The sequence below is a fragment of the Vidua macroura genome, chromosome 24, assembly GCF_024509145.1.
Source record: "Vidua macroura isolate BioBank_ID:100142 chromosome 24, ASM2450914v1, whole genome shotgun sequence".
Taxonomy (NCBI): domain Eukaryota; kingdom Metazoa; phylum Chordata; class Aves; order Passeriformes; family Viduidae; genus Vidua; species Vidua macroura.
This window is the reverse complement of record NC_071594.1, coordinates 2,504,538-2,565,485: the sequence shown is the minus strand read 5'-3', so window position 1 is coordinate 2,565,485 and position 60,948 is coordinate 2,504,538. Positions and strand designations below refer to the sequence as shown.

The window sequence follows — 60,948 nt, the reverse complement described above, 5'->3', positions numbered from 1 at the left end:
CTGTCCGTGTGTCCCTGTGTGTCCGTGTGTCTGTCCGTGTGTCCCTGTGTCCCTGTCCATGTGTCCGTGTGTCTGTCCGTGTGTCCCTGTGTGTCCGTGTGTCTGTCTGTGTGTCCGTGTGTCCCTGTCCCTGTGTCCCTGTCCGTGTGTCTGTCCGTGTCCCCGTGTCCCGGCTCCGAGCGGGATCCCGCGCCCTCCGCCGCGTGCCCGCGGTCCGGCCCTGGGGGCGTGTCCCTGCCCGGCCCCGCCCCGCACCTGGTCCGGCCCCGCCCCGCCCGCGGCCCCGCCCCTCCCGCCCCGCGGATGCTCCGGGGCAGCGGCGGCCGCGGCGCCGTGCGGGGCCATGGCGGCCCCGGACAGCTGCGTGAAGGTGGCCGTGAGGTGAGTGCGGGGATCGGCGCTTCCCGCGGGGCGGGCTGCGCGTCCGGGGCCGCGCGGAGCTCGGTGCGCCCGGGACCGGTGCCGAAAGGCGGGGCGGGCGCAGCCGCTGCGGTGCGAGGCGGGGGTTGGTGGGTGCCCGCTCGGGCTCCGACCCCCACCCCGGGGCAGTGAGACCCCGCCGGGCCGTTCTCTGCCGCACCCCCCACGGCCCCGCCGCTCTCCTCCCCACCCCCCGCTCCCCACCGTTTCGGGATGTCTCCCCCCTCTCCCCACCGCCGGCGCTGCCTTCCCTCCGCCCGCCCCCGCCGCCCGCCATCCCCCGTGGCCGGCGGACGGCGAGGCCGGGACCCCCGGCTCCTCCACCTGCAGAGCCGGCGGACGCCCAGCCTGGGCAGCTCCCGGCTGCTGCGCGGGTGGCTTTGGCCGTCCGAAGTGTCATCAGGATGCCCGGCATTGTGGGGGCTCCCTGCCGCCCCCCCCGCTGGGTGGTGGGAAACGATGCGGTATCTCGGTGTCCTTTGTGCTGGGAACAATGCGCCTGCAGACCCGCACCTCACAGAGGAGCTGCCGGCGGCCTCGGAGCCCGCCGGGGCTCGGGGGGCTGCGGGAGCTCGGGGGGCGTGGGCCGGGCGAGGCCGAGCCCCGCGGGAACGGGTGACACTCCCCTGTGTCACCCTCGTCTTTGTGAGCGCCATGCCCGGCCCGGTGCGCGGCGGCGGGGCTCTGCCGCTCCTGCCCCTCGGGAGGAAGGAGTCCCCGCCGAGACAGGGGATCCGAATCCCACGGAGCGGCAACGCGGGACCCTGCCCGGCCCGGGACCCTGCCGCGGCCGGAGCCGCCGTCCCGCGGGGGAAGGGACCGGCCACCGTGCCTGTGCCGGGGCAGTCGCATCTGCCGGGCCCGTGGTGGTGGTGGAGCGGGTCGGAGCCCGTGGGAGCCCGGCCCCGCAGCCCGTCCCGGCCGGCCGGACACGCCGTGCCTGCCCCGCTCTGTGCCCCGTGCCCCCGCCGGCACGGGCAGTGCGGGCTGGCGGCTGCGGGGACCGCGCCGGGGCTCGGGGGGCACTGCCCGCGCCCCGCCTGGTCGGAGCGGGAGCACAAAAGATGCTGCTGGTGCAGCGGCAGCGATGGAGGGAGAGCGGGTGGGTGTGGGGCTGTGTGTGCGTGTGCACGCGGATGTGCAGGGCTGTGTGCGTGTGCCCGCGTGTGTGTGCACCGCGACACCTCCCAGCTCCCCCTGCCCCTCCGTCCTGCCCGCCCTGGCAGCAGCCGGAGGGGATTTTTTGCCGTTCTCTCGAAAGGCCGAGGGTCGAGGCCAGGCTTTGGCTGCGAAGGATGGGGGAGCTGCAGGAGTGACGGCAGCCCTGCTGCGGCTGCTGCTGGGGTGGCGGCACAGGGGCAGGGGGGCTGTGCCAAGATAGAGTGTCTGTGCCAGGACACTGACCCGGGAACCGAGTTAAAGCCGACCATGGGGGTGGAGATTTCCTCTTGGCCAGACTCTTCCCGTCTCCATCCTGCATTTCTCTCGAGATGATGCCTTTGAACATCATCCCGGAGATGGGGTGGGTGCCCCACGGCATGGCGGCTGTGGAGTCGTTTCTGCGGGGTTCTCCTCATCCCTCAGCTCCCTTCCAGCACTGGGGTCTTGGGCTGGCTGGTGCTTGGCTAGGGGACCGCAGCGGGGAGGTGGTGGGGGTATGCAGCATTGCAGTGGGGCTGGAGTGGTCATGGTGAGGATCCAGGGAGGGGGGAGAGCTCCCACCCTCCTGCACCCCTTCCTTGAGGGAGCGAGCCAACATCCCGCTCAGAGCAGCTGGTGAGAGCTGGGCACACGGGGGGATGTGGTGCTGGAGGTGAGTCGGGAGGACAAAGGAGCAGGGCTGGGAGCGAGGAGGCTGCCAAACAAAGCCATCAGGTTGTGACGCCGTGCAGGAAGGTGGCTCTGATGCTGAGCTGAGTGTGCAAGGGCTGAACTGCTCTCCCTGCAGACCACCCACCTTTTCTGCCACAGCAGCCCCGGGGGGCTGGGGCTGGGTCCCCTCCTGTTCTGGACTTGGAGCAGAGCGAGGTTTTCCTTTGTCAGTGCTGGTGACACCCTGCCGGTGGAGCAGCCAGGCTGCAGGATTCTCTAAGACCCTTGAAGTAAACCTGCCCCAGATCCTACCTCTCTCAGCCATCAGAGCACAGAGGAGATTGAATGTTTCTGGGATGCAGCAGGACACGGATCAAAGCTCCCCTTTTGTCCCTTGATAATAACATGAATGGGCCAGCTGTGCTGTTTCTTTGGGGTCTCTGTGTCTTTCTTTGGGGTCTCTGTGTCTGTGCTGCTGGTGGGAGGGAGGTGGGACCTGGGGAAGGGCCAAGGGCACTGGGAAGTGATGGTGGTGTTGCTGGCGATGATCCAGCTGATGTCAAGAGGTGCCACAGCCATTAGGATCCATCTCTGTGGTCCCACAGAGCCTTGGGGTGGGAGGAGTAAGGACAGTTGAACAGAGATGCTGGATCTGTGCATCCCAGTTCCTGCTGATTGCCGTGGTGTGGCAGGAGAAGGCAGGAGAGATGCTGTGGTGTTTCACTGCCAGCCTCACAGGCTCCCATCTTCTCCTCGAGACCCTGGTCTGCCCCATTTGCCCTGGGCTCCAAAGAGCCTGGCTGCTGAGCTGTGGGCACATGATTTAGGCTTCCCACGTGCTGGGAGGGAAATGGCCGGTACCTGCGGCAGCGCTGCTCTCAGCAGAAGGAAATGCAGGCCCAGCAGCTCCTCCTGGCCCAGGGGCTGATTTGTTCCTGTACCTTGTACCTGCAGCTCAGACCTGCAGTGGCTGCAAGGGCAGGGCTGGGTCCTGCCCTGGCCCTTGCCCTCCCTGCCAGCAGGGTCTGCCTTTGCTTGCTCCTTAGTGTGACTTGTGAGTGTCACTGTGTCTCCTGGGGCAGTACCGAGTGTCACTGTGCCTCCTGGGGAGGTTCTGAGTGTCTCCTAGGGCAGGTTCCAAGTGTCACTGTGTCTCCTTCCGAGTGTCACAGTGTCTCCTGGGGTGGTTTCCGAGTGTCACTGTGTCTGCTGGGGCAGTTCCCAGTGTCACTGTGCCTCCTTCTGAGTGTCACTGTGTCTCCTGGGGCAGTTCTGAGTGTCACTGTGTCTGCTGGGGCAGTTCCCAGTGTCACTGTGCCTCCTTCTGAGTGTCACTGTGTCTCCTGGGGCAGTTCTGAGTGTCACTGTGTCTGCTGGGGCAGTTCCCAGTGTCACTGTGCCTCCTTCTGAGTGTCACTGTGTCTCCTGGGGCAGTTCTGAGTGTCGCTGTGTCTCCTGGGGCAGTTCTGAGTGTCGCTGTGTCTCCTGGGGCAGTTCTGAGTGTCACTGTGTCTCCTGGGGCAGGAGGAGCCGGCAGGCCGGGCTGTGGCTCTCCAGGCCGTGCTGGGGCAGGGGTGTCTGCAGGAGCTGGGTCTGGGGCCCGTCCTCCTCAGGCAGCAGCCGCTGCTTCCTTCTTGTAGGTCACCTTCAAACGGGTGCCTGCCGTGCAGCCGGAGCAGCAGCTCCCCACTCCTGCCCTCTGTCCAGGCCTTGGTCGGAGGCTTGGCACAGCAACTGGGGGCTTGTGCCCCTCAGCAGCCCCTCTCCCCACAGCCCCCTCCAGGCTTGCAGGCAGGTGCTGCCAGCTCCTGGGGCCGGTGAGCCGGGCAGTGGGACTGGCTGTGCTGCCTGCAGGAAGCAGAGCTCAGCGGTTCTGCAGTGTCAGGAAGGGCTGATGGCATGTATCGACCCCCGAAGCCATTAAACTCCCCGGCTGGAGGCCTGAGTGGCCTGGCTGGCTGCAGAGCTGCTCCCTGAGGGCACCTCCAAACTGGCTGGCTGGTTTGAGAGGGAGCAGCATCCCCTGTGCCAGAGCTGCCATGGCACTGAGCATGCCTGGCCTGCTGAGGAGACGCAGGAAACGGAGCTTGTGAAATTGGGGAAGGAAGTTGAGTCGTATTTCAAGTTTATTTAAACTCTGCAACCTCCAGTGCTCTGCTGCTCTCGCGGCCGCCCCTGCTGCGATGCTCTGTGGCCCACGGCAGAGCCCATTGCTGGCTGGTGCCTCGGGGAGGGACTCCCAGCTCCTCCTCGGAGTCCCCCTCCCCTCATCATCATACACCCTCGGGGGTGCTCCGGCCAAGCGACTGAACTGGCAAAGGCCTGCTGCTGGGATCAGCTGGGCTCCAGCCCTGCCAGGGTCCTGGCACCTCTAGTGCCCCATGGCTGGGGTGGAGCCCAAAGTGTCTGGTACCAGCTGGGGTCACTCACGGAGGGAGTGAAGTTGTAGCCCTTCCACATCAGCTGTTCTGGGGTGGATTTGGATCCAGTGAAAGGTGGAGTGAACCCAGTTCGTGCCACTGTCCATGCTGCCCAAGGGCTCCAGCGGGGAGAGGGAGGGCTCAGCCCTGGTACCTGCTGCCCACCATCCCCTGCTGCTGCAGTGCCTTGGAGGCCCTCTGGTGTGGTCCTGGGGGGGCACTGGCTCCTGGCAGCTTTGGCTGGTGTTGGCCTGGCTTTGCTCAGCTGTTACAGCGCCATGCAGGGAGTGATAAGGCAATCAATTCCACCCCAAGGCATGGGATGTGAGTGTCTCCTGGAGGGGGAGGGGAAGGGGGGAGGGGAGCAGCCCATCCTGGTGCTGGGCACAGCCCTGGGGTGCTCTGTCTCCCATCTGCAGGGCCAGGGGCAGCCCTGGTCCCCGGAAGGAAAGATCTCAGGAGGCTGCTCTATCCTCAGGGTGCTGGGCTGGCAAACCACCGCTGTGGGCACCCCAGCCCCTTTCTCGCCAGCCTTTGCACCTGCTGAGGGCAGCTCAGCTGTGGCAGAGGGCCCCTGCCCCATCCTGGGGGTGTTTTGGTGCTGGGCTGAAGCCACCCGGACACGCTGCTGCTCTGCTTTCACTTCGGGGCTTTGCCGCCTGCTGTGACTCGGGGCTGTGTGTCCCAAGAGCAGGGGGACAGGGGCTCCCCAGCCTGGAGGGAGCTGCTGGGGACCACGCTGGGCTCTGGGGCGGTGCTGGGCCCAGGTGTGTGCATGCAGGGGGCTCAGTGCTGCCTTCAGCCAGGCACTCCATCGGCTTTTGCAGCGGAAACGTGCAGAAGTGGAGCAGGGCTGCACCCCCGGATGTGCCAGCGCCCACAGCAAAGCAGCTCCGGGCGGGTTTGGTGCTGCACACATCACCCGGGGCAGGGCATTTAGCTGAGTACCGTGAGCCTCAGGAGCTGGGGAGGCCAGGGCCTCCCAAGGATCAGTCCTGCGGAGCCAGCTGCTGCCTCAGCAGTGAAATTGGAGGCAGGAGAAAACTGCAGATGAAGCCCCAAACAAAGCTGTCAGAAACATGGCTCCTGGCCCCGGGGGAGGGAAGGTGATATCCTCTGTGGGCCCAGCGTGAATCGCAGAGCCAGCCCTGGCCAGTGGCTCTACTGCTGCTCCTGCTGGGGTGGGGGGCTGGCCCCGCTGGTCCCACAGGGCTGTTTCCTGCCGGAGCCTGTCAAAACACTCGATGCCACTGGTTAAACAGCCGGCGAATTTGGGATGTGGTGGATTGTGAGGGCAGCTGCCGCTGGGATCTGCTGCAGGAGATCAGTCTGCAGGGGGTTCCTCTGCACCCTGGGCAGTTGCTGATGGGTTTTACTTCGGCTTGGTGGAGGGGACAGTCACTGGCACCTGCCTGCCACCCCTTCCCTCTCTGGGCAGAGCAGGAGCCAGCGCAGCGCTGCCCTGGCGTGTGCTCGTGTCCCCGCTGGCCCTGCACTGCTCTGGGGTGCAGGCTGCCTCCTCTTGCTCGGAATCTGCCCCTCTGCTCTCTCCGTGTGGATGTCACACAGTCACCACCCCCACTGCCAGGAGAGCTCAGCCCCAGGACTGGGGCATTCCCTTTCCCAGCCCTGCAGCTCCTTGGAGCCTGACGTGGGTGGGGAAGATTTCTTGTCACAGCTTGCTGTGGTGGAGCCTGGTGCCAAGCTGCCCTGTCCCGTGTCCAGCTGCCCTGTGGGGCTGTGGGCACCTCCCTGCAGTGAGAGGTCCCCATCCCTGCTCTGGCCTGGGATGCTGGCAGGGAGCTGAACTCCTGCTCCTCCTCTTCCCCATGCCTTCAAGCACGGAGTTCCCTGGCCCAGTGTTGCATGGCTCTGCTCATCCATTATTTCAGGCCTGAGGGAGACATTAGCTCAAAATATTCTCTGTTCCTTGCCCAGGTGAGGGACTGGGTTTGCTCCTGGGTACTTCAGAGCATCCCCCGTCCTGCTGGCCAAGGGCTTGGCATTTATTTATTTCTATTTATTTTATATTTAATTAACTTATTTTTATATAAAAATTATATATATTTATTCTATATACAATTATACATATTTATCTATATTTATTTTTAGTAATTTATTTATTTCTATAAATAAACAACATAAATAAATCTATATTTATTATGTATATTATCTTATTTATATAGAAACAATTATTTATATATACATTTATAAGAATTTATATATTATTTATTTATATTATTTATATATATAAATTAATTATATATAATATATATATTATATATAAATATATGTATTATATATAAATTATATATAAAATTATATTATAATATAATTATATTATATAATTATATATTATATATAATTATATAATATATATTATATATAATTATGAAATATATTATATATTATATATATAAATAATTATATATAATTATTTATATATTTATTATATATATTTATATTTATATTATTTATATAGATATGTATATATTTATATTATTTATAAATAACAATATAATATATAAAATCGTTTATGTATATGAATAGTATATTTATAAATAATAAATATATTATCCATATCCGTTTATATAAATTTATTTATTTATATCCCCTTATTTGTATTTTGGGGAGGGGCTGGAGAGGCACCTCTTTTGTACCACCTGCTCCCATGTGGTGTGGGCAGTTTTGCTCTGGTGTTCCTGGTGGGCTCTGGGGCTGCAGAATCTTCTGCCAAGGTCAGGTTGTTGTTTCCCCAGTGGCAACTGGAGTGCACTGGGAGGCTGCCAGCACGCTGGCCCTAGGGAAGCCTTATCTGCAGTATGGGCACAGCACAGTGGAGTGGGGTGGAAGTGGGACGTGGGGACCTTGCAGGGGCGCCTGGGAAAGGGAGAGGTCCTGTGGGGGGGATTTGCTGAGCTGGGAGGAAATGGGAGCCTCCGTGCTGGGGCACAGAGCTGGGTGGGGAACTGTGTCCCTCTGTGCCCATGAGACCTGGGGGACTGCTGGGCTTTGTGGGATCAGGCCGATGGCCTGGCAGGCCCAGCGTCTGTTGGTGAACGATGCTTTCCCCTAACTCCCTCTGAACTGCCATACTGCTGCTGAGGCAGTGTTTTTGGGGCTGTTCCTGCCCGGCTGGAGGGGAGTTGGGGCGCTGCTGGGGCGTGTGTCACACCGTATGTGCTGTCACACCGTATGTGCTGTCACACGTGTGTTTGCCACCCCTCCTGGGGTTGGTGACACTGCACCTTTACAGGTGGCTGTGCTGGGTCTGTTGTGTGCAGACATCCCCTGGTGTTCCCCTTGGGCTGATCCCAGCCTGAGCTAAGGCCAGTCACCTCTGGGGGTGAGGCTGGATTCCAGGGAGACCCCAAACTGGATTAGCTCTGCTCCCCTCTGGGCTGAGGAGAGCAGGGTCCCCTGCATCCCCTGGGCCCTGCTGGTCCCTGCCACGGGCTGGGTGTCCCTGCTGCTGGCCTGTGCACGTCCCTCACCCTGCCGTGGTCTCAGCACGGAGCAGATGGTGCAGCTCACAGCCTCGTGCTCCTGCCAGAGCTAATGAGCAGCACATGGTGCCTGCCACGGCCTGATTTAAAGGTTTCCCTAAGCCTGGGAAAGCCTGGAGTGGTGGGATTAGGGGGAGCCCAGGGGGCTCTGGGGTGCGAGGCAGGCTTGCCCTGCAAGGAGCAGGCTGGGTGATATTGGGGTGGGTTTCCCTGGGGGATGGATGTAGGGGCACGTCCCCGCTTTGGGCTGTGCCCAGTGGGGCTCTGGGTGCACCCAGCTCTGTGGGGTGTCCAGGCTGCCCAGGAGCTCTGTCTTGGCCCAGTGCTGATCCAGCTGTGCTGGCTGAGGCACCCCTGCCTTGGCAGGGTCTGTCTGGGGCACAGTGGCACGGGGGGCTCTGTGCTGTGCTGCTGCTCTGGGAGGTGCCTGGCTATATCTCTTAATTGGACTGTTTGCTGACCAGACCTGGCAGTCTCCGGGGAGCCTGATTCAATTTTCTCTGATTGCTAAGCCACTTCCCTGCCGTGGTAATTAAATGCTGAACTTTGTCTTGGTTTATGTCCAATATAACCTGTGTGCAGAGAGGCAGCCCTTGGCAGCCAGCCCTCTCCCTGGTCCCCATGCTCAGGGAGAATGGGGCTGGGAGATCCTTTCCCAGGCAAGGGGAAGATTCTCCTGTGGGATCTGGGCCTGGGCAGCCACTGGGGAGGGCAGGCAGCCCCATCCATGCTTGAGGTGTGGGAAAACTTGGAGCACTTTGTTCTGATCCTGCCCTGGGGAGCTGCTTGGCCAAGCTGAGCGCCCCACACACCTCCTCACCTGCTGGCTCTGTGGTGCCTGGGCTGTCCTTGGCCCGTGAGGTGTCCTGGGAGAGCACTGGAGGGTGAGAGAGCTGCTCCTCCTGGCTGACCTGGGCTGCTGGTGGGGTCACAGGGCAGCAGGCCTGGGGCAGAGCAGGGTGAAGCTGGGCAGCAGAGAGGACAGCGAGGCTGGCAGGGCTGTGTGCAGGCCTGGGCTGCTGGGCAGGTGCTCTGCAGCTCTGATGCTGGGGAAGCTGGAGGGGGCTGGTGACACTGGGAGCAGAGATGGGGCCATGGGAGGAGTGGGGATGGGAGCAGGGCAAGCACAGGGGATATGGGGATGGGAGCAGGGTGAATGCAGGGTCATGTGGGGAGGGGAGATGGGGCGAATGCCGATGATGTGGGGCGTGGGGTGAGCACAGGTGATGTGGGAACAGAGACAGGAGCCTGAGTGCAGGCAATGTGGGGAGAGGAGCCAGGTGCTGTCCGGGCTTGCCCAGCCCACCTGTCCTGACAGGCTCTAGAGCTGGGCTGTGCCCCTGGTGGGCTCTGCCAGCTCCAGCTCTGCCAGCCCCAGCAGCTGATGCCTGTGGCTGGGTGAGGGGCAGTGCCTCAGCAGCATTGCAGTGGGCAGCCTTGCCCCTCTGCACACAAGGTGGACAAGAGGTGGTGGCCATGAGCATCTGGGGCCTGGCACAGAGAGGGAAAATCCCATGGAGCTCTTCCACCCATCACTCTCCAGCTCTTTGGCTCTGCTCCCTGGGCAGCCAGCCCTTCCTGGCTGGGCAGCCTCCTTGGGATGGAAGAGGAACAGCTCTTTGTAGGGTCTGCAGGCAGCTTGCAGAGAGGTCTTGGAGGGACAGGAGCTCTTTGTGATCCCCCAGTCTGAGAGCAGCTGCCCTACAGCCCCCTGACAGCACTGGGAAATGTTGGAAGGTGTGTGTGCTCAGGCTCCCTGGGGGGTGGAACAGCCCCTGTGTGACATGGCTGATCCTGGCTGAGGGACCTGGGTCCCTCTGCCCCTGCAGCAGGGCAGCTGTGTCTCAGCAGGGTGGTGTGGCCTGGTGTGTGCCCACAGGCAGTTTGGTGGGGTGGGGTGGGGCTGTCGTGGCTCTGGCTCTGTGCTGGAGGGCTGTGGGAGTGTGCTGCCATGGCTTTGGCAAAGTGCTGGGAGCCAGAGGATGCTCCGAGCCCCTTGGGGCTGCCGTGGCGCTGGGCTGGGAGACAGGAAGCTGAGACAGTTGGGTGAGGAGGACGTGAACCCAGCAGTCCACGTCAGCCAAGCTGTGCCTTCCCGTGCAAGGAGACAGGCTCCCTTCGGAGTGCAGGCTGCTGGTGCTGTCAGTGCTGTGTGCAGCCCTCACCTGGGGATACTGGCTGTGCCAGCCACCCCATCCCCTTGCCTCTTGCAGGGCTTGAGATGCTGGGATGGGGAGATCCCTCTCAGGAGGCTGTGCCTGCTGGGATCAGGGACCCCCGCCCGGGCTGACCCTGCCTGTGGAGCTGCCCCACAGTGCCCACCTGGCACGTGGCTCCCAGCCCCTCCTCCACTCCCCCAAGCCTGGCACAGGGCAGCAGTGCAGAACAGCTCACCCTTTGTGCCTGCCCAAGCTCCTGTGCCTCAGCTCCTGCCCCTCGGGTGGCAGGACCCTCTCCCCTCCCTCCTCCCAGATGCTCGGTCTCCGTGGCAGCCCAGCCATGGAGACAGTGCTTTCAGAGCCTGCCAGCCTGGCAGGGACAGCCAGGGGAGCAATGGAGACGCTCCAGCCGAGGTCCCCTTTGTGTGTGTCCCTGCGTGGCTCGTGCTGATGGCTTTGGATGCTGATGCTGGATCAGGCTCCTGCTGGGACGCCCGTCATCGCCCCAGCGGGAGCTGCCGGTTGGGATGTTCTGCACCCCTGCCTGCCCCTCTGTGTGTCCATCTATCCTTCCGTCCATCCATCCACCTCCTGCCTGCTGCACTCCCTGCCTGGGAAGGTTTTCTTGGCAGGAGCGTTTGGCTGGGACCGTGCAGCTCTGATCTGGCTCTCCAGTCCTTGTCACCATCCCTTGGCAGGGAGCTGAGGGCTTGGTGGTTGGTGTGGCTGTGGTCCTGCTGGCTTTCTCCTTCCTGGGGTGCCTGTGCTGAGGCTGCTGTGTTCATATAGGCGGGAGGGAGACGAGCACTGAGCAAGCCAGCATGGCCAGGCTCAAAGTGGGTTCCTAAATGCCCTGTGGAAAATTCATGTGCACCCACCCCTCTAGTGCTGCTGCTCGTGCTGGTCCAAACCCCCCTTGCAGGTATTTAACCCTCTGGGGGGAGAGGAGAGACAAATAAATGTTTTGCTGAAAACCTGCTTTAATTTTTCCTGAGAGGGAAAAAGATTCCCAAACGTTTTGTGGCTCCAGTTCCTTCGTCTGCCCATTCCCTGGGGCTGCAGTTGCTGTTCATGTCTAGGGCGGGGATGGGGAAGCACATCATCTTGCTCCAAAAGTAATTAAAATCAGGGATAATTTTTCTGGAGGAGGGTGGAACCCTGGGAAGGCGACAGGAACGAGTCTGGGACTGAGCACATCAGAAGCTGCTTTTTATTGTGGCTGCTGAGCTAAATATATCCACAGAGGCACAGAGCAGTTCCCATGCGTCTGCTGCGTGGGGTGAGGGGTGCAGGGGTGCTTGGCACTGCCTGCCCTGCCAGGGGCACCCTGTGCCCCCAAACAGCCCAGGGCCCTCCTGGGCTTTGCTCCTGGGTGGGTGAGGATCAGAGACTCATGCATGAAGCTGTGTCAGGGCAGGTTTGGGTTGGATCTCTCAGAAAGGTTCTTCTCCCAGAGGGTGCTGGGCACTGCCCAGGCTCCCCAGGGAATGGGCACGGCCCCGAGGCTGCCAGAGCTCCAGGAGTGTTTGGACAGCGCTGCCAGGGATGCCCAGGGTGGGATTTGGGGTGTCTGTGCAGGGGCAGGGGTTGGACTGGATGATCCTGGTGGGTCCCTTCCAGCCCAGGAGATTCCTGATTCTGAGTCCCAGTGCACACAGCTGCTGCTCAGGTCTCGGTGTGGCTTGCCAGGGATGTGGTTTGAAGGAATTAATAGCCGTGTTTATGGAGCACCCGGGGACGGGAGCTGTGCAGTCATTAGCACTAATGAGAGCTATCTGCATGGCGCTTGGCTCCAAACTCCTTTCTCCATGAGTCCCCTGGGAGCCCCCAGCTTCCTGCAGCCGGTGCATCCAGCACAGGCAGAGCTGTGCAGCCCTGCGGAGGAGCAGTGTCTGTGCAGGTCCAGCCGCTCTGCTCCCACATTTCCCAGGCAGGGGCTGAGTGCAGTGGGTGGGATGTGATGGGTGGGTCAGGCTCTGCCCGAGCCAGGAGCCAGCTCAGCCTCGCCTGTCCCGGTCCCATCGGCGAGTCCGAGGCTGGGGACAGCTTTTGGGCTGGGTGGTGCTTTGCTTCAAACGGTGAGGAGTGTCTTGCCGTGGTTTGCCTTTTGCATTTCAAGCCTTTGTAGCTGCGGTTTGATGTGTCTGCGTCGGGAGCGAGTGGGGCTGTGCTGGCCTGGCTGCCTGGCTCTGCCCCCATCCCTGCTGGGGCTGATCCGGTGCCACAGCCCCTGTCTGTGCCCAGCCCTGCCAGGGGCATCCCCCTGCCAGGGGTGAATGAGCCAGAGCAGCCGCGAGGGGCTGGCCCGGGCTGGCGGGCCGGGGGCAGTTCTAGGTGCAGGCTCTTTGTGCCCAGCCCTGCCTGTCACCTCATTCGTGGAGGTGTCTGGTGGTGTTTCTGGGATGTGTCACCCTCTGTTCTCAGCTGCAAACAGGTCGGGGTTATGGCTGGCTGCAGGAGCTGAAGCATCCCCTGCCCTGTGTGCTCTGTGCTACAGGCAGAGGTGCTGCCCGTCCCCTGCCTGCACGAGCCACGTTTCCAGCAGGGGTTGTAGAATGTCCTGAGCTGGAAGGGACCCACAGGGTCCAGCTCCTGGTCCTGTGCAGGACACCCCAGCAATCCCACTCTGTGCCTGAGAGCATTGTCCAAACACTCCTGGAGCTCTGGCAGCCTCGGGGCCGTGCCCATTCCCTGGGGAGCCTGGACAGTGCCAGCACCCTCCGGAGAAGAACCTTTCCTGATATCCAGCCTAAATCTCCCCTGACACAGCTCCAGCCATTCCCTTGGGTCCTGTCCCTGTCACAGGGAGCAGAGATCAGAGCTGCTCCTTGTGAGGAAGCTGCAGACCTCGATAGGTCTGACCTCAGGCTGCTTTTGTCCAGTCTGAACAAGCCAAGTGACCTCAACTGCTTCTCATATGGTTCCTCAAGGCCCTTCACCATTCTTACATCCCCCCTCTGGACACTCCTGATACCTTTCAGTCCTTCGTACACTGTGGTGTCCCAAACTGCACACAGGACTCGAGGTGGGGCTGCCCCAGTGCAGAGCAGTGGGGAGCAGTCTTTTCCCTCTGGTTGTGCTGGACTAGGCACACCCTAGGACATGGATCACAGCATGGGCTGTGCTCTCCTCCTCAGGACCAGACTGGTGTCCCCCAAGCCTGTGCTGCCCTCAACCTGCTTCTCTTCCCACAGGATCCGTCCGCAGCTGCCCAAAGAGAAGATAGAGGGATGCCACATCTGTACCTCGGTGACACCTGGCGAGCCCCAGGTGCTGCTGGGCAAGGACAAGGCCTTCACCTATGACTTTGTCTTTGACCTGGACACGTGGCAGGAGCGGATCTACACGACATGCATGGGCAAGCTCATCGAGGGCTGCTTCGAGGGCTACAATGCCACTGTGCTGGCCTACGGGCAGGTACAGATGCTGTCCTCGGCGCTGGGCTCTCCAGGGATGCTGCAGAGGGCACCTGGGGGGGTTAAGGGAGGTGGAGGGTGTGTGAGAACCTGGCTATGGAGAGAACAGAGTTGTCCCTGCTTGGGTGAGACCTGGGGACAGGGGTAGGAGGGGATGGCAGGGCTGGGAGTGTGGGAGCTGATGGGGGTCCCACTGGGGGTCACAGTGGCTTAGCAAGGACATTTGGGGAGCCTAAAACAGCTGAGGGAAAATGTGGGGTGCGTTGGGCAGAGCTGAGCCTGGGAGGGCCCAGCCAGCTCCCCTCCCTGTCTCTGCACAGACTGGAGCAGGGAAGACCTACACCATGGGCACTGGCTTCGACATGAGCACCTCGGAGGAGGAGCAGGGCATCATCCCACGGGCCATCAGCCACCTCTTCAGCGGCATCGAGGAGCGCAGGCGAGCGGCCCAGAGCCAGGGCGTGGCAGCGCCCGAGTTCAAAGTCAGCGCCCAGTTCCTGGAGGTGGGTGGCTAATGGGAGGTCTGGGGGACACCATAGCTCTGCCCTGTCCTTGTTCCCGTGCCTTGAGCTCCTCCAGATCTCCTGACTGGTTCCTGACAGAGCTGGACCCTGTGACAGGCATGGGGCTGGGATGTGTGCTGGTGCAGTGGGGACTTGAAGCACCTACATGGCTACAAACTGGGTGGAGGGAGCTCCCACAATGGGGAAGGGCCTTATGGCTTGGTCCCCTGGGGATCCAGGGGCTCTGAGCTGTCTTATCCTTGTTTGAGGTCCAGGATAGCCCACTGCCTTGGACCAGAGCTCCCAGTGAAACAGGAGGAGAAGAAAGTGCCACTCTTGGGAGGGGCTTGGGGAAGGACTGTGCTATTTCCCATGTCCTCTGTTGCATCTCTGACCTTGAGAATGCATCCTCTCCTGCCTCTGCCCAGGCTTCTCCTATTCAAACTCTCTTCTATTAACTGCTTCATTCCCTGGAGAAGTTTGCCCTGGGAAGCCTGTGGACCTCGTGTGTTGGCAGTGTTTTTCCTGGGGGTTGCTCCTGGGCTGAAAGAGTAAAGAGGTGCAAATGGGAACTGTTTTAAGGCCCCAGTGAGAAAGCACAGGGTGGTGCTGAGCAAAGCTGAGCTCCCAAGCAAGCCTCATCTGGTTGAGGCTGTGACCCAGGAGGCACCCAGAGGGGATGGGCAGGGAGGGGCCCTGTGCTGTGATCCTGGTGGCTTTGTTGGCCATCACATCTGGGTGTCTTCAAATGCTGATGGCTTGGAGAGGGCCCAAAGTCACTCCTTGCTGGAGAAATCCTTCCCACTTATGTCTCCATCTGCAGAGCCCCTGTGGTGCTGTTGTTTCCTCCCATTCCCATCACTTGGCCTGTCCAAGCTCCTGGTTGCCTGCCCAATTGTGCTCAGTTTGTGGGGCTTCTCTTTAAGGATCCTTTGTGCTGGGATGGAAATGGGGACAATTTCCTGCCTGTCTTGAAGTCCTGTGTGGCTAAAGCAGCACGTGGCCACATCAGGCACTGGTCACCAGCCCTGCTGTCCTGGCAGGGGCACAGGACTTGTTCTGGCTGATCCCTGTCTTGTGACTTTGCTCCTGGGAGCAGGTTCTGGGAGCAGGTTTAAACCTTTGAGGAGCCTGGTGGCACCAGGGGCAGCCAGGGATGGATTAGTCTGATCCCTTGTGCTGGCCAGGAACCTGCAATCCTTGGGTGACCCAGCCCTCTGCACTGGCATGTGGGTGCAAGAGGTGACATTGAATGTTGGCAGCAGGGGGACAGAGGGGCAGGGGTGTCCCTCCACCCCAGGCTGAGAGGGGACTGCAGAGTTAGGATATGGATGGAGTCAGCTCTGGGGCAGCAGGGTTTTCCTGCTTGTTCAGCACTCCCTTGTCCCGCTTATCCCCTGTACACCTGACAGAGGTGACCTTGAGCTGTGATGAGAGTGGGGTTTCACTGGCTTGTGTGGCCAGGTGAGCCAGGAAGGTCAGGGGGATGTGTAGCTCCTGGGCATCTGCTCAGTGGAGCTGCTTGTGTGCACCAGGAACTGGACAGCTTTGGGCAGCAGAAACCAACCCAGACTGCAGCTGAGAGCTTTGCATGGCAAGCTCTGGAGCACCAGTCTGACGAGGAGTGGCTGAGGGAATTGGGGGGCTCAGCCTGGAGAAGAGGAGGCTCAGGGGGACCTTCTTTCTCTCTACAGCTTCCTGACAGGAAGGTGGGGCCAGATGGGGGTCGAGCTCTGCTTGCAGGGACAAGGAACAGGAAGAGAGGAAACAGCCTCAAGTTGTGCCAGTTGAGGTTTAGATTGGATGTTAGGAAAGATTTCTTCCCTGAAGTTGTGGTCTGGCATTGGCACAGGCTGCCCAGGGCAGAGGTGGAGTCACCATCCCTGGAAGTGGTCAGAAGATGTGTGGGTGTGGCATTTGGGGACATGGTTTAGTGGTGAACATGGCAGTGCTGGGATAAGTGGTTGGACTTGATGATCTCTTAGAGGGCTTTTCCAGTCTGGAGGATTCCACGATTCTGTGCTTGTGCCTCCTCTGGTATGCATGCACACACCCCAGCTCCCCTGCTCAGCCTTGCAGGTGGTGTGAGCACACACAGCTATGGGGGAGTGGCAGCAGGGTGCCAGAGGCAGCTCCTGCCAGTCCTGCAGTGCCAGGCTTGAGCAGCCTTGTGCTTCCTCTGCTCACCCCACACCCACTGCTGCCCCGCTCAGCTCTACAACGAGGAGATCCTGGACCTGTTCGACAGCACCCGCGACCCCGACGCACGCCACCGCAAATCCAACATCAAAATCCACGAGGATGCCAGTGGGAGCATCTACACCACGGGGGTCACATCACGCCTCATCAGCTCACAGGATGAGGTGGGTGCAGGATGGGGCAGACACAGAGCAGGGGTGGCAGCTGGGTGCCACTGGCAGGGATGTGCTATGTGGGACAGCTTGGTGGAGGGGAGATCTCTCCCAGGATGGGAGTGCAGTCCTGAGGTGTTCTGGAAAAGGTCAGTGTGTCCGCTGAGCTGCACAGGGTCTGTCCTGACTCCCCACAAGGGGGCTTTAAAGTTTCCTTCCCTCCCTGGTGTCGTTGCAGCTGATCCAGTGCCTAAAACAAGGAGCTCTATCCCGCACCACGGCCAGCACCCAGATGAACGTGCAGAGCTCCCGATCCCATGCCATCTTCACTATTCACCTGTGCCAGACGAGAGTGTGTGCCCGCCCAGAGCTGGTGAGATGTGGTCCTGCCTCGTGGCCAGGCTGTTCTTGGGTTCCATACCCAGGTGATGCATGAAGTTCCCTTGGGAAGGGGAGAGGGTTTGAAATGTGGCAAAGGGAAGCGGGGATTTTTCTGTCTTCTTTCCAGTCATAGCCTGCATTGGGATTTAATGGGAGCTGAGGGTGAGCTGATCCGAGGCAGGATGGCTCAGAGCAAGCTGCTCTTGGGATGCTGTCCCCATCTCTGAGGAGCTGGATATGAAGGGTGAATGCTCAGACTCTGGGAGCCTCTGCCTGCTCCGGTCTGGGGTGGTGACCCCTCGTGTGTCCCTGGCTGCAGGTGAATGAGGAGGTGAGCAGCCTTCTGGATGGATCCCAACCCGCTGCTGAGTACGAGACCTTGACAGCCAAGTTTCACTTTGTGGACCTGGCTGGCTCGGAGAGGCTGAAGCGCACGGGTGCCACTGGCGAGAGAGCGAAGGAGGGCATCTCCATCAACTGTGGGCTGGTAGGGCACTGGGCTGCGCCAGGGGGCAGGAGAACTGGCAAGGCAAGGCCTGCCAGGGGAAGCCTGTAACGCTTCTGGGTCTTGCTTGGAGCTGCCCTGGGCTGTTGGGGTGCTGCTGGGGTTTGTGCTGCCTGTGCCTGATGGCAAGAACACGCACAGTGCCAGTGGCGAGAGCGCAGCTCTGCTGCCAAAGGAGTCTCGTGCTGTGGGGAGGGGTGCAGCTGGGCTCAGGGGTGCAGCTCCCAAAAGGGTGAGATCTGCTAATCAGAGCTAAAAAACCCCACTCTGGGGCTTGATGCTTCTTCTCAGTGCAACATGGGAGAGAGGCACAGCCCAGGCCAAGGGAAGCCCCACGCCTGCACCTTGTGCAACCCAAACCTGGGCTACAGTGCGTGCCCCAGGCCCGATGTGCTGGCTACGTGGCAGCTGCATCCTCAGCCAGGGCTGAATCTGGGGGGGTTTCCCCTTTGTGTTGGTAGCTGGCCTTGGGGAATGTCATCAGTGCCCTTGGAGACCAGAGCAAGAAGGTCGTGCACGTGCCCTACCGCGACTCCAAGCTCACCCGCCTGCTGCAGGACTCCCTCGGGGGCAACAGGTAAGGGGGTCCCAGGTGGGGGTTGAGCTTGGGGTGAGGGCTGCAGGGGCTGTCCCCCTGCAGATGGGGCTGAGAGGGCTTTGGAGCTATGTAGAAGCTGTCTCAGGACTCCAGTGGCTGCCTGGTGAGGAAGAGAAGCCTTCTTCCAGGCACGGCATGACTTTACAGATGTAAAGACCGTGGCTCCTCATCAGTCTCAGGTGCAATTAGCAGCTTTGGCAGAATCAGCTGATGCAAAACCTTCCTGAGCTCTCACAGATCTGGGACTTGGCAAGTGATGGTGCCCAGCATGGGATTGAATTCCCTGCCTCTTCTCCAAAGAGGGAGGCATTGAGGAAGGGCTGCCTTTGCCCGGTGCTGTGTGATGTGCCTGAGGGGTCTTGTGGGTGCTCTGGCTCTGGGAGGGATGAACCCAGTTCACACCTTGTTTTAAAACCCAGAAGGGCCCAGGGTGGGCTTCCATCCAGGATGGGTGTCTGGAGGCACGTGGTCTGTGCTGAGTGCTGGGTTTCCCCCTGCTGGGTTGCTGAGCTGTGCAGGGACTGTCTTTCACCCTGCCCTTGCATCCCCAAGCCAAACCATCATGATTGCCTGTGTGAGCCCCTCTGACCGGGATTTCATGGAGACCCTGAACACGCTCAAGTACGCCAACCGGGCTCGCAACATCAAGAACAAGGTGGTGGTGAATCAGGACAAGACGAGCCAGCAGATCAGCGCCCTGCGGGCCGAGATCGCCCGGCTGCAGATGGAGCTGATGGAGTACAAGGCAGTGAGTGGTGCCATGTCCTGCTGTCACCCAGCAAGGGGTCACAGCCAGTTGTTCACTGCCCCCCAGTGGGAAGGGGGAGAGAATTGGAAGAGTAACAGTGAGAAAACTCCTTGGTTTGGGTACAGTTTAAGAAGTAAAGCAAACCAAGGAACTCATTCCCCATGTGCTATCACAGGGAGGTGTTCAGCCATCCCCAGCCCAGCAGAGCTCTGTCAAGTGTAACAGTGACTTGGGACAACACTCCAGGCATCCCCTGTTTCTTCTTCCTTCCCCCAGCTCTATGTGCTGAGCATGTCATCATGTGGTTTAGGATATCCCTGTGGTCAGTGGGGGACAGCTGTCCTGGCTGTGTCCCTCCAGCTCCTTGTGCATCCCTGGCCCAACGCTGGTGGGTCAGGGTGAGGGGCAGAACAGCTCCTGACTCAGCAGGAGGGAAATCATCCCTGTGGGATCAGTGCTGTTTTCAGCACAGATCCCAAACACAGCAACACACAAAAGCTGCTGTGAGGAAAATGAACTCCACCAAAGGCAAACCCAGCTGATGGAGCAACCCTGGTGAGGAGGCAGAGACAGATGCAGAAATCTCCCTCCTTGTGTTTGACCTGGGGCAGGTTTAGTGGGACAGACCCTCCTGCCTCCCATCCCCTACCCCCTAGGAGTAGCTGCTAGGAGGAGTCAGGAGGTTTAAGATACAAGGTCTCAGCTCCTGCCTGTCAAGACGGGACCTTGGCCAGGTTTTGGGGGTGGTAAGGCAGGGAGAAGCCCTGAAGCATCTCTCACCCTCTGCATGTTCAGCTCAGGCTTTCCTGGTCCCTAGGTTTGTCCCTGCTCTCTGTCTGGGGTTGCCCCCAGGGGTGCAGTGGTGGTCTCTGTGCCCCAGCTTGCCCAGCACTCAGGGGCTCTCCTCCTGTGCCCACAGGGCAAGCGGGTGATCGGGGAGGATGGCGCAGAGGGCTACAGCGACCTGTTCCGGGAGAACGCCATGCTGCAGAAGGAGAACAGCGCCCTGCGCATGCGGGTGAAGGCCATGCAGGAGGCCATCGACGCCATCAACAGCAGGGTCACCTACCTCATGAGCCAGGAGGCCAACCTGATGCTGGCCAAAGCAGGTGAGGCTGGGCTGGTCCGTGCCACGTTGGGCCAGCCCGGGCAGCAGCTGGGACAGGGGCTGTGCTACAGGCAGTGTGAGCCTCTCTCCATCGGTGCCTCTGCCCACAGGTGACGGTAACGAAGCCATCGGCACCCTCATCCAGAACTACATCCGGGAGATTGAGGAGCTGAGGTGAGTGGGCACGCAGCTGGGGCTCTGGGCTCCTGGGGCCAGGGTCTGAGGCTGGGTGGCTCACACAGCTCAGTGCCTCCAGCGTTGCTGGGGTGGACTGTAAGCCTTGTGGAACAGCAGCTGGTGGCACTGCTGCTGCACAGGGTTGAAGGAGGGCCGGCCTTGGTGCCAGGCGGTTCTTTGGCTATTGTTGTCCTTGGTCTGGGCATTGATGGAGGGGGAAGTTCTATTTGAAGTGCCTGGGGTCTTCCAGGGACTGCTGCCTCCCAAAGGTGGGTCCATCCCAGTCTCTTGCTCGATCCTGGTACCCTGTCTGGCAGCATTGTGGCTTTCTGACCCATCATTAGTGGGAATGGCTTAGTAGTGACTCTGTCCCTGGCTCACACCATCCAAGCACATCATGTTCAGTCTGTAGAAGACTCTGGGGAGACCCTAGAGCCCCTTCCACTGCCTAAAGGAGGCTTATAAGAAAGTGGAAGAGTGCTGGATTTTTTTTTTTATGTGGACAGATAGCGATAGGACAAGGGAAAATGGCTTTAAACTAAAAGTGGAGAGATTTAAATTAGAAGTTAGGAAGAAATTCTTCCCTGTGAGAGTGGTGAGGCAGTGGCACAGTTTGCCCAAAGCAGCTGTGGTTATCCCATATCCGTAAGCGTACGGAGCTTGGAGCAACCTGGTCTAGTGGAAGGTGTCCCTGCCCCTTCCATAGCAGGAATGTGGAATGAGATGAGGTTTAAGGTCCCTTCCAGCCCAAACCATTCTGTGATTCTAAACCCAGGCAAGACCCCCTCCTGTGCGGCCAGTGGGATGGCCCCGCTTTGACTGTGCTGTTTCCACTCCCTAGGACCAAGCTCCTGGAGAGCGAGTCCATGAACGAGTCCCTGCGGCGCAGCCTCTCGCGGGTCTCTGCCCGGCCCCCCTACGCCGTGGGCTCCTCGCCGGGCGCTGGCCTGGCCGGGCTGTGCAGCCCCGCGGCTCCCCTGGACACAGAGGCCTCCGACGTCCTCCGGCGGGCCAAGCAGGACCTGGAGCGCCTGAAGAAGAAAGAGCGGCGGCAGCAGAGGAAGAGGTGAGGGGAGGTGTTGGGAAGGGGGAGCCTGAGTGCTGGTCTGTCCCTCTGGGGTTGGGTCTCCTGCTTCCCCCGTCTCTGCTACGGCCAGAGCCCGCACGCCTGCGTTCCTCTCCCAGCCCTGCCCTGCCCTTGGTCTCCTTTTCCCCCATCATGTAATTCCAGAGGCTGTTTTCTCCAAAGGGCCCAAAAGCAGGAGGGAGGGTGGCTCGGCAGAATCTGTTTCTGGCCTCTCTCATGCTGGGACTCACCATCTCCCCTCTGTTCCCCCCAGCCCAGAGAAGGAGGCGTTTAAGAAGCGGCAGAAACTGCAGCAGGACAATGGGGAGGAGACAGATGAGAACGAGGTGGAAGAGGTGAGTGGGTGTCAGGGACCAAGCTCAGCCCGGCCCTGAACCAGGCTGGAAGGGTCATTTTGCTGAGGCCTCCATGCTGGAGCAGGGCAGAAGCTGGATACTCCCCAGTCAGCCTGGATGTAGAATGAGGAGTCCACATTTTTGGGGGCTTGGTTTCGATCAGTACAGATGAAGCAGGGTCAGCTGGGAAGGGATGGATGGGTCAAATTGCTGTTCCTCTCAACAGGATGGCTGGGGGTCCAGAAATGGTGCTGCAGCCCCTGGGCATCCTGTGTGGGAGGCTGAGCCCCACTTGGGGGGCTGTGGCCCATTGCTGTAGGGTGAGCTCAGGTTTGGAGGAGGGAGAAGCTGTGGGGAGAAGGACAGACCATCCTGCTGGCTGAGATTAGGCACTCATCTCTTAGGAGGAGGAAGAACAGGATGAGAGCGGCTGTGAGGAAGAGGATGGACGTGAGGATGAAGATGAGGACTCGGGCAGTGAAGAGAGCCTGGTGGACTCGGACTCGGACGCAGAGGAGAAGGGTAAAGTGGAATCTGTGTCCAGCCATGGGCATGGAGGGGCACTTGCTGGTATCTCTGGCAATGAGCTCTGCTCTTGGGGGGCAGAGTTCACCATGCCCCAACCCTGTCGGCTCTGCGGGACTTGGAAGAGCCCCAAGGTTGCTGCAGTGCTCTTTGGGGTGCTGCTGCTCCCCAGCAATGTGGGCTCCCATCAGCTCCTTGGCCCTCTCCATGTGCTGTGACTCAGTGGGGCCAGGGAAATGATGCTCCCCATGCCTCCCAGCCTGACTTTCTCCTCTGCCTCCAGCCGTGAATTTCCAGGCTGACCTGGCGGATCTGACCTGTGAGATTGAGATCAAGCAGAAGCTGATTGATGAGCTGGAGAACAGCCAGCGGCGTTTGCAGACCCTCAAGCACCAGTATGAGGAGAAGCTGATCCTACTGCAGAACAAGATTCGGGACACGCAGCTGGAGCGGGACCGGGTCCTGCAAAACCTCAGTGAGAATTGCCTCACCCATGGGATCCCATTCTGACAGCCTCAGACCCCAGTTCCAGCTCAAGCCCAGCTAACTCTAAGTCAAAGCATCCACCCCTTGCTCTGGTAGAGCTTTGTCATCCCCCTGCTACTCCTTGAATCCCTGGCACCCCCAAGGCTCTACTTGTCTTGCCATGGGAGCAGCATCAGTCAGTTGCACAGCTCTGGACCCCGCTGGTGCAGGAGAAGGGTGGCAAGGCAAAGCCTCTTCCAGCCTTGAGCACCACTTCATGAGCTGGGGGGACTCCTGGGGAAACTGAGGGGCTGAGGGGCAAAAGACCCAGTGGCGTGGCTGATCTCCAGGCTTAAATAGGGCAGGGTCACCCGTATGTGTGGCTGTGTGTCCCAGTCTGCAGCTCTGCTCAGGCCAGCCACTGTATCTCCACTCTGTGCTGAGCTCTTCCAGCAGGTATTCCCAGACAGACCCCAGTTCACGATGGGGTGAGGGGGGCTCTGATGGGACGGGGAGGGACACAGTGCTTAGTGCCTCCAGGCAGGTGTGTGGGTACAAGAGGATCCCGGGCTGCATGGCCGTTGCGAGCTCTCTCCCCACCCACCAGGCACCATGGAGTGCTACACAGAGGAGAAAGCAAACAAGATCAAGGCAGACTATGAGAAGCGGCTGAAGGAGATGAACCGGGACCTGCAGAAGCTGCAGGCAGCCCAGAAGGAGCACGCTCGCCTGCTCAAGAACCAGTCCCGCTACGAGCGGGAGCTGCGCAAGCTGCAGGCAGAAGTGGCCGAGATGAAGAAGGCAAAGGTACCTGGACGTGCCAGGGCAGGGAGGAATCACCCGGACAAGCCCGGCTCCCCGCTTGGAGCAATGTTTTGCACTCTGGTGGCAAGTGCAGAGCATCTGTGTGCTGGGTGGGTGGGTGCCCCGGGGCAGTGGCACAGCGGCCCCTCCTTGCAGGTGGCGCTGATGAAGCAGATGCGGGAGGAGCAGCAGCGGCGGCGGCTGGCGGAGACCAAGAGGAACCGGGAGATCGCGCAGCTCAAGAAGGAGCAGCGCCGGCAGGAGGTGAGAGCCTGGCTTGCCACAGTGGCCCCGTGCAGGGGGCTGGTCTGGCTGGGGAGGTGGTGTTTGTCCTGCTCTGGCACTCCAGGTGCTCACAGATACCTTGAAGCTTGGTGGAGCCTCACTGGAGGTCCTAGCAGAGCACAGCTGGATGAACGGCTCCTGAAGGCTTCCCACTGCTCCTGCTGGAGTTGTGGGGGATGCTGTGGGAATGGGGAATGTGCAGCCAGAGCCAGCTCAAGGCTGGGAACCTGTTCATTGTTAGAATCAGGAGTGAGACTGTGCCAAAGGGAGCACTGGGACTGCGACCACGTCCGGGCTGGACCTCAGGGGTGTCTTTTTCTTTCTCACTCATGCAGTTCCAGATCAGGGCTCTGGAATCTCAGAAGCGACAGCAGGAAATAGTGCTGCGGAGGAAAACCCAGGAGGTGAGGAAAGGGTTTCCTCCAAATAGCCCCCAGCCTCCATGGAGGTCTGGGCCCCAGTGCTTGGCTTGGAGAAATCCCAGCTTTCAGACAGGGCTGGCATTGGGAATGGGGTCCCCAAAAGGCAGGGAGAGGTTTTATGGCTCAGGAACTGGGTGGGAAATGGATGTGGGCAGCAGCAGAGTTCCCCATCCTGAGCAGCAGAGTCTGGTGGCAGGGGTGGGCTATGAGGGTGGAGAGGGAACTCCATGAGGCACAAATGTCCCTGGGCTTTGGGTCTATGCAGCTGCCGCTCTCAGAGCTGTGGGGACCTGGGGTGATGCCAATGGGTTTAGGCTGGGTGGGGCTGCCCAGCTGACACCTTCTCTTCTGTCCTTCCTCCGGGCAGGTGTCAGCACTGCGCCGTCTGGCCAAGCCCATGTCAGACCGGGTGGCAGGCAGGATGAGCCAGAAGCCGGCCATGATGGACTCGGGCGCGGAGGTCTCGGCCAGCACCACCTCCTCCGAGCCCGAGTCTGGCGCTCGCTCCGTCTCCAGCATTGTGCGCCAGTGGAACAGGAAAATCAACAACTTTCTGGGAGACCCCTCGTCCTCCATTAATGGGGCTCGGCCTGCCAGGTCAGGGCAGGGGCTGGGTGGTAGGGGGTGAGACATCCCGGGGACCCCCATGCCTGGCTTTTGGCTCGTGGTGGAGGTTGAAGGGTAGCTTAGTGGCTGGTTAGTGCCCACTTGAGCCATATTAAACCAGTGACCCTGTGACCAGCTGTGCTGGCAGAGTGTGACTGTCACTTGGGCTTGAGCTCCAAGCTGGCCTTCCATGAGGATTAAATGTTGTGGCACAAACCCTGCTGGACTCATCTCTTGTCCCGCTTTGCTAGGAGGAAAAGTTGGGCAATGCGGAAACAACACAGATGCATCCTTTGTTTCTGGCCAGCCAGATCCCAGATCCTGGAGCAAGCCTAGCTCTCCAGCACGGTGTGGCCATCTGCCCATATGCCTCTTCTTCCCTCTGGCTGTAGGAAGAAGTTCCCCAAGAAGGGGACGAGCCAGACCTTCAGCAAAGCTGCCCGCCTCAAGTGGCAGTCCCTGGAGCGGCGCATCTTTGACATTGTCATGCAGAGAATGACCATCGTCAACCTAGAGGCAGACATGGAGAGGCTCATCAAGGTGGCTGTAGCACTGGGGACAGAGAGGGCTGGGTGGTGGGTGCAGGACAGGGAGGTGGCCATGTGGACAGTGCTAATCCCCCTTCCCTTTTCCCCCAGAAACGCGAGGAGCTATCACTGCTGCAGGAGGCATTGCTGGGCAAGCGGGCAAAGCTGCAGGCAGAGAGCCCCAAGGAGCAGAAGGGTCTGCAAGAGCTGAACGAGGAGATTGAGGTGCTGGGGGCCAACATTGACTATATCAACGACAGCATTTCAGACTGCCAGGCCACCATCATGCAGATTGAGGAGACCAAGGTGGGCAGTAGGACTGGATCTGGCTGGCAGGGAGAAAATGGGAGCATCCCTCTGTGGAAGGAGCATCCTTGGGCACAGCCAGCTGGGGCTGGGCTCTGCTCAGAGGACCCAGAGTCCTCTGAGCTGTCACTCTTGGTGGGGCTTCACCCACACAGTCTCTTCTCATTAGGTGATTAATTACAGAGAGGAGTTGTGGCAGGTCCTTGCATGTCCATGGACATGCTGGTGTCCCACTGCCCTGGAATTGTAGGGAGCCTGTGGCCCCCATTTGCCCATGGGGACACAGGGGGTTGGTGGTCACTTGTACCCATGGCTGTTGCTTCATGCACTGGAAACTTCCTAGGAGGACTGGCTTTTTCCCAGCAGAAACCATCTAGGTTTTGTGTCCAGTTGTGATACTGGGCATGCCACTGGGCAACTCCCAACTCCCCTCAATGCCTGCACCCTGAAATGGAGGCTCTGTGCTGTCCCTGGCTTGTCCCCAGCTGTCACCCTGATTAGCAGGGAAGAAGGGCTGCTATTAATTCACACTAGGCTTTGGGTTGTGGATTTGGGTGAGCCTGGTGTCTGTACAGTGTCTAGTTTTGTGTTGGAACCAGAATCTCTGTAGCAGTGCAAAAGCCCTTCAGCGCTGGACAGTCCCATGGCCGGATCTTCCCAGTAGCCACTGGGCAGACTGGGGAGGGTGAGGGTTGGACTGGGCGCTGCTTGCAGGGTGATGGGAGTGCTCTGCTTGCTATGGAGGCCCTTCCACCCATCCCACATCCAGCAGCAAAGCTACCCTGCTGCATCCAGCCCTTGTCCCTCCGTGTTTCAGGAGGAGCTGGACTCCACGGACACCTCGGTGGTGATCAGCTCCTGCTCCCTGGCCGAAGCCCGGCTGCTGCTGGACAACTTCCTGAAAGCCTCCATCGACAAGGTGTGGGGCAGGGCTGGGCTGTGGATGTGTGGCAGGGTTTCTTGCTGGCTGCCAGGGTGGGGAGCTGGTGGCAAGGACCTGTGGCACCTGCTTGAGTGCCAGCATTTCTTCCGCAGGGGCTGCAGGTGGCCCAGAAGGAGGCCCAGATCCGGCTGCTGGAGGGGCGCCTGCGGCAGACGGACGTGGCCAACTCCTCGCAGAACCACGCCCTGCTGGACGCCCTGAGGGAGAAGGCTGAGTCCCACCCTGAGCTGCAGGCACTCATCCACAACGTCCAGCAAGGTGGGGCCTGAGGCAGGTGCATCTTCAGGCCAGGGGTGCTGCCTGTGAGGTGGGTGCCCGCCCGTACTGGCCCTGCAGAAAGCACCTGGAGGTGCTGTGGCTGGGACCCTGCCCCAAGGGCCGTGTTGGGTGGGAGCATGAGCCCTGGCCATGGATAACAGGGACAAGGACTGGCTCACCCCCCACACCTTCCTGGGCTGCCTGCTCTGCTACAGGGCTCAGATGGGTCCTCTCTGCTGATGCATGGTCTCCCTCTCACAGAGAACGGCTACACCAGCACGGACGAGGAAGTTTCAGAGTTCAGCCTGGCCTCAGATGGGAGGTGAGCACCCAGCGTGGCACTGCCTGAGGTGGTTGTGGCTGGGGCACAATGCCTGATGCCATTCATTGACCTCATAGAGAGGCATGGATGAACAAAGCCCCACCTGAGCTTTTCTGTGGTGCCCAGCCCTTGGTGGAGGGAGCAGGATGTCTCTTGGACACGAGCAGGGAATGAAGGCTTGGTCATTCCTTGGAGAAGGGGTGCTGGGGAGCAGAGGGTGACCCAAGGAGTCTGCTGGACCAGTGGCACCAGCTTTCTGAAGAGAGTTTGGCACTGAAGAGCCATCTTTGCTCTTTTCTCCTTGCAGCATCTCCCAGTCTTTCACCATGAAGGGTTCAGCAAGCCAGGATGACTTCAAGTTCAAGGTTAGTTGGCCTTTTTGTGTGGCCTGGTCACAGAGACTGGGAGGAGGGATGGAGGGATGTTCAGCGATGCTTCAGGCCTCTACTCTGCAGTCTGACCCTTGGGGAGCCAGGCTTGGCATAAGGCCTGGCTGCTCTCTGGATGGGCAGAACCAAGGTCTCCTGGTACAGTTCTGAAGCACCAGAGACTTGGGAAACACCCACCCCACCGGGCAGTACCTTCCAAACGTGAGAGGCACCGAGGATGTCCCCGTGGAGGGGAGCAGCCATTGTTCTGTACAGGCTGTCATGTTTGCTGGAGAGCTGGCTGTGATGGGCCTCCCAGTGGGACGTGGGGGAGCTGCTTTGTGGCCAGAGAGCACAACCTCTTCCAACCCACATTGCTGGCTGCTCCCACTGCCCCCCGTGCTGCCCGCCCTGAGCCCTCTGCCCTGCTCTAGGGAGAGCCCAAGCTTTCGGGGCAGATGAAGGCAGTGTCAGCTGAGTGTCTGGGACCCACGCTGGACGTCTCCACCAAGAACATCACCAAGTCCTTGGCATCCCTCATGGAGATCAAAGAGGACGGGATCGGCTTCTCCATCCGGGACCCCTATTACAAGGAGAAGGTGTCGCGCACCATCAGCCTGCCCACGCGAGGAAGCACCTTGTGAGCATGGGCCACGAGTGGCTGGGCACGGGGAGGCTCAAGGGGGCATGGGCCTGGGGGAAGCAGTGCCTGGCCTGTGGAGGGGCAGAGGGGTGAAGGGGAGCTCAATCCTGCATCTATCCATGCTTGGCTACAGCATGCCGTGGTGAATTTTCTCAGCGAGGTTTGGAGGGTGTGTAGGAGTATGTTGGTGTCGTTTGCAGATGGGGAGGAGGATACTTCAGGAGCAGGGCAAGAAGCGGGGCACGAGGGTCCCCAACTCCCTGCTCTGGGTTATCAGCCTTTTTTGAAGGTGTCTTGGGCTGCCAAAAGCCTCTGCACTCGTGGGCTGCCTCAAGATTGTGACTCCAGCCCAATCTCTTATTTGCTCTTCTGGGGGAGGACAGAGGTGTTCATTGTGGAGGGATCCTCCACAGTGCAGGGGCAGGCACCCACTCTGCTTTGTTCACTTGCTGCAGTCCCAGGCAGTCCCGGGGCTCGGACACTTCGCCTCTGACAAGGCGGAAATCCTATGACCGTGGGCAACCTGCCAGGTGAGCTTGGGGGAAATGGTGACGTGGGCAGGGGGGGCTGTGGGCCCAGGATTCTTTCTGGGCCCATTCAGGTGCCAGGTGAGCAGTTCCCAAGGCATGTGTCCCTCTGATCCTTTTGGCTCAGGCCTGCAGACATTGGCTTCACACCACCCTCATCCCCACCCACCCGTCCGCGCAACGACCGCAACGTCTTCTCCCGTCTCACGAGCACCCAGAGCCAGGGATCTGCCTTGGACAAGTAAGTCCTGCTGGGGTGAGAGTGTCTGAGCAAGGGGAACCCAGACCAGGATAGCACGTGGCATGTACTGAGTCCTGTGGGGGTATATAGTAACACCAGGGCTTGGATTGGCTCCAGCCAGGGTCCTGTCACCACTTCACCTCCCTGCTTCTCCCTGTGATGGAGCAGCTGCCATGCCAGGGCTGTGCTCCTGCCCACTGTGCCCCCTCTGAGCTCACAGTCCTGGCCTCTGCATGGAGACAGGGTGGTGCCAGACTTGGAGCCCTGGAAAGAAAGGGGACCAGGATGGGAAAGACGAGATGGGGTGAGGGGATGAGGGCTCAAAGGAAGCTGATGGACTGGCATCCAGCCTGAAATGCTGCTCAGCCTCTCCTGGCAGCAGGTCAGGTGCTGCTCTGGGCTTGCTAGCAGTGCTGGTGTTCCCTGATGGAGACCTGCTGTCTGATCCTCACATGCCCTCCTGCTCTTCTGCTCTCCCCTGGTTCTCTATGTGTGCTTCTCCTTCTCCCTCCCTCCACTCCTCTCTGTCCTACACTGGCTTGGATGCAATAACAATCTTCCACCTCTGACTCCACTGCTGCCTTCTCTAGTCTGGGTTTTCTCTCCCATAATCCTGCTAATTTTCTGCCCCTAGGTCTGATGACAGCGATTCCTCTGTCTCGGAGGTGCTGAGGTATAGACAACTTTCTATTTATTATCCCTTCCTCTGCTCCTCCTTCTCTCTGTCAGATGCCTGCTCTCCCTGTCCCTGCATGCTCTGCCTGCAGCCTGCTGCTCTCCCCCCATCCCAGCCTGTGTGTCTGTCCCCTCCTGGCATGCCACCTCTGGTGCCTGATGCTGTCCCTCAGCTGCAAGTTCCAGCTGTTCCTGCTTGGATTAGCCCTTGGGACGTGGTGCTGGGCTCACTGATGGGTGCTGGCTGGTTTGGGTTGGCAGCATGTTCTCCTCCATCTCTGATGGTTTCTTGCCAGCATGAGGCCACCACGTCCCACCCCTTCCCCAGCTCTCCAGCAGGATGGTGAGATGATGGGGAAGGGTGCTTGCACTATGTCCTTTGTGCAAGCGTCTTCCAGGCAGTTATCTCAGGTTCACCTCGTGCCTGGTTGTGCTTCCCTGGTGCTGAGTTGGAAAAGGTCAGTCTCTTCCCTAAAGAAATCAAGTCAGATTGTGGTGCAGAGCTCAGCCTTGGAGTTAAGGTTCTCCTGGGCTTCTCTCCCTGCATCCACCTCACTACAGAGGTTTCCCAGAACAAGGGCCACATTTTCCCCATTCTTTAGGAACATTGCAGCCTTCCAGTGCCTAAAGGGGCTTGTAACAAAGAGGGAGAGCAACTTTTTACATGGGCAAAGAGTGACAGGACAAGGGGGAATGGTTTAAAACTGAAAGAGGAGAGATTTGAACTAGATGTTAGGAAGAAACTCTTCCCTGTGAGGGTGGTGAGGCCCTGGCACAGGATGCCCAGAGAAGCTGTGGCTGCCCCATCCCTGGCAGTGTCCAAGGACAGGTTGGATGGGGCTTGGAGCCACCTGGGACAGTGGAAGGTGTCCCTGCTTATGGAATGAGATGGGGTCTAAAGGCCCTTCCAACCCAAACCATTCCATGATTCTGTGATCAGCTGTCCAGCACCCGGGTGTCCCCTCCCTCTGCCTGTGCCCTGAGCTCCTGCAGGCCCCCTGTCACTGGGGAAGTGACTCCAGACCAGTCTGAGCAGGGTCACCCTGGGCAGTTTGTAGTCAGGGAGCCACTCAAAGTCCATGGAAGATGCAGTGCAGGGATTTCTCCTTGGATTCAGTGTTGCTTTGAGGCTGGTGGAAGCACTGGGGGTGAGGGGAAGGCTGTTGGCTTGGCATTGGTAAGTGCAGAGCTGAGGAACATCACATGCATGTGATTTCCAAACCCAAATTAATGAGCCTGTGCTTGTCCTCACGACTAATGCAAACCTTGCCCCTCTCTAGCCCCATGCATCAGTTTCCCTGCCTGTAAGAAGAAACTAGCACAACTCGGGGTCTTGTGGCTGTGCTTGATGACCTGGCACATCGGGGGCACACACGGGAGGGTCAGGCTGGTGGTCCTCAGCACCCTGAGCATGTCTGAAGTGGAGGGGATGGGCAGATGTTGTGTCCCCCAGGACAGACAGCAGTGTTCCTTGGCAGCAGGTCTGGCAGGGGTAGGTGCTCTCCTGCCCAGAGCCAGCAGTGGGTGCAGGAACAGCCATTGCAGCAGGATGTGGGGTGCAGATGCTGGTGCTGCCCTTTGTCACCCTTGTGATCTGTGTAGAGGAGTGAGGCCCTGTCTTCAAATGTCACCAGCCAAAGAGTGACAGCCTCCAAGGGATGGGGGTGCTGATACTGGTACTCTGAAACATTGTCCCAGCAGAGCTTCAGCTTCAGGCTGGAGAGGGCACAGTTTGCCCCAGAATGGACCTCAGGGCCAAGGAGCTGAGTCTCCTGAACTGTCCTGGGTCTGTGCTGGTGAGGCAGGAGAGGTTTGTGGGGAGAGCAGAGGTCACTGGGCAGCCTCCCTCTTTCTCTGTCTGATGGCAGGGGCTGCCCATGGGGAGATTCTGGGCTTTCCACAGAGACCTCGGCTCAGACATGCCACCTCCAGCTGGAGCAGCCTGTCTCAGTGCTGGGCAGTGGGAGATGCTTGGTGTGAGACAGCTCCTGTTCTTCCGTGCCCTGGGACTGTGGGCACCGTGCCTCCACCCTGCACTGTAGCTGTTCTCTCTCTCCTGTGAAGGGGCATCATTAACCCCGTGGGTGGCACCAAGAACGCCCGGACAGCCCCGCTGCAGTGTGTCTCGGTGGCAGAGGGACACACCAAGCCTGTGCTCTGCCTGGATGCCACCGATGAGCTGCTCTTCACCGGCTCCAAAGGTGGGTGATGGGCAGAGGGGGCAGGGAGGATGCAGATGCTGTGGCAGCAGGTTGGCATTGGGAGCATGGGAAGTGTTGGGCATTACAGGGATGGTCCCTGTCGTCAGTGTTGAGCCCTGCCCTGTCCCTGTGCTGGGGCTGGCTGGCTCCTTTCCTCTGGCCCTGTGGGTGGGGGGAGCTGCTCAGAGGGCGTACTGTCCCCAGGCCACCATGCCCTTGGAGGAGACACCCCCCAACACTCTTGGGCATGTTCTTCCTCCCACAGACCGGAGCTGCAAAATGTGGAACCTGGTGACAGGCCAGGAAATTGCTTCTCTCAAGGGCCACCCAAACAATGTGGTTTCCATCAAGTACTGCAGCCACACGGGGCTGGTGTTCACCGTGTCCACGTCGTACATCAAGGTGTGGGACATCCGCGACTCCGCCCGCTGCATCCGCACCCTCACGTACGTGCAGCTCTGGGGGACCTGGGGCACTCTGGGCTTCTCTGGCTTTGCAGAAGCCATTTCCAGAACCTGCAGGGGCTGGGGACATGGCCAGATAGCAGCTCCTTAGTGCCAGTTTGCAGTGCTGCTTCCTTAGGGAACAGGGAGGTTGGGAGAGTTTGGGATGAGGGAACTCATGGGACCTCCTGCAGCAAAGACTCAGGGTCATTAGATCACAGAATATGCTGAGTTGGAAGGGACCCATCAGCATCATCACATCCAATTCCTGACCCTGCACAGACACCCCAACAATCCCACCCAGTGTCTGGGAGCATTGTCCAAACACTCAGACAGGCTCGGAGCTGTGCCCGTTTCCTGGGGAGCCTGCTCAGTGCCCCAGCACCCTCTGGGGGAAGAACCTTTTCCTAACATCCAACCTAAATGTCTCCCAGCTCAGCTCCAGCCACTCCCTTGAGTCCTGTCACTCGTCATGAGAGGGAATAGATCAGTACCTGTCCCTCTGCTGCCCCTCACGAGGACGTTGAAGACCCCAGTGAGGTCTCCCCTCAGTCTCCTCTAGGCTGAACAAACCAAGTGACCTCAGCTGCCCCTCATGAGGCTTCCCCTGCAGACCCTTCACCATTCTCATGGCCCTCCTTAGGATGTTCTCCAGTGGCTTAATGCCTTTTTTATATTGTGGTGCTCAAAACTGCCCTGAGGAGTTGAGGTGAGGCTGCCCCAGTGCAGAGCAGGGCAGGACAATCCCCTCCTTTGAGCAGCTGGCAGTGCTGTGCCTGGTGTGTCCCAGGACATGGATGTCCCTCCTGGCTGCCAGGGCACTGCTGACTCATATTCAACTTTCCATTGACCAGGATGCCCAGGTCCCTTCCCACAGCTGCTCTCCAGCCTCTGTTCCCTGCTGTATACACACAGCCAAGGTTGCTGTGTCCCAGCTGCAGAATCCAGCACTTGTTAAGGGTCAGGAGCTGTGAAGAGATTTTGCAGCTGTTCTGGGGGTGGCCAGGAGAGCTGGCAGCTCCCGTGGGGGGCACAGCCCCAAACAGCAGAGTGTCTGGGTAAATCACAGGCTCTTCAACATGGGTCTCCGTGAGGAGTTTGAGGACCAGAAAGGAGCATGGAAGAGACAGTAGCTGTGCCTGCCAGCCTGGAGTAGGGCTCAAGGGTTAGGACAGTGTGGTAGGTCAGTGTTACCCACTTGCTCTGGCACAGCTCTCCTTTCTCCATCCAGCCTCAGCTCATCTGCCTTGGCTTCTCTCTTGGCACAGAGGCCAAGACCTCTGCTTCCCTGTGCTGGATGCCAGCACTCATCTGCTCTTCCTGTGGGAAGCAGAGAGGCACAGGAGGAGAGCAGAGGAAACTCAGCTGGAAACCAGGGCAGGATGCTCTGAGTCATGCACAGACCCTGCATCCTTGGCTGCCTTTGCAGGCCAGGCACTGGCCTGTGGGACAAGGCTCTTGCTGGTCCCATTGTGGCCAGAGGGACAGGGATACTTCCAGGGCCTTTCCTCAATGTGGGACCCAGCTGTGCCAGCCTGAAGCCAACCCTGTGGTTCCTCAGTGGCTCTGGTCTCATCCTCCCTGATGCCTCAGGTTTTGGGTTTTCTATTTTTCAGATTCTGTGCTGCTTTAGTGTGTGGGTCTGGGCTTCACATTAGGGGATGGTGAGCTCTCTGCACACCAGGGAGAGCAGGGAGACAAAACAATTCCTTCTCTAGCTGGGGACCCAATCTCAGGCCCAAGAGCACAAACAACGTGGGCTGAAGAGAGAAAAACAATCAGGATGGGACTGCATGGAGCTGTAATTGGACAATTAACTCCAATTTGCAAAGGGACCAAAACTTATAAAAGTGAGAGACCCTGTGGCCTGTTGTCCATTTTGTGACCACTTTGGTTCATCTTGGGTGTAGCCCTGGCTGGTGTTGGAATACAAGCCCCTCAGAGCACAGGCCCGGAGGGAAATCTAAGCACAAGGATTGAACTGAAACCCCTGGAGAAACTGAGCTATATGAAGCTGCAAAGTGAAATAGAAATAGAGATTTAGAATATAGATTTTAGCTTTTAGTAGAAATTTATACTAAGTGCCTTGAGTATCTAAAAAGCTGCAATAGACAATAAAAGCTTTTTTGTCTTTAGGCACAATTCTACCATAGTAGTGGTATTTCTATAAGTTACTTTGCCCCAGACAAAATGTAAACTGCTGGGCTCTTGTGCTGCCCAAGGTGGATCCATTGAGGCCTCCTAATAAATCCCTGCTTTATTCTTTAGCTCCGTCCAGTCTCTGCTCTCTTGGGGTCCAGGTGTCGAGGTGACTCCGAGAGTGTAAAAGTCCTCGTTTCCCAGCCTGGGCAGCCAAAGAAAGAGTCTGACTGTGTAGGGTCGGCTTCTCAAGGCTGTTCATTTTCCCTTATCTAGAACATTCTCTCTCTGCCCTGCTGAGCTCTGTCCAGCAGCTCGGCCATGGCATTCTGTCTGCCCTCAGGGTGGTGTTTACATTTTATACCAAAAACTCCGTGTGCCGTGGTTACAATAACATGCCAATATCTGTCATTTATGTTGGACAGTGTGTCTCTACCTTAAACCAAGAGAAAAGTGTCACCATCACAGCAAGACATGGAGGGCAAGGAGAAGAAGGTGGTCAGGACACGCCCAAATTCCTCCATCTTGTCCCCTTGAACCGCATTCTAAAAAAGCCCCAAAATTCCACTTTTTCACCCTGTGTTAATTCAACTACCACACTACTCAAACCCTTGTGGCCTGTAATTCCTCACACAAAGTTGGCAGCTTTTTCCACAGGCTAAAATGGAAGCCACAGGTGTTTTTGACTTGGTGCCAGGGTGTCTGAGCCCCCTGCCAGGGTCTCAGACGGCCAGGGCAGCCAGAGGGAAGTCGTGGGTTCCGACATGCTCTGGGCTCTGTTCAGCCTTGACAAGGCATCACCCCTTCGAACTCTCCCTCCTTTAGGTCTTCTGGCCAGGTGATCTCTGGGGACGCGTGTGCCGGGACCAGCAGCCGCACCGTCGCCAGCGTGCAGGGGGAGCACCAGATCAACCAGATCGCGCTCAACCCGGGCGGCACCGCGCTCTACGCGGCCGCCGGCAACGCCGTCCGCGTCTGGGAGCTGAGCAGGTGAGGGGGTGTCGCCGTTGAGGCGGGACGGGAACAGAAGAACTCCAGTTAGAAGGCGAGAAGAAAACTGATTTATTTCAAATGCACAGCTCTATTTATAGAGAACATCGTGCAGACCAATTTCATTGGTCGTAAAGTAAAATCATCTCACACCGTTGGTGCTCTGAATGACGCACGGCGGCAGAACGTATCTGTAAACAATGTGAACAACAAGAGAGATAGTGAATTATTTACATTCTTTTCCAACTCTCTCCCAGGCCCAGCCTGGTAGAAATGTCTCTTTTTCTCTCTGACTGAACTGAGAATATCCACAAGGGGCTGCTGGCCCGGCCAGCACAGCCTGTGCGCCTCAGAGCAGCCTGGAGTGACCCCCCTGGGGAAAATGAAAGCCTTTTTCACAATGGAAGTTGCCTGGAATAAGGGTTTTCACGACCCTTTCCTGTGGGATTGTAGTGGTTTTGGTTTAAAAAAATTTTTGAAGATTTTTTTAATATTTTAAGATTTAAATTTAAGATTTTCTTCATTAAATTAAGATTTTCTTAAATCTTAAATCTAAGATTTTTTTAATTTAAAATCTAAGATTTTAAATTTTTAAAAATTTAAGATTTTTTTAAGGTCATAAATCTTAAGATTAAAAGAAGGTCTTAAAAAAATGCTTAATATTTAAGATTTGTAAATTTAAGATCTACAGTTGTGACCCAATGGGTGATGAGCAGCATTGGAGCTGTGTGGGGTGGGGGGTTTGTGCACTGGGCAGAGCTTAGCAGAAGGGAAAAGACAAGTGGAATGAGCAGCAGGACCTTGTATTTCCCTTGTCCTTCCACCTGCCCAGTGGGCACTGGGCTGTGAACCCTGTGCTGCAGCCTGGGCTCTGCAGCCAGATGTTGGCACACACTCAGGCTGTAGTATGTAGTTTAATTAAAAATATATAGTATCACAAAATAAAAAAAAACTTAAAATATAAAGTTTCAAAATATAATAATATATATAGAACAAGATAAAAGTTTTAGAACATAAACTAGTCCTTCTTCTTCACCTTCTTCTTCATGAGTTTAAGTAGTATTTTATAATTAGACAAAAAAAGTCCGCTTTGCAGACTTCAAATAATTATTAAATTAAAAGTAAAAATAATTTAAATATAATTTCTTGATTAGACAATTTAATCTTTAAAAACCTTATAAGAAAAAATAGTTAACCATTTTGTACCTTATTAGTAAAATACTACAAAATACTTATTAGTAAAATGCTACAAAACTCACTACCTGTGAGACTATAACATAAATTTTAAAAATAAACATTTAAATCTAAACACAGACTATCGTCTCAAGTACCTTCAATCCCAATCTCAAAAAAAAAAAAACCAAAAAAAAAAACCAAAAACCCCAAAAACCAGCATTTTAGTGGTGCCCTGTGTGAGGACACCTGTTAAGGTCAAGACCTCCCTGAAGAAACAGAGATAACGTACAGCTGCAAGCTAGGAAAAAAAAATCCCCCCCAAAAAAAAAGAAAAAACCCTCAAAAATCTCTAAAAACTAGTAAAACAATTTGAACCAAAACGTAAATACTAAACTCAGGCTGTGCAGCCAGATGTTGGCACACAGGCTGTTCAGCCAGATGTTGACACACTCTCAGGCTGTGCAGCCAGATGCTGGTACACTCACCCTGCACAGCCAGATGTTGACACACACTCAGGCTGCACAGCCAGATGTTGGCACACACCCTGCACAGCCAGATGTTGGCACACACTCACGCTGCACAGCCAGATGTTGACACACACTCAGGCTGTGCAGCCAGATGTTGGCACACACTCACCCTGCACAGCCAGATGTTGACACACACTCACCCTGCACAGCCAGATGTTGGCACACTCACCCTGCACAGCCAGATGTTGGCACACACTCACCCTGCACAGCCAGATGTTGACACACACTCAGGCTGTTCAGCCAGATGTTGGCACACACTCACGCTGCACAGCCAGATGTTGGCACACACTCACCCTGCACAGCCAGATGTTGGCACACACTCACGCTGCACAGCCAGATGTTGGCACACTCTCAGGCTGTGCAGCCAGATGTTGGCACACTCCGAGGTGCCCTCCTCCCCTGGAATCCCGGGGAATGGGGTCTCCCTGCCGCTCTCCCCCAAAGGGAAAACCCCAGCAGGGCTGGGGGAGGCTGTGCTGGGAGGGCCCTTGGCCGGGCTCCAGCACACAGCAGGGGCTGACCTGTGCCCTTGCTCCCAGGCTGCAGCCCGTGGGAAAGCTGAGTGGCCACATCGGGCCTGTGATGTGCCTCACGGTGAACCAAACGGCGAGCAACCATGACCTGGTGGTCACAGGCTCCAAGGATCACTACGTCAAGGTACTCTGCTCCTTGAGGAGCAGCACCCCGAGTCCTGTAGGGAAGCCCAGATGCTGGCAACTCCTCACTCTTCTCTCCTCCTGAAAGCTGAGATTCTGTTTTCACCACTGCATGTGGAGTTTTCAGTTGTTTCCTCTTCCCAAATCTTGCCTTTTGCTTGGTCCACAATGCACCTTTGGAGAAGAAGTTGCATTTCTCTCATGCATCAGACTCTCTGGCTGGGATTGGCATGTGAGGGGTGACCCAGATGAGCAGTTCACCCTCTTCTGCTCGATAATCCCCCCTGGTAAAGATGCCTCGTGCCTGCTCAGTGACAGCTCCAGCACAGCAGCAGCCTGTCCCTTCCTTTCAGGTTTTAGCAGGTTGAATTAGAGCTGTCCCCAGGGAAATGAGATGGGGTAGTGAGATGGTGAGTGAGACAGGATCCCACTCAGCTGTCAGCTTGGCTCCAGAGGAGTGTGAAGGCTCACCATGAGTAAAATGCAGCAGAGTGAGGCTGTCCCTGGTGGCAGATCTCCTCTGCTTGTGGCAGGACCCTCAGCCCCAAAAGCCTCCAGTAGCCAATGCTCAGTCCCATTTCCAGCATCACTCTAGGTGCCCTGAGCCTGGAGCACAGAGGGTGGTGGCCAAACTCCCCAGGAGAAGGAGTCCCCAGTGCCATCTGTGGTCTGGTACACGCTGCTCTCCCCCAGGTGTTTGAGATCACGGAGGGCATGGCGGGCAATATTGGCCCCACTCACAACTTCGAGCCCCCTCACTACGATGGCATCGAGTGCCTGGCCATCCAGGGAGATGTCCTCTTCAGCGGCTCCAGGGACAACGGCATAAAGAAGTGGGATCTGGAGCAGCAGGAACTTATCCAGGTCTGGATCCAAAAACTTATCCAGGTCAACCCCCCAGGGCAGAGGGGGGTTGCTGCTGGGGCCTGGGGGGGTTGTCCAGGGACCTAGTGCCAGTGGAGCTCACCAGGGAGGGCACTCCCAGTCCTGGCCCGTGTGAGGGTGAGGGTGTGCTGTGCCCCCATACTTTGTCCAGCAGGGTGCTTGGGATTGCTGGCTCTTCCTCAGACAGGCTGAGGCATCAGTTGCAATGTGGGGGCTTGTGTTCCACCCTGAACTCTGGGTTGTTGTCTCCTGCCCAAGGGAGAAACCAAGCCATGACTTTTGAGCCCATACCCTTGGCTCTTACCTGGGCACCACCAGTTCCATGGTCCCAGTCAGTCCCGGGGTGTCAGCGAGGAGCCAGCCACCCAGGATGGGTGCATGAGGCTGCCTGTGGTGCTGCAGATGAAGTGGGTCATGGCTGTGCTCTGTGCCTGTGCCTACAGCAAATCCCCAATGCCCACAAAGACTGGGTCTGTGCCCTGGCCTTCATCCCCGGCCGCCCCATGGTGCTGAGCGCCTGCCGAGGAGGCGTCATCAAAGTGTGGAACGTGGACACCTTCACCCCAGTCGGGGAGATCAAGGGGCACGACAGCCCCATCAACGCCATCTGCACCAACTCCAAGCACATCTTCACTGCCTCCAGGTGAGCCCCGGGCGTTCTGCCCCCGTGGCCCCTGGGAAGGGGGAGACCCTGGGTTTGAGCTGTCACCCCTGGGCCCGGGTGGGTGTTGGGGGAGCGGGGAGGGAATCGCAGCATTTTAATCCCTCTCCTCCTTCGTCTCCTTCTGCCCACTGTAGCCTGCCCGTGGCCAGGCCTGCCCACTGCAGTGCCAAGAGCTGTCCCTGGCCATCCCCTGCCCACGCTCTGGTGATGCCCTGGGTTACTCCCCACGCAGGGACCCCTCTCCCTCGGGGCTGGGCATTGTCTGCTGCTCTCGGGGAGCTCTTCAGCAGCAAGACTCTGATATCCTCTTTTCGACCCTGTCCCTTTTCTCCCTTCCTTTTTCTCTGTCTCTCTCTGCCTCTCCTCCCCACCTCCCATCTGTGCCACAGCGACTGCCGGGTAAAGTTATGGAATTACGTGCCTGGGCTCACCCCTTGCCTTCCACGACGCGTCCTTGCCATAAAGGGCCGTGCTACTAGTCTGCCTTGACCCTCCTGCTCTTTGACTCTCTTGCTCATATGCTCCTCTTCCGTCTCCCCTTCCCTTTTCTCTCCATCTCTCCCTCCCTCTGTCCCTCTCACTGTTGCTTTTGCTCCTCTCTCTCTCTTTCCCTTCCCCCCTTTTTCTCTGGTCTGAGCTGCTTCTTCACGGTATGAAACTATTCTGCGTTTTTCCACTTGATAAGTCTTTGTTAGAATGGACTCGCCCCCTTGTCCCAGTCATAGCCCTGCCTTGGTTTCACTTCTTTTTGGTTTTTTTTCCTCGCCAAGTGCCCACATCTACTTTGGCAACTCAGTGGGAAGCCATGGCCTGCCCGTGCCTTCGCATGGCTAGTGGGTTGGGAGTCAGCAGCCCCCCCAAATCAGCCCATGCCCCAGGAGCAAAGCAGCTCCCTGGATATCACTGCTGGGACCTAGCTGGATCTCATTCAAGGCGGGTAGGAGTCCTGGTGTGGGGTCAGCCCTGGAGGTCTCCCGTTCCCTTTGTCCCCAGCTGCTGCCAGTGGGGTGAGCTGGAGGCTGAGCCCCATTGGGCTTGCCTTCTCCCCAAGGTGCATCAGACAACGTCCTGCCACGGGAAAAGGGCCTGGAAGTCTGGGGGGCTGCATGCTGCCGTGGTGGGGACGGGGAGCGAGCACCCTCTGGGGCAGTGCCTGTGGGGCTCCTGCCCCGACCCCTGGGTCATGCTGTCCCTCTCACCTTTGTTCTCAGCGACTTGACAGTGAAGCTCTGGAGTGGGAGGAGGTTGCCTGCGGGGTCAAACTAGGAACTGCAGAAAGACTGGAAGGCGTGGGGCAGGGTGAAGGTCAGGGTACCTCCCCCTGCTGTCAGGACTCAGTCACCCACAGGAGCTCAGCCCAGGACAGGGATTTCTTTGTGCCTGACCCAACGGGGTGGACAATGCTGCATCTGGTACTTCGAGCACTGTCAGCTCCCGTGAGGAAGCAGCTCCACCTGCCCTCCTGCTGAGGTTTCTCCGTGGTTCTCCAGTGAACAGGAAATGTTTCATCTCTCCTCTCACCCATCCTGCTGTAAGGACTTTGGGGGTCAGAGATCCCTGACTCCTCAGAGACACCCAGTTCCCTCCTGCCACTGTGGGCCCACATGGCCTCTGCCGTGCTGTGCTGCTCCCGGGCTGGTTCCTGCAGGAGTCTTCTCCACTCCACGAGGACATTTGGTGTCTGCTGGCCAGGACCACAACACAGAGGGTGCTTCTCTGGAGCCGTTACTTGTGAGACACCTCTGCTGTGGGGACTGCAGAAGGATTTCCTGGTACTCCCAGCCTCCCCTTTCCTGTGTGGACGTGTCCCCAGTGGTTGGAGAGGTGCACTCTGAGCTCCTTTGCCGTGTCCCATCTCGTGAGGCACAGCAGCCTGGGAAGATCTCCATTGGGCAACTTCCAGACAGACCTGCTGCAGTTCCCTTTGGCATTCTCCAAACCCCAGTTGTAAACTCAACTGCCCCATGGCTCTGGGCTCTTCCCCACATGCCCAGCTCTGCTCTGGACATCGTGACCCCCATCAGGGCTTTGTGCTGGGCTCCTGCAGCGAGTTAACCCCCTTGGGACGGAGAAATGAAGCAAGAATGGAGGTCACAGGGCAAAAGAACCAAGGCTGGATTTGTCACCCCACTGCTGTGGCTCTGTCTGTCCTTCCCTTAGGTTCTGTCCTCAGACCTCTGCGTGGACTGGAGCTTGCTTAGGCTGAGCCTGCTGGGCTGCATGGATGCAAGGCTGGAGAGGAGCCAGCAAGGCACGGAGCAGCCAGAGCCCACTGTGGCAGGAGCAGAGGGGGAAGGGGTTGCACACTCTGACCTCGCACAAGTCCCCTGATTCCCCCTGTGCTCGAAGGACAATCCTGCAGTGGATGATCTTGCACAATCTCATCTCCTTGAGGGTCTGGGGGCTCCACCCAGGAGTCTCCCCAAGGACGCACATTCTGCAGGCTCTTTCCTCTGCCTCTCCTGTTCAAGGGGGGCTGGTAAGGCCCTGGTCTCACACTGGAGCTTCCCTCCGTCTCTCCTTTGGCCCATTGGACCATCCCCTGCTCTGTCCTGCCCTGGGCCACCCAGGGTTCTTGTGGAATGGCCGAGGAGACCCCAGGATGGGTGTTCCTGCCTCGCACACTCTCCTCTCCCCTTTGTCAAAGAAGAAGCAGCACTTGAACTCAAATATAAGGATTTCTCCGTGTGATCCCACCAGCACTGAACTGGGATCTTGGAGGCCAGGGGCTCCAGGACCTGCCCCATAAAGCACAGACCACTTCCCCTCTGCTCTCTCCAACCACGGTGACACCTTGACCTGCCCCAGGTCATCTGCCACCAGCCCTTGCTCCAAGCATTCTGGATGGAGTGAGGGGATTCCTCTGCATCAAGAAAGACAGGAGTATCTCTATTGATTTGGTGGGGGAAGGGGGGGTTGCCTTTTTTTGGGAAAATTCCATCCTGCTGGCTTGCCTTGGTGGAGGGTAAATGGTACCTGTGTGTGTGTGTGTGTGTGTGTGTGAGTGTGTGAGTGTGAGTGACCCTGCCCAGGACAGTCACTGGTCCCTGTGAATGTGGCTGAGCCCTGCACAGCCAGGACTGGTGACTGTGTTGAGGAGAGGCTCCCACCCATCCTGTGTGACCTGTGCAACTGAGGGTGCAGCCAAAAACGCACAGAGACCTCACCAGGCAGTGGCACACAGCCATGCTGGGGGTCTGGGGGGTCTGCAGGAGGTGTCTCCACCCTAAGCCTGTCTTGGAGAGGGTTTCTGCACTCATTCCTCAGCTGGTTTATCCTTTGCTTGGCTGGAGGGGCTCTGTGTGTGTGTGTGTGTGGGTGTCTCTGGTGTTGTGTGTGAATCTCTGTCTGCTCTGAGATCTCCAGTGCCCAGAGCCTTCCCTGCTCCCCGCTGCCATGGGTGAAGGGGGCACTGAGGGTCACACCTGCCTTGCCTTGTGCCACCAATACCTTCCTGTGTGCAGGCTGAAGGTGCCTGTTGAGTATTGCAGGGCTGAGTGGCCAGTCCTGGCTGATGCTGAGCCTCTCTTGCTGCTGTGTCCAGCAGCCTCAAGGCTCTCACAGCCTGTGGAGGGAGGGAGCTGGTGCTGGGCCATTGGTGTCCTGAGGCAGGGGGTTTGAAGTGAGGAGAGTCCTGATTTAGGAATAGTATTCTCCAATTTAGCGCTCCCACTAAAACCCTGCACCACTCACATCCCCATCCCCAGCAGGGTGGAGAGGGGAGCTGGAGGCACAAAAGATGAAGATCACAGACTGAGATAAGAGCAATTTACTGGAAACAGCAGCGAGATAAAAGACAAACAGTAAAGCAGCAACAATATTAATAACAGAAGTATTCAAAAGAGAGAATGATTCACAAGCAGAATTCTCACCCTGACCTGACCACAGCCATGTTCTACTGACCAGAGTAGACCTCTCCTCTGAGGAGAAGAAATGGATCCTGCCCCTGTGTATCTCCATGGCACCAGGGTACATTGTGTGTAAAGCCTTGCACTCCTGTGGATCTGCTGTGCCAGCCTTGGATCCACACAGCCCGACAGGGCCCAGTGCTGCTCTCCCACCCAGCTGGAGGCAGGGCCCCTAAGTGACATTAGCCCTTTTATTCTGAGCACATGCCCACTGGAAACTGGGGTGGCATTAATCCTTGAAGGATTTCCTGCACTTGTTGTTTTTCCTCTCAACTCACACACCCATGCTTGGGGCAGAGGAGGGTTTTCCTTCCCCCTTCTCTTGTGCTCTCTGTGCCCATGCAGGTGAAACCAAAGGTTGCCTTGTGGTGTGTCCCCTCTCTCTCAAGAGGGGGCCAGTTGCTCCCAGCAGCAGAGGCTCTGGTCTGTACTGGTGTGACATGGGACATTTCCTCAGTCCACAGTCCATGGGCTGGTCCAGTCTTAGACAGTCTTTTTACACAGTTGAGACACAGGATGGTAGGAAGAAAAAATGATGATCTTCATCATCAGAGTTGGGGAGTCACCTTTAACACTGTTTGTTCTCCTTCTGTTCAGATCTCTGAATAACCTCCCTAGAAATCTCTTTCTTGACTCCAAAGATTATGTGGACTGCATTGAGACCTAGCAAAAATATTATTTCCTTAACATTCAAAAGAAATTCACAACTTCAAAGCTGTTTTAACAGGCCTCAAACAGGAAAAGTGGGTGAAAGAGTGGGGAAAATCATCCACATCAGTGCCAATGAGCCTGTGCTCTGTACAACCTCCTGGCACGTGCATGGTGTGCACTGGACCTCATCTGCATCTACAGGGCACTGCTGCTTGTTTGAACCCCTAGGGACTCCCTCTACCACTCCCTCAGGTGCTGGGCACCTTCTCCATGCTGTTCCACCTGCTTGGGTGCACCACTCGATTTTCCCTCACGCTTGGCAGGAGTTGCCTGCAGAGGCTGAGGGTTTCTGTGCTCTTCCCTTGCCAATGCCCACGTCCCAGGACAGGGATCCCAGTTGTTTGGCTTCGCTTCCATCTGGTTCCAGAGCGTGGCTGCAGCATCCCAGCACTGCAGCAGCTGGGTCAGCAGGGCCTCCACCCCCCTGAAACCTCTTCAGATCTCAGCTCACCTGGGGTGGGGATGGGGTGATTATCCCCAGCCCTGCCTCTCCTCCTGTTGTGAGGGCCCTGCTTCCTCTTCATCCCTCTATGCAAACTGATTTGGTCTTGGATTTCTTCTGTGTAGGGGGACTGCTGCCAGCACGGGTTCTTCCTGTGCTTCAGCTGCAGCTTGAGTGGCCACAGCGCCTGCTGCTCTGCCTTCCTCCTCCTCCTCCTCCTGAGGCTGCTGTCTGGTGAAAAGCAGTGTCTGATAAATGCTGACCAGGGCCCAGCACGCTGCAGTGAGGCTCCTCGCTGGAACTGCCACACCATTCTCCTTGCAAGTGCTCTGTCACTTTTATAGCATCCTGTACTTGTTCAGGGGGACACTTCCAAACCACTGGAGGAGAGAATTTCTTCCAAAAGTGGCCCATTTCCTCCCACATTCCATGCCAGTCATGACTATTCCCCATCAGGATAGATCTCTGAATAACTTCCCTAGAAATCTCTTTCTTGACTCCAAAGATTATATGGACTGCACTAAGGACACCTGGAAAAATATGTTTTCCTTAACATCCAAAGGGAATTCAGAGATTCAAAAGCTGTTTTAACAGACCTCAAGGGGGAAAAGTGGGTGAAAGTCTGGGGAAAATCATCCTCTCCTGTTCCCCCCACAGGTTGGTCATGATTGTTATTAATGGACTCCCAAAGGAGTTGCCCGAGGTAAGGGTAGAAGAGCAACGCTCCAGACAAATCCCAAATGACCCTCACTGCCCTTGGTGTTATCATGGCATAAACTGACAGAGCAATCCTGATAACCCCTCCCTGCTCTGAGGCAGACTGTGATGGGAACAGGCAGAAATATGAACAGGGTTAGGTACCCACACGGGCAGACCAGGCAACATTGTCACCTGTGCCTCAGGACCTAATGCAGAAAATGTTTCCATCAATTTTGCTTCCAACCCACTCTGGGCAGATCTGTTGTTATCTCAACTGTTCAAGCCCTACCTTGGATGCCAAAAAAAAGCTGTTGTGGTTTAGGACTGGTATTCCCCAATTTAGTGCTCCCACTAAAACTGTGCACTGCCACAACCCCCACCTCCTTCCTTCCCTGTGGTGGAATGGAGAGGAGAACTGCAGGCACAAAGGTAAAAAAATCACAGGTAGAGATAGGAACAATTGACTGGAAACAGCAGTGAGATAAGAGCAATTAACAGCAACAATATTAATAACAAAAGTGTACAAAAGAGAGCAATCCACATGCAAATGCTCACCGCAGTGCAAGCTACCCTGATTGGAAAGATCCCTTCTCCCTGGAAGAGACTCCCTTCCCCCTGCCCAGCAATGATGTGAGGTGGTCTAAAAGAACCTCTGGGCTCTTGCCATGTCCCCTCCTGGCTACTGCAAAAATGAACTCTGTCCTGGCTGGAACCAGGCCAGGGGTGACTGTGATCCCATAGCTCTGTGTGTGTGTGTGTGTGTGTGTGTAGGTCTCAGTACCTGTGTGGGTCGATGTTTCTCATGCAAAAGAGCATTTCTTGGGTGTTGGTCTGGTTTAGCTACCTCACGGTGCAAGCTGGGTGCTGTCGTCATTGGGTTTCCTATTGGGGATGGGGTGGGGAGTTTGTGGTGTAACACTTTTTTTTTCCTCTTAATTATTCTTATTGTTATGGTTTTGACACTTGAATTCATCCTGGGGACACGTGGCCTCACTCCCACCTTGCTGCATGTCTGAGCCACCCCCTGTGTTCCCATCCCTGCCTCCTCCTGGGCAGGGCAGCAGGGCTGGAGTCCCTGCCCTGCCAGCTCCCACCTTTGCAGTGGGATGCCCCAGAGCAGTTGCAACACCGAGATTTTGCTCCCATTTCTCGTGGGATTCCTGGTCTGGGGATCTGTGGTGTTGCCATTGGTGATTGGGTTGATTGGCAGCCTGGGTGTGGCTCCCGTGTGGTCCCAAGGTAGGGTGGAAAGGGGGCTCTGAAAGGCTCAGCTCAGCCCAAATTTCTCCCTCAGCTCTCACAGATACTCTCTGTGGTTGTGATGAAGCTCTCGACTGGGAAATGTCTGTGCAAAGCACATTGCTGGAATGGGCTGGTTCCAGCCACCACTGTCCAGAGCCAGCTGCAGCTGCAGGGCAGCAGGGCCTTGGTGCTGTAAAAGCCTCTGCCCAAGCTGGGGATGGTGTGTGAGAAGCTGATTCTGGTGTGTGATGTTTGGTTTCTCACTCCCAAAAAACGTAGTTGTGTCTAGATTCAGTGCCAGGCACTGAACAGAAACAAGGGGGGCTCTGGAGCCCCCAGCTCAGGCTGGCAGCTGCCCTGGCACAGGGCTTGGGGAGCCACACGGCCAGTTTGGGGTGCAGCTCCTCCCAAACACTAAAGCACAAGGTCCCACACGCAGGTGGGTCTAGGAGGGGTGGCCCCTTGGACCCTGGCCCTCCAGAGCTCCCATGGGGGCCATGGGCTGAGACAGGAGGAGGAGGAGGACTGGGATGAAGGCTCTTTGCCTGTGGGTGAGCTGTTCCATCCCTGTGCACTGGCCTGGCTGCACAACTGAAGTCCCTCTGGTGGTCTCAGAGCCCCTCTGGGAGCCCCTCCAGGGCAGGGGCACTTTGGAGCTGCCTTTGTACCACACACCTCATTCTTCTCTGCCCTTGGGCGCCTCGATTTGTGACAAGGGTGTGATCATGCCTGCACTCCTTCCTCAAGTTGCTGGGTTATGCTTCTTCCCCCACGGCCTAACTCTTGCTCTGGGGGTCTCCTCACCCCCAGCACACAGCTCCAGCCTCTGTGGAGGGAGCAGGGCTGCCCCAGAGCTGAGCTTTGCACAACAGGGGTGGATCAGAGTCAGGAGCCTAAAAGCACTGGATCCCCAAACCACTGTGAGCCCTCCTGAGCAGTGTCCCCTCCCTGTCACCTACAGCTCTGATGACACAGGCTGGGCTGGCCAGCTATGAGGAATGGGAGCTCTGGGGTCCCATCCTGTTCCCCCCAGGTGTGATGTCCCTCCCCACCACCTCTGAGCACAGCTGCTCTGGGGTCTCAGTTGCTGCCTCCTGCCTTGGTGCTGCAAACCCAGTGCCTGCTTCCCACGGTGCTCTCCCAGTGCCCCACACCAGTCCTGCCCGTGCCCCACACTGCAGAGAGTCCAGGTACGATCCCTGCCAAGCACAGGGTTCCAGCTTGCTTTCCACAGGCTCCCTGGAGCTTCCCTGTCTCCTGCAGGCCGCACGTCCTTCTGAGCCCCCCTCACCCTTCTGGGAAGGGACGAGGACCCCCAGCCCCTCCAGGTGCTGCATGGTGCTCCAGCTGTGACTGGGACAGGCCCAGCTCCCAGGAAAGTACAGCCCTGCACCTTCCTCCTGCCCCAGGGCTTGTCCCGTCACCCAGCACAGCTCTGCCCTGGTTCCTACAACTGCTCCTCCTGCAGGGGCACTGCAGCACTGTGTCCCCTGCTCCATCTCTCCTTTCTGCACAAGGAGCACAACAGCAGATGCCTTTCACACTCGGAGCTTTTTCCAGAGGCCAGCTGCTCTGGAGGCTGCTGTTGCCTCTGTGGGGGTTGTGCAGCCCGGCCCCGGGCTGGGTTTGTCAGAGCATGAGGTGTGTGCGTGTGTTTTCTACCTTGGTGTGTTCCTGTAAATAGTGTAAGTTATTGTGCTCTCCTGCTGTACGTTTTTCAATGGCTGTTTGTTTCTTGCCTTTTTGTCTTTGCAAATAAAATGTTCTTGACATGAAGGGAAGGAGCACAGAGGTGGCTTTGAGGAGGGAAAGGGCACAGCCAGGAGCCTCCCATCCCTTCCTGTTCCCATGAGCCTGGCCCGGGGGCTGGGGGATAGATGGGGAGGGGGACTGTGGCTGCATCCCTTCTGGATGGAGTGGAAAGTGCCCCTCCCCATGACAGGGGATTAGATGTGGTGGCCCTTAAAGGTCCCTTCCACCCCAAACCATTCTGTGATTCTGTAATCCTGTTGGCTGGGAGAAGATTGGACAAGAGGAAACAGTCTCAAGTTGTTCCAGGGGAGGTTCAGGTTGGCTTTTGGGGGAAATTCCTGCACCAAAAGGGTGGTCAGGCCTTGGCACAGAGAGCCCAGGGCAGTGGTGGGGTCACCATCGCTGGAAGTGTTCAAAAGATGTGTGGATGTGGCACTTGGGGACATGGGTTAGAGGTGAACACGGCAGAGCTGGGGGAGTGGCTGGACTTGATGATCTCAGAGGCCTTTTCCAAACTAACATTTCCATCATTCTCAGGTGACCTGGACCCCCGTAGGCAGCAGGTCCCCAGGCAGATGGGGCAGGACTGATCTTAATGGGGGCAGATTCAGGGGCTGAGGTGGTGGAAGGGGCTGAGGGGCTGCCCCTCTCCTGGTGAGGAGGAGGAGGGTGCCCACCAGGCAGTGCCAACCCCTGCAGGACTCAGAGCATCCCTGAGCCTGCAGCACCACATCGATGCCCCCAGCGAGGTGTCCGCAGGCCTGAGGGGCAGGACCCTGGCACTGGGGGAGGGAAGGGAAGGGAAGGGAAGGGAAGGGAAGGGAAGGGAAGGGAAGGGAAGGGAAGGGAAGGGAAGGGAAGGGAAGGGAAGGGAAGGGAAGGGAAGGGAAGGGAAGGGAAGGGAAGGGAAGGGAAGGGAAGGGAAGGGAAGGGAAGGGAAGGGAAGGGAAGGGAAGGGAAGGGAAGGGAAGGGAAGGGAAGGGTGCAGTGGCGCGGGGCCGCCGGCAGGGGGCAGCGCTGGCTGCGCCACCGCGCGCCCGGAGCGCGGGAGGGGACACGGGGCGGGGGCGGGGGTGGGGTCCTGCCGGGGATGGGGGAGATGCTTGGGGGGCCGGGGGTCCTGCCGGAGGTGGGGAGATGCTTGGGGGGCCGGGGGTCCTGCCGGAGGTGGGGAGATGCTTGGGGGGCCGGGGGTCCTGCCGGAGGTGGGAAGATGCTTGGGGGGCCGGGGGTCCTGCCGGAGGTGCAGGTCCTGCCGGGGGTGCGGGAGATGCTGGGGTGCAGTGCAGTGTCCTGCGGGATGGGGGGATGCTGGGGGAGTGCAGGGTCCTGCAGGTAGGAGATTTTGGGGCAGATGCTGGGAGGTGGCGCCGGCAGGGCCCTGCCGGTGCGGGGCGTCGCGGTGGGGGGATGTGTGACACGGTGTCACCGTGCGGTGCCCGCTGAGCCCCGCGAGGTGACCGATGCCGGAACCCAACGACGCTGGGCAGCCAGCGGTGGGGAGGGGGACCTGTACCTGCAGCCCCTCGGGGCCGGGCTCAGCTCTTGCAGCTTCCATTCTCCCTTTCCCCAGCCAGCGCTGTTGAAGTGATCAGAGCGAGCAGCGCAGCGGGAGCTGCCAGCCCCGGGCTGTGCCCGCACTGCCCCCGGACGCGGTCCCTCCCTCCCGCTCCCCCTGCCCCTGCCTGGGCACCCCCTGCCCTGAGGCCCTGGGGCCACAGCCCGGGTTTCAAACGTGCCTGCGGTGCTGGTCCCGCAGTGCCAGGCCAGCTCTGAGGTGTCTCTGGGGGCTGGCAGTGCCCAGAGGTGTCCCAGCCCTGTGTCACTCTCAGACTATGACACGGCTGTCACCTTGGCCTGAGCCTCCGTGGTGCTGCCAGGGCGAGTGGCAGCCTTGGGTTACAAACGAGGGGTGTCACGGGCCCAACTCCCCCTGGCAGGGCAGGTGACATGGCTCCTGCTCCCACCCGGTGCCTCAGCCACTCGTGGCACCACAGACACTTTTTCTTGCCAGTCATCACGGCACCATGTCACACTCGTGGCCACCTCTTTCTTCTGCAGCATGCCAAGCCTGGCTGGCAGCGACCTGTGCCATGCACCCCACGTGCCTAAAGGTGCACTGGGCCAGCAGCAAGGGGACAGCAGGGACACAGCCCTGGGAGCTGTGGCAATGAGATGCTGGCAGCCCCGTGCCACCCATCCTCAGGCTGAAGGAGGAATTGCTCTGAGCCCATCACGGCTGTGGCTGCTTCTGGGCAGGGGAGGGTCCCATGGGCACCATTCTGCACCTTGGTGTGCCCCAGGGCTTTAGGGAGGCCATGGGGACACCCGAGGAGAGGCTTATGCCCTCCCAAGCTCCCAGCACAGTGTTTCAGCATCTCCGGGGAGTGCTGCCCCTGCTGATCCCCCAGGGCCCATTACAGGGCCCAGGCTGTGGCACCTCAGTGGACAAAGGGGCAGGAAGGGCATTCCTGCAGGCAGGAAAGCTGGAGGGTGCCTGCAGGGGGTTGGGGAGGATAGCTCCTGCACTGGCCTCCTGATTCCCAAAGGCAGGGGAAGGAAGGGGCAGGCAGAGTCACAGGAGGACACTGGAGGATGAGGGTGTCACCCCCGGGCGCCCCTCTGCCATGGTGGCACTGCCTGGGCACGTGGACTGGCTGTGGTCCTCCCTGAGGCCAGTCTGCAGGTAAGGGACACCTGGACAGGGCGTGCTCAGGGTGGTCTGTGCCACACAGCCCTGCCAGGCAGCCTCGGGTTCCCTGGCATGGGCAGAGCTGTGGGTGGGTGGGCTGTGCACGGCTCGGGCAGGAGATTCCCAAATGCCACAGGGCCACCTCATCACCCCTTGGCTGGTGGCCCAGGGGATGGAGAAATTTTGGCTCGTCCCACCCTGCTCCAGGGACACCTGCAGTGCAGTGGTGGCTGGAAAAACCTTCCCCAGGGGCAGCTTTCCAACCACACGCACTGGCAGCCTTGCCCAGTGGGCAGCCAGCTCCCACGGGGGAGCCCTGGGCTCCATCCCTGGCTGCGTGCGTGGCCAGGCTCTGGGGCTGCTCCCTGCCAGGGGATGTCCCTGTGGGATGCTGTGCCCAGGAAACAGAAGGGCCTGGCAGCACCCAGCACTCGTGAGTGTGCTGAGGAGGAATGGAGCTGGGGTGGGCGATCAGCTGGTGGGACCCGGTGCCTCCTGGCTGCCACACTGGCCCTGCCTGCCCCAGGGCCTGGGGGATGTGACACGGGGGACAGGACATGGGCCACCCTGCCCTTGCTGCTCCATGTGCTAAGCTGGAGTATCCATGTTTGCACAGTGTCACAGGAGATGGTTTGCTGCCAGGTTTGGAGTGATAAGGACCCTGAAGTGACGAGGAGGCAGCTGTGTGATGCCAGGGTCTGCTCTGCTCCCAGGTGCCCAGGACTGCCTCAGTCTGCACACAGTGTGGATGTGGCTGGCTTGGCAAAGAACCAGGACCAGGCAGAGGGGTGCCCCAGCTTTGGCTGGGACTGGCCCGGTGCTCCCTTGCCAGCCCAGGGCTAAACCCAACAGGAATAAACCTCAAAGGGGCCCAGGTACCCCTGCCCAAGGCCAGAGAGGCAAGAGCCACCAAAGGTACTTTCCCAAATGCATCCCACGACCCTGCCTTGTCCCTTGGCACGTCCCTGGTGAGCGTGCATGCCTGCAGGTGCCAGGTGCGTGTGACATGGCTGTCACAGCTCTGCAGCCTGTCCCAGACCTCCCCCAGGCAAAAATCGACCCGTTCTGACTGACAGAACAGCAATTCTCAGGCACTCGCCTGGTTTCTGCTGTACCCCCACGAAGACCACCTGTCCCCACCTGAGCCCTGCTCCCAGCACGTGCCCCGTCCCCAGCATTTGTCCTGCTTGGTCACTGAGACCCTCTTCCTGCTCTGGGAAATCTGTGCCTGTGCCACCAAGGCACAGCCGGGGCACCCACACGTGCACCTGCTGACTCCCAGGGCTGGGCTGCCCACCTGGCCAGGTGTGTGCCCGGGGCAATGTCCTGGCTCCATTGCCCAGGCAAACCCCGGGTAGGGATCCATAGGCCCCAGGGCCCACCCCGACCCCATCCCCACGGGTGGTTTTGGCTGCAGGAGCTGAGTGAACCTGCTGCTGTGAGCAAACAAACACGAGCTGGGTAAGAAAACAGCCCGTGAAGCCAGTGCGGGTGAAACTCTGGGCACCGGTGGGGCACGGGCTCTGACAATGATTAAACTGGCCAGCCCAGATTTCCCGGCAAGGCAGCGCAGGGCTGGGACCCGGTGGTTCATATTATGCAAATCACCTGGATCTGGGAGCATGAACGTTTGGGGCTGGAATTCCCCTCGGGCTGCCAGATTGTTACGCCGCCCAAGCTATAAAAGCAGAGGCACGGGCAGGGCTTGCCCATCGGCACCAGCCTCCCGGGGCCCATGAACAGTGGCTAGTGGCCAGCCCGGGCTCCGTCTCCCTTTGCTCCTCTCTGGATTACCCGCCGCTGCTGGAGTTGCCACCACAGAAGGTACCAAAGCTTTTTTGCCGAGGCCTGTTGACGTCCCCGAGCCCAGGACAGCTGCTTTGCTCTCTCCCCGTGCACCTTGGCTCTCAGCGGGGGATGCGCTCTGGCCTTTTCTCGCTCCACCTTCGCTCTCCCACCGCAGCTGATGGCCCTGCGGGGGCCAGCGGGACAGCAGCTCCCCTCCAGCCCCCAGGCTTGGTAATGGACAGCACGATTTGGCTTTTTGTGAGGGCCAGGCAGGGGCTCGGTCCCCTCCTGGCTGCGGTGATTGGGATGTGCTCGTTGCGACCGGTGGAGAGGACTGGAGCTGTGGCACAGCCGTGGGCAGCGGGGCAGCCGGCTGGGCCACGGGGCTCAGGAGTGGCCGAGTGCCCAAACCCTCCACCCACGGAGGGGCTGTGGTCACTGTTCTCTGCCAGCCACCTTCTTGCTGTCACCTCTTGCTGGCTGGCAGCAGGGCGAGGCCAGGCTGCTGGGGACAGGGCTGCTGACAGGCAGAGTGACGCCACATCTCCAGCTCGCTCTGGCTCAGCCTCCCTCTGTGCTGGCCCCGAGCAGCTGGTGAGTCAGGCCCCAGCCCCAGCCAGCAGGTGCTGGGCGCATATTTCTGCAGAAGCGACCTGAGAGGTGACGATGGGTGGAGGGAGAGACAGCCCGACCTCGCCCGGCCTGACTCCGGGGTGCTGCAGGTGCTGGGGGCCTGGGCTCACTGTCATCTCTCGGCACAGAGCTCCATGGCAGGATCTTGTGAGATCAGCAACATCTTCTCTAACTACATCAGTGCCATGTACCAGCCCGACGAGGTGCAGCCAGCCTTGGACATGCTGGGACAGTTTGGGGATGACAGCAACCTGGGGCTTAGCCTCCCGGCCAGCCAGCCCCCAGCACAGAGCACAGGTAGGAGCAGGGGAGTGGCAGTGGTGGCACTGGGAGCCGGCACAAGGGGCAGTTGTGAGGCAGTGCCGCTGGCTGGGAAGAGCACTGCAAGGTCCTTGTCCCACTGGGACAGGTCAGCAGCTTCCACCATGCCTCAGTTTCCCCAGGGAAAGGCTGTGGGAGGACACCGCGGGTGGCACAAGGTATGGCTGCTGGGAGCACATCTGATTTATAGAGGAGATGGGGGAATCATTGTCCTCCTCCCACAGCAGAGCATAGGGGACAGGCTGCCAGGGCTCACCAGGAGCAGTTTGGAAGTACAGTCCTGGTGATGGGGGCTCATGTGGCGGTGCTCAGGGAGGCACCATGAGAAACACACCAGCAGAGCAGGGTGGATCACAGCACAAACGGGTCAAATGGCATCGAAACCAGCGGTGGGGGAAGTGTGGGGTCTGCAGGGCAGGGCACTAAGGACCCTTTAGTCCATAGCTCTTCGAGTGCAGGACCTGTGTGTCCCGCAGGATCGCCACTGGACCACACCAGGTGTCCAGTGGCCACGGGCAGCCCACACGAAGCACATGGTGCTGGCACGGCCACCCTGCTCTGAGCCCTGCTCTCCATCCCTTGCAGACAAGCCCCAGTGGTTCAGTGAGCTCCCGTACTTCTGGACCAAGGTGCAGGTGCTGGAGTGGATCAGCTACCACGTGGAGAAGAACAAGTACGACGCCAGCTCCATCGACTTCTCCTGCTGCAACATGGACGGGCACACGCTGTGCCACTGCAGCAGGGACCAGATGCGCCTCATCTTCGGGCCCCTGGGGGATGAGCTCTATGACCGCCTGCATGAGATCAGTGAGTGCAGCAGGGTCTCCTTCATCTGCAGGCCCAGCAGCTTGAAGAATGAGTTTGAGAGCCCTCCCCTAGCCCAGGAGGCTAGTGCTTCCTGGGCACTGCAGAGGCTGTGTGGGGGGGTGTGGGGGCGCAGACCAGAGTGCAAGCATGGCTGGGCTCAGCTCCCAGTATGCACTGTTCCCCTTCATATGGAACAGGCATTGCTAACCCCAGTCCTTCACCCCTGTAGCCTCTGATGAGCTGAACTGGATCATTGATTTGCTAGAAAAAGAGGATGCGACTTCCCAGACCTTCCTGAACTCCAGCCAGCTGGGTAAGAGAGGGGCCCTGGCCAAGCCTTTTCCCCAGGGATCACATTCTGATGGCAGCAAGGCTAACCCCTTCTTCCTTTCTCTGCCCCTTCCAGAGCTGGGAAATCCCGGTGCCAAGGACTCCCTGGAGGACTTAAAGCCCACAAACCCTTTCACAGACTTCACCTACTTGCCGGGTTCCATGTCCCCAGGCAGCTCTGATGTCTCAGGTCAGTGTTTTGACAAGGGAGGGTTTGGGTCTCGTGGCAGTCTGGTGGCAGGGGAAGGGTGGGAACCAGGGGGAAAAGCCTCCAGATGATGCTCAGAGGTCTGAACCCTGATCCTTTGCCTCTCAGGGCCTGTGATGTCCCACAGCCCCAACTCTCAGGACTCCGGTGGAAGTGACCTCGACCTCGACCCTGCAGAATCAAAGCTCTTCCCTGATGGTGAGCTGCTTCCTTCCAGACGGGAGCTGGGAGGGGAGGGCTGGCTCCTGGGCAGTTGAGCACTTCCTACCTGGCAGTGATTTAGGGACGACACCTGAACAGCCATCCTCACAGTGAGAAGGAGGGAAAGGCCTGTTTCCCTGAGTGCTCTGCTTCTGTTTCTCTCCGTTGAGCAGGGTGATCACCAGGGCACTGGTGATCCTGGTGGGAAGGGCTGGGTGGTGGCAGATGGGTGAAGACTGCAGCCCGGGAACCTGGGCCCAGAAGTCAGTGTTTGGTATTGATCCCAGCTGGTGATGACACTGGGAACACCAGGAATTCTAGGAAGCAGTAGGGTTCTGTCCTAAGCATAGTGTCGGGGATGAGGGTGGGATGAGGCTGGAGGGAATGGGGTGACCTTGCTCTCAGGGGATATTTCCCTGGTACCTGGGCCTGAAAAGAGGGTGCTCCTGGTCCCTGGGAGGACAGGGAGGGGGCTGCAGCCCAGCACGTGCAGCCCAGCCTGACGTGTGCCCCTCTCTGTGTGCACAGACCACTTTCCAGGCAGCAAAAAAGGGGACAGCAAACATGGCAAGCGGAAACGGGGACGGCCCCGAAAACTCAGCAAGGAGAGCAGAGACTGCCTGGAGAACAGGAAGAGCAAGCACTGTACGTGAACCCTTCAGCCCAGACTGCCTCCCCCTCTTGGCTTCTTGGCTTCATGGGGAATGATGGGAGGAAGGGCCTTGGCAGGGGGGTTTAGGGTGATCCAAAGGCTCAAGGACCTGCAGGAGCTTCCCTCCTTTACAGCTCAATGTCCTCTTTCAGCCCCAAGAGGTACCCACCTGTGGGAGTTCATCCGGGACATCCTGATCCACCCCGAGCTGAACGAGGGGCTGATGAAGTGGGAGGACCGGCGGGAGGGGGTCTTCAAGTTCCTGCGCTCGGAAGCGGTGGCTCAGCTCTGGGGCCAGAAAAAGAAAAACAGCAGCATGACCTACGAGAAGCTGAGCAGAGCCATGCGGTAAGTGCCCTACCCTGTCCTGGGGGGGGACTCAGCCCCACTGGGGCTCAGCCTGAGCCCTCCAGCAGCTCCTCACAGCCCTGACTCCACCTGTTTCTCTCACAGATATTACTACAAACGAGAGATCCTGGAGAGAGTCGATGGACGACGGCTGGTGTACAAGTTTGGGAAGAACTCCAGCGGCTGGAAGGAAGAGGAGGTGCTCAACAGGAACAAGGAGCTGTAGGAATCCTGGATGAGCCAGGGTCTGATAAGCCCCTCAGGGCCAGCCCTGAGCTGGGCTCCTTGACAGGAAACTTTGCCTGCAGCTGTATCTGGAAGCTGCTGGCCCATGCAGCGTGTGGAATTCCGACCCTCGCACGGGCACGCTCGTGTGTGCAGGTGACTGCCAGCCCCGAGGTGTTCAGAGCCAGTATTTTGGCTCCAGTAGGTTATTGCAAACTGTGACTTCCCTTGCTGGATCCGTACCTCCAGTTGGAGCCGTGGGGACTGTGGTTGTTTCAAAGCCTGAACAGATGCAACGGGGAAGAGAATTTCCAGCCCCACTGTGAGAGCCCAGCAGGTCTCCTGCTACCACCCACCTCCTGCCTGGGCAGAGGGGCAGCACATCCGTGTCACCTGTGACTGAACAGAGCTTGTCCCAGCTGCGGGGTCTTCCCTCTCACTGCTTGCACCAAAGGTGCCCCCTGTCCTCTTCACTGCATGTGGGTTGGGTGAGACCCCCTTTGTGTAGCAGCTTCTCAGTGTGGCACCTGCTGAGAGAAGAAGGGAACATTGTGGAGCTTCACCTGGCCTCAGAAAGCCCTCAGTGAGTGAGAAGAGGATGTGGGACAGCAGGGCCATGCTGCATTTCCAGCCCAGCCTGTGTCTAGCGACAGGCCTTTTCTCCAAAAGTAGCTTCTAATTTATGTAAGACCCAAAAGAAGTGCAGAGTGAATGTACAGATATATTTTTTCATGAGTAAGATGTTCCTGTGTGAGAGCGTGTGCTGTGGGGCACACAGGTGTGTGGTGGCAGGTGGTGATGCTCAGCTGGACTGAAGTGATGTCACAGGGCACAGACTGGTGCTGTGCCAGCCACGGAAGGGGACGCCAACCCAGCCAGGCACCCACCAGGTGCATGTGGTTTTCTCCTTTTCAAGTGGGAATATAAGATGAATAAATTGTTGATTTGTTGGGGTTTTGTACCTATCTGTAATTTTTTTTTTTCTTAAACACACGGTGAGGACTAGGCTTGTGTTACTTGGGATGTCCCATGGCATGAACCTTGTCTGTTACCACCTCCTGCCTGGTCATCCTGGCACAGAGTCACAGGACTGTCCTTGACAGGAAACTTTGCCTGCAGCTGTATCTGGAAGCTGCCCATCTCAGGGTAAGGTGGGCTTGTCCCAGACTGCCTCAAAGCCACCCATGGAGGGGCATCTTTACACCCATTCCCAAACCTTGGCCTTTCTGAGATCCCTCTGGAATTCCAGCCCTGGCCTCGCTTTTCCTGGAGCACTGGCTCCAAGCCAGAGTTCACCAGCTGCAGGCTGAGGGGAAGCAAAGTCCCAGCTGATCTGGGGAGGGGGATCTCCAACACCCTCCACATTAATATCCAGTGGCAGCCTGTGGGAAGACCTTTAGCCTCTCCCTGGCCAGGGAGACACCGAGGGATACCAAGGAGCAGCACAGGCACTACAGGATGATTAATGCTTGCTCATCTCTGAGCCTGGCTGTTTTCTGGCCTCTTCCAGGACCTGTGTGGCACAAGGACCACATCTCAGGAGGGGGGACTGCAGTGACCTGGCAGTGTGAGCAGCCCAAACACATCATGTCCCTCTTCTTGCCCAATGCCATCTTGCCTCCCCATCCAGCCCAGCTGTGAGGAAGCCAGGAGGTTGTCTCAGGGGTGCTGAGACGATGTCTCCAACCCACAGGATCTGTCTGGGGGTGGCAAGAAGGAGTTCAGGGTGTTGGAGGCCAAGCAGACTCTCTGGTATGTTTCTGCCATGGACGTGGCCAGCAGCAGTGGCTCCTGGCTGGCACACACTGCATTTCACAGTGAGTGGCACCAGAGGATCTTGGTGCCACCCTCACCTTCTGCTGGTGCCCAGGACCTGCTGAATGGGGCACACAGGGCACTGCTCAGTTCCTGCTCACCCCCAAAGAGAAAAGCCCTGGGACCTGTCCTCTGAGCTTGGAGCTGGACAAGCTCTGGGATGCCACATCCTTCTGAATGGTTTCAGCCGCTGCCTGGAGGGACTAAGGAAAGCAGCCAGAGCACCAGCAGGAGGGTGAGGGGAGGTTTTGCTGCCTACACAGTAAAGGTTATTTGCAAAGCCTGAGATGCTTTTTTGGCAGGGAGATCCAGCCATTATCATAGAATCATGGAATCCTAGAACAGCTTGGGTTGGTAGGGGACATAAAGCTCATCTCATTCCACACCCCTGCCATGAGCAGGGACACTTTCCACTAGACCAGGTGGCTCCAAGCCCCATCCAGCCTGGCCTTGAACACTTCCAGGGATGGGGCAGCCAAAGCTCCTCTGGGATGCCTGTGCCAGGATCTTACCACACCCATAGAGAATTCTTCCCTAATATCTAATTTAATCTTTCCTCTCTTAATTTAAACCCATTCTCCCTGTCCTACCTGCCCACATTCCCCTACTGCCCTTCATTACTGCTGGAGACACGGTGCTGCTCAACGTCCCCCATCCAGCACTCGCAGGAGTGGGACACGTTGCAGAGGAGAGCAGTGAGCCCTCCAAAGCAAGGTCTCCAACAGACCACCTGGGCTGTCCCCCTGAGCTGTGCTGGCTGAAGCAGCTGGGATTGCTCCCAGTCTGCCTGGCCTCAGCTTGAGTGTGAGGTTGGTGGCTTGAGCATCCTCCTAGAGATGCTGCAGCAACATCAAGGGCATGACCCACCTGCTTTGCAGGGGCAGAAGGTGCCCATGGGCCAGACCCATCTTCTTTTTTGTGGCTTCGACTGCTGTTTATATATGGAGCTGCCCTGCTGGTCCACCTGGCATGCCTGGTCTCATAGGGAAAACCTCTTTTCCTTGCCTTCCAGTATGCTGGGCTGAAGTTGTCTTGCTCCCAGATACACGCTGGGATGAGGAGATCAGGGCTGCCCTGTGGTGCAAGAGGAGGTCCCAGTCCCTGGGTGTGAACCTGGAGGCAGGCCATGGTCTGGGCTGCAGCCAGACCTCCGTCAGGTTCCTTGCATAACCCTCCCCAGGGAACAGGTTTTCCTGGCTGGTGTCTGCTGGCTTCAGTGAGTGGAGGGTGCTCCAGGCCCATCCCTGACCTCCTGGAGCTCCTACAGAGAGCAGGCTAGAGGGGTGGCAGCAGGGCCAGTGGCACACACGGGAGGGGACCAGGCCATGCCCGCTGGCCATCAGCGTGTTTGTGAGCAGACACAAGCACGGGGAGTGGAGCGAGCCCAACCCCAGGCTGGGTCTCACAGGAGCTGGCTGCGCTCCTGGCTGCTGTCCCTCAAGTTTGGGGTTGTGGGCGAGGTGTTTGTTCTCCGTAAATAGATAACCCCAGCAGGTTGGCAGTGAGAGGGGAGCACTTTGTCACGCAGCCTGGTGCCCTGCCAAGCGCGCCTTGTTTGCTCAAGCAGTTTCATTTCTTTCTCGCTGCAGTTTGTGTTACCTAACTGGCCTGGGACAATGTTTAACCAGCTCCAACAGCAGCAGGGAACCTGTCTGCCTCGCCTCTGTGCCCCCAGTGTCCCCAGTGCCCATCGCTGCCACCCCACTGCTGAGTGGGTGGCACAGGAGCGTGGGGCAGAGGGAGGGTCTGTGGATCATAAAGTCAGAAAATGGTTTGGAAGGGAATTTACAGACCACCACGGTCCACTCCCTCTGCTATGGCCAGGGACACCTTCCAGTGCCCCAGGCTGCTCCAAGCCCCATCCAGCCTGGCCATGGGGCAGCCACAGCTGCTCTGGGCACCCTGTGCCAGATCCTCACCTCCCTCACAGGGGAGAATGCCCTCCTAAAATATAATCTAACCCTACCCTCTGTCAGTGTGGAGCCATTGCCCCTTGTCCCTTGAGGTCCCCCAGCTGTGTGGGTACATTGTGAGAGAGGAGGAGGAGGAGGAGGAGGAGGCAGGGGTGTGTGGGCACAGATGGGGGAACCAGATCCTGCACTCTCTCATGAAATCTGTGTGGGGCAGTGGGATGAAGAGCCAGGACTGGAGAGAGAGCAAGGCTAGAGAAATGCACACACATGCACCACCATAAGTGCACAACCAGAACACGCTTGGGGTAACCCCTACAGCAACCTCCAAGCTCATACTGATCCACCCTAGCAGAGCCTCCCAGCAAGAGGCAGGAAAAACAGATGATTTGTTTATTTTATTATCTTTGGAGGTGCCTGGATTTTATGGCTCTGGCAAGCCATGACAAGAACTGAAGAAAATGAGGATTTTCCTCCAAGACTGCCTCCCCTAACACTTTTACCCTGGGGTCTTTTGGAAGACTTTTCCCATCAGGTGGTCCCAAGTTGAACAGGCACACAGTTCTCATGGAAATATCTTGGGCACCCTTCAAGTCTCAGCATTACAGTGTGTTTTGTCTTCCTCAAGACTTCCCAAAAGGACACAGGGGCCATTGCTCAGCCCTGGTCCTAGTTAGGGAAGAGAACAGCTTGCCCTGGCCACTGCTTCCCTAGGAGCTGTGGCCAAAAGCAGTTTGCTGTGGCTGAAATGTGCTGAGTGGGAGCAGAGAAATTGGGTGAGGGAAGAGGTTTCACCTCGACCAGCAAGAAGGTGTCCAATATCCCACATGCCAGACCATGAACTGCCCCTGAGCACAACCTGATTTTCCAGCCAAGCCAGACTGTGGCCATCCTTGAGCAGATCAGAGTAGATGGGAATGCAGTGGGGATGGGGACAGCTGGTGGGAGGCAGGGACCATCTTTCTGGTTCCCTTCAAGCTCCCTGCAGTCCCTGCTGCCTTTCACCCTTCCTTCCTTACCCTTCTGCCTTTGCAGCTGAGGGCAGAGCTCAGGTATGAGTTTGCTGGTCCTAAGCTGGGCAGCTCCCTGGGGGCTCCCCTGGCACTGGAGACCCTCCTGGAGCAGTTCTGTGTCAGGAAC

At 58.2% G+C, this 60,948-nt stretch overlaps 2 protein-coding genes across 2 annotated transcripts; both read left to right on the top strand.

Moving 5' to 3' along the window:
* Positions 1–346: 346 nt before the first annotated feature.
* On the top strand, positions 347–42,032 carry KIF21B (kinesin family member 21B). The gene is made up of 35 exons (XM_053998262.1): positions 347–381; positions 13,512–13,734; positions 14,054–14,236; positions 16,450–16,599; positions 16,826–16,960; positions 17,288–17,455; positions 17,935–18,050; positions 18,624–18,819; positions 19,739–19,928; positions 20,038–20,101; positions 20,946–21,170; positions 21,445–21,526; positions 21,931–22,048; positions 22,335–22,526; positions 23,124–23,323; positions 23,477–23,584; positions 23,941–24,009; positions 24,395–24,624; positions 25,026–25,173; positions 25,272–25,466; positions 26,284–26,385; positions 26,502–26,667; positions 26,929–26,989; positions 27,297–27,354; positions 27,792–27,997; positions 28,456–28,530; positions 28,655–28,768; positions 29,403–29,441; positions 31,508–31,644; positions 31,910–32,090; positions 35,052–35,216; positions 37,459–37,576; positions 38,269–38,439; positions 38,904–39,103; positions 40,336–42,032. Exons 2-35 carry the CDS (start codon positions 13,672–13,674, stop codon positions 40,388–40,390), a joined length of 4,680 nt encoding a protein of 1,559 aa, XP_053854237.1. The 5' UTR covers positions 347–381; positions 13,512–13,671; the 3' UTR covers positions 40,391–42,032.
* Positions 42,033–52,297: 10,265 nt separating this feature from the next.
* On the top strand, positions 52,298–57,044 carry ELF3 (E74 like ETS transcription factor 3). Its single transcript, XM_053998255.1, has 9 exons — positions 52,298–52,394; positions 53,120–53,288; positions 53,898–54,119; positions 54,349–54,432; positions 54,526–54,639; positions 54,766–54,855; positions 55,387–55,503; positions 55,663–55,858; positions 55,964–57,044. Exons 2-9 carry the CDS (start codon positions 53,126–53,128, stop codon positions 56,082–56,084), a joined length of 1,107 nt encoding a protein of 368 aa, XP_053854230.1. The 5' UTR covers positions 52,298–52,394; positions 53,120–53,125; the 3' UTR covers positions 56,085–57,044.
* Positions 57,045–60,948: the final 3,904 nt, after the last annotated feature.

Excerpts from the sequence above, each read along its gene's own strand:
- KIF21B (XM_053998262.1), top strand. The coding sequence starts at position 13,672 with ATGGGCAAGCTCATCGAGGGCTGCTTCGAGGGCTACAATGCCACTGTG. Across the intron at positions 21,171-21,444 it reads CGGCGGCAGCAGAGGAAGAG|CCCAGAGAAGGAGGCGTTTA; the intron begins GTGAGGGGAGGT and ends TGTTCCCCCCAG. Across the intron at positions 37,577-38,268 it reads CCAAGGATCACTACGTCAAG|GTGTTTGAGATCACGGAGGG; the intron begins GTACTCTGCTCC and ends GCTCTCCCCCAG.
- ELF3 (XM_053998255.1), top strand. The coding sequence starts at position 53,126 with ATGGCAGGATCTTGTGAGATCAGCAACATCTTCTCTAACTACATCAGT. Across the intron at positions 54,640-54,765 it reads AGGCAGCTCTGATGTCTCAG|GGCCTGTGATGTCCCACAGC; the intron begins GTCAGTGTTTTG and ends TTTGCCTCTCAG. Across the intron at positions 55,859-55,963 it reads AAGCTGAGCAGAGCCATGCG|ATATTACTACAAACGAGAGA; the intron begins GTAAGTGCCCTA and ends TTTCTCTCACAG.